The sequence below is a fragment of the Cornus florida genome, unplaced genomic scaffold (genome assembly GCF_030987335.1).
Source record: "Cornus florida cultivar Cherokee Brave unplaced genomic scaffold, ASM3098733v1 CherokeeBrave_3.0.0_Hap2_Chr10, whole genome shotgun sequence".
NCBI classification, from domain to species: Eukaryota; Viridiplantae; Streptophyta; class Magnoliopsida; order Cornales; family Cornaceae; genus Cornus; species Cornus florida.
In genome coordinates this window covers 43995168-44067256 of record NW_026775580.1, presented here as the reverse complement: position 1 = coordinate 44067256, position 72089 = coordinate 43995168, and the positions used below count along the sequence as shown (strand labels likewise).

Genomic DNA, 72089 nt, shown 5'->3' with positions numbered 1-72089 from the left:
GAACTTGGGAATTTGTTTTTGTGATAGTTGATCTGGTTAGACATGATAGATTTTGACTTCCTTTTGTACTCATGTCCGCCTGCTTTTGAATGAAAATTCCCTCTTTGCTTTTATTGTCTGCTCATTATTTTCTTTTATTGTTTCATTATTATTTTTGTCTTATGTTTTCCCATCTGTTTTTCTCAGTGTTCCCTTGCAGGTTGCACAATTCAAGTTTGGGGGCCTGTTTTTGTTGAACTTCACATGGGAGCTTTTTGTCACCTCGCCATGCACTTTCCTCCTATTCTAGGTAATTTTGTTCTTGTTACTCTCTCTATTTTTTTTTAATAGATGTTAGTTGTCCCATATTGAGAACAATGTGTCATTCAAGTTTGGGGGTGCAATATTGCATTTTTGGTTTTACATTTTGTAAAGCAATGATAGTATAATTTGAAATTTGTCAGAGATGAAACATATGTTTAATACCTTGTGTATAGAAGCAATTGTTAAAGTTTTAAAAATAAAGAAAAAATTTGAATTTGAAATAATCATGTGGATGCAATTTAGTCTATATAAATGTTTTAATTAGATTCTCGCTGGATCTTATACTCTTTTATACTTCACAATGCACAGATGCACACCGGAAACTTAACTGTGAGGCATGCAACTGGATTGACCTTGATTTTGACCTAGTTAATCTGAATTGATGAACCTAATGGATGGATACCTTTGGCATGATAAAAAAAAAAAAAAAAAAAAGAAGAGAAAGAAAAAGATAATGACCAGTTTGTGTTTGTAGCCTTTCCAACTTGAGTTATTAAGCCCAAGGAGTGTCTCTACACTTAGTACCCTAAAGTCATCTGGTTTGGGAGTTGTTGGCCTAATGCTTGCTACATGGGTTGGTTAGAAAGCTTAAAAGACTTAGGCACTGCACGGTCATTTAAAAAATATAATAAACATGGTCCGTTGGAGTTCGTAGCCTTGCCAATTCGAGCTGTTAAGCCTTAGGAGTGTTTCTACACTCAACACCCTAAAGCCATCTGGTTTGGGAGTTATTGGCCTAACGCTTACTAAATGGATTGGTTAGAAAGCTTAAAGGACTTCAGCATTGCACAACCATTTTATGTATCATTTTTTAGTTATAATAAATTGTCAGCAAACAACAAAAGTTGTTTTGTAAGTAAATTCATTCCTTAGTGACTTCATTTATAGGGGAATTCAATGATTTGAAGACTTGTGTCTTGAATCTGGAAAAAGAAAGTAAAAGCTACATGTTGAGAATCCAATCCACTTTCACTGAAGTTAGAGTTGATTTCCATTCAAGAGATGACAATTGGGTTATTTATATAGACTAGGATGCTGATGCATGTATGTTGAAACGTGTTTATCAAACTTTTGTATCAATGCTTCATATATGCAAGATAGTCTGCCTAATGTCCCCGTCTCCAGTTCTTTGTCTGTTTCAAGTTATATTTGAGTTATGTATGTATTTCATTTTGCCATGGTTGATATTATTTTCTTTAGGAAGCAGTCCAATAGTTGTCGTTAGTTGAGTTTTTCATTTTGGTTTTGCTATGGGACTAGCGAAATGTAAGTTTGGGGGTGTGATAAGCGCCGAATATTGCATATTCAAGCGCCCTTACTTGCATTAGTTAAGTCCATTTTTGGTTTATATGTATATATTTTCTCCAGTTCTTTGTTTCTGTGCATTTTTCAGGTTTGTCTGCAAAAAGGGAATAAAATGGAAGCTCAGAAGGCTTGTTGAAGAGCAAATCAATCCGGGCTTTTGCATCTGGAGATTTCCAAGAAGAATCCACTAAAATAGGTCCATGAAGCCCTTCTATAATGAAAAAGGAGCAAGTGATTCTCAATAGGCCAATGATAAATCCCTGAAGAAGAAGCTCAAAGCAGAAGCAAGAGAAAATGCATTTTCGAGCGCTCGAAGCACCACATTTGAGCGCTCATGCGGCATAAATGACAAACCCATATATGCTATGCCATGTCATTCGAGCACTCGAAGAAGCTTTGAGGGCTCGAAATCAGAGCAGAATGCCCTAAGGACTCTTCGAGCGCTCGAAACCCATTCTTCGATCCCTCGAAGGAACATGCAGACCCACTTGTGCCTTGATTCCCTCAACTTCGGATTTCCCTCTTTTATGAGTTGGTTGGAGATGTCTTTTGGTGGAAGTTGAGCCTCATTTTTAGGGGGTTTGGTAGACATCATGTCTACAAAAGAAAGGGGAAACCATGAATTAGATATCATATATCATTTTGCAAGATTTTTGGAGAGAGAAGAGAAAATGAGAAGATAGAGTTTTGTGTGGCTAAAAAGGGGAGCTCGAAAATAGGAGTTGGATCCAAGCTTCTTCCTTCTTCTAGGGCATCCATGGGTAACTAACTCTTCCTCTAGGGAGGTAATGAAGCCCTCCCTTGTAAGCATGTTCTAGCTTAGTTCTATTTTGAGGATTACAATGTATAATCTATGTTCTTTTCATGATCAAGAGCATTTCATTTGTTGTAATAGATGTTGATGTATATGAATGATTTTTCTAAGTTGATTATCTTGTTCTAGATAATGTCTTACATTGATCATATTGCTTATGTTTTCATAGTGACAATAGAAATAAGGTTATGAAATGGTTTAATGGCATGTTGGTAGATATCTTTGATAGGCCATTGCTTAGGTAATCCCTTTGATGGTTTATGCTTAATCTCTAACTTCATGTGCTTCATCATTCTATCAAGGGCTTGATAATCTTTCATTTAAGTAAGTGTGTTTAAGCTGCACTCTAGTTTAGGTAGTCTAAACATATTCACCTTTGATGGATTATTCTTGTTTGTGATTCAATGTACTTCTTGTTAATTATATGGCAACCATGTGTTGCTATATAATTCTTGACCATTATATATTATTTTTCCCCTAAATTAGTTCTAATCTAGCATGTGTATAGGGATGGAGGCAAATTCACTTCCCTAATTTTCTTTACTCGCAATTTATCTCTTTTAATTCTCGCAAGCTTTTATTTTATGAACTTCACATTCTTAGTTTTAGTGACAATCCAACAAATCCTCTATAAACCCTCCTATCATTCTAAAATGATTCTAGACACCTTGGTTGCCATAGACTAGCAGTCCCAGTGGTTCGACTTACCCGACCAATAGCCTTATTTTATAATGATTTGTGCTATTGCAAATGGGTTGATTTATAATTGATAATCGATCTGTCGATCAATGGTCTGTACTGACGCAAGATGCGAAGGATTGCCACATCCGAGCTTCTCTCAAACCACCGGCTTGGGATGCTTAATCAAGTCCGCGAGACTGAGGTAAAGGCAACAATGAAAGGGTTAAACAAGTTATATGTTTAGTGTAAGTTGTGTAACGGAATATATTATGGAAATTTTGAGTTTTATTGAAAGAAGATTTAATCACGTGTATATCTATTTAATTAACTCTACTAAAATTACCAATTAATTAAACAATCACATGCAAAATAAAAGCAAGTAAAGTTTAGAGTAACATCGAATTTTAGCGAGAAAACCAATTAGATCGAAAACCTCGAGGTTTTGTGTGCTATCCCAAGCGTAAAAAGATCCACAATGTATGAAGTAAAGTACACCGAATTTTGACTCAGACTCAAACCCCTTCGCTTTACCAAGACTTAATCTGTTGAATGTCTCTGACTTTGCGACTTCATGTCCAACAACTCTTAACTTCAGACTTATGCCTCGAACCATGTAGAAGGATTGCTGGTAGATCAACAACACTCACTATGACATGAAATTTTTCTTATTTGAATATGGATTTGTACTCATGGGTACCTCTCGTGTCCCTAATAATTAGCTAGCAATGCCGGCAAAGGGGTATCTCCCCATTTACCGGGTTTAATAAAACATTTTTTCCCAAAATTTATCAAATCCACATTTTTATCTTTTCATAATCCTACATATGCATCTCTACACACTCAGCACATGTACTCGTGAAACATCATCAATGCTATGTAGATGAATGGATGAAATCTCAAGCCATTCACTTATCAACATGCTTTCTCAACATCAAGGATAATTCATTATCATAATAAGGACTTAATTTATAATTGCACATCATTTAAAAGCAACTCAAGCAACTAACATGTTATCACATAGCATATCACTATATTTAGCATACTTACTTCATGTCATTCATCATATGGCATCATTTATAGCACATAATCCACATTTATCCACAAAATCAATAAGTGAACAAACATGGTTTGATAATTTAACAGGAATTTCAATTTAAACAAACCCTAACTATCATTTACATATATATCATCTCAAATTGACATGCAAGAGAGAGTGAAAAACATGCAACCATTTACAAAACCAAAGGAAATTGACAATTAGACAATTCTACCTCTTTGGAGGTCAAAAGCCCTAAATTTAGAGATGGTCAATGTCCACCAAATAAAGCTTTGCTCCGATCGAATCAAAGCCCTCGTCGAGCTCTCCAATTTTGCCTTCTATGGCAAAGATCAATTCTCAAATAAAATAGGTGAAATCCAAACTTTTGTGTGTAGTTTAAAGAAGAAAATGATATATATAGAGAAAGATGAAGATCTGGTTAGAAGAAGAAGAGTAATGGCCAAAAAATCTGATATGTGGCCTTTAGTACACTAGTTTGGTCAAAGTGGGTCCCGTTTGACCCTTAAAATGTCTATGAAGCCCCTTGTATGCAATTACACCACATAATATGCCACAAATGTACACTTAAATACATAAACACACAAATATGTACCATATAATAAATATGAAATGTACATGGACTCAAAAAGATTACCTGAGCACGAAAAATCCAGGCATGAGCCCACACGGGACCTTCGGGCTAAAAAATCCAAAAAATGGAAAAACAACTTGAAATGCATTTATAAGAGTTATAAACTTAAAGAAATGCCCTAAATACACTCCGGAGCCCACACGGAAAACCAATCGATAATCGGTACACAGAACGAAGCATAAAATATATATATATGGGACGTCACATGGAGTTTATGGAGACTACGACTTTGAGTTGCAGTATCACCTGGGGAAGGCCAATTTTGTCCCTAATGCCTTGAGTAGGAAGTCACGAGGGACCTTGGCTAACATCTTCATTCATATATGGAAGATGTTGGAGGAGCTTGCAGATTTTGGATTTTTGTTGTGTGATGATGGTTCACCGGCTATTTTGTTTAGCCTTGTGGTTTAGCTAGCCCTTGTTAGTTGGGTGATTGAGGCATAAAGGGAGGATGGCGAGATGGAGTCCATTCACACACGGAATTCAGGTGGTGGGATTATAAAGGATTTGACCTTACTTTCGGATAGGGGTCTTAGGTACAAGGGGAAGATGTTTGTCCCTTTACCTTGTCGTGATGGTGTCCTTCGGGATTTCCACCACTCTTAACTTGCAGTTCATCTATGTAGTACAAAGATGTATCACAACTTGAGATGACAGTTTTGGTGGAAGGGTATAAAGCGGGATGTTGCTCAGTTTGTGGCTAGATGCCTTACTTGTCAGTAAGTGATGACAAAGAACTAAAGGCCAACGGGTTTGTTGCAACCATTACAGGTAACAGAGTGGAAATGGGAGCACATTACCATAGATTTTGTGACCAGACTTCCGAAATCTCAGGGAAGGAACGATGTCATTTGGATCATAGTCGACAGATTGACTAAGACAACTCACTTTTTACTTATGAAGGTATTAGATGATGCATAGGCGTTTAGTGGACTTTATATGAAACATATTGCCAGGCTTCACAGGGTTTCAGTATCCATTGTTTCGAATAGGGATCTTCAGTTCACATCCCACTTTTGGCAGGGTTTTACAAAGGCTCTTGACACGGGGTTTCATATCAGCACGGCATTCCATCCTTAGATTGATGGTTAGTCAGAGCGTACCATTCATATATTGAAGGATATGCTACGGGCTTGCATCTTGGATTTGAGGGTAGTTGGGAAGATCATTTGCCTTTAGTTGAGTTTGCTTACAACAACAGCTATCAGACCAGTATTGGGATGGTACCTTTCGAAGCGTTGTATGACAAACCTTGCAGATCACCAATTTATTGGAATGAAGTAGGAGAGACAGCCACCTTAGGCCCCGACATTGTTATTGAGATTATAGAGAAAATCAAGTTGATTTGATAGTGGTTGGTCACGACTCAGAGTAGACAAAAGACTTATGCCGATAGGAGGAAAAGATCTTTATCCTTTGAGTTGGAGACCATGTCTTTCTCAAGATTGCTTCACGTAACAAAATAATGCGATTTAGGCGAAATGGCAAGTTATCTCCCAGGTTCATTATACCATTTGAGGTATTAGATTGCGTTGGTGAGGTTGCTTATCGCTTAACGTTACCGCTACAGCTGGATAGGGTTCACAATGTTTTGCACGTCTCTATATTGAGAAACTATGATCCAGATTCATCACATGTCTTGAGGTGGACCGACATTGAGATCGATGAGGATGCAACTTATGAGGAGGGGCTAGTGTATATTCTCGACCCTAGAGAGTAGGTGTTAAGGAACAAAACCATTCCGTTGGTCAAGGTTTTGTGGAGATATCACGGAGTTGAGGAGGCTACTTGGGAGCTGGAGCAGGAGGTTCGCTCTAAGTACCCGGATTTGTTCACGACTTCAGGCACAACTTGATTTTGGGGACGAAATCCCTCTAAGGTGGGGAGGTTATGATGACCGTGTCATCTTTTTCTTTTTCAACATTATTTTATTTTTATTTTATTTTATTTTTACCTTAGGGTTATGTGGACCAAAGGTAGGCCTAAGTGTTCGGAAATGGCTCCCGACACTTTATGCATTTCATTCTAGTGCATTTTAAATCTCATGTCATGATTATATTATGTAGCACTTGCATGCTTTTAAAATTGTTTTTTGTGGGGATATTTGTGCTATTTTATTTTGGGGATATTTTCATTTTTGGGGGTCTTTGTGCGATTATCTTTTGAATATATTTTATTTTGGGGCATTAATGTGATTATCTTTTTGAGGGACTTTTGTGCAATTAAGAAAGAATTGGGACATGTGTCATTTGTTGATTGAACAGTGTTGAGTTATGAGGGGAGACATGTGGGGGACTAGGATTATAACAAGTGGAGGGTGAGGATGTTAGTGTATGAGAGAGGTAGTGCTAGGGTTTGTGTTTTCATTATATATCATGTTGCATTTACACATTTTCCTTTAATCTTCTTCTTCCTCCTTACTTTCTCTCTCTACATCCATTGTTGCTCCATCTTAGACCTTAGATTATTCCATTTTCCTCTCATTTTTTTATCAAACCATAGTACGGAAAAAGCTTGGGGACTCATTTGGCAACAAGACCTTTTTCTTGGATTTGGCTTTGGATAACTTTTCTTAGATTCTCTAGGTTGCTCTCTTAGAGTGAGGTAGGGGGTGCATTATAATTGTAACTTAGGTGTTTCCTTGTGTTTTGGAGAATTTCATATGCTATGCTTGTGTTGTGTGAGTAGCGGAGAGCTTTATTTATTTTCTTTACAACCTAAGTTTATTTGATGATTTAGAAGCATGCGAATATAACTTATTGTTTCATTGTTTAAGTAGTGGAGTAATGTGTTTTAATTTAGCTTTCTTGACAATTATAAATTATTACCCTTATATTATTCACATGCTTATAAATTGCTATACCTTTTTAGCCTAGTGATAGTTGTGAGGTATTGTATCTTGATTTAAGATTGGTAGTCTATATGTAATAGGTTACTTGAGTATTTGCAAGACATGTTGCTAGCATGATAGTGTAATTGTTGTTTAAGCATTTAAAATTCTTAAGTATGTCATCATAGCTAAATTTATGCCATGACTTAATGGTGGGCCCGTCGTCGACACTTCAAATTTGTGCAAAATAGTGTGGCCAAATTTTAAATTTATAAAATGCCACTACTAACTCTAACTACTAACATAGCTAGGGTGAGTAGGGATCGTCTCATGGGATTGTGGGCGTATTTGCAATGGAAACAATATATAGGGTTACTAGGTCGAGTGATAAAAAGGTTGTTTGTTTGGTTGATTAAATTACAATGTAAATGAATGCAATACTAAACAACTAAAGTAAATAAAAGGGTAGAGAACAAGAAAGAGAGGTCTTGGGATTTAGAGGTTACCACTAAACATCACCATTCTAGATATTCAATGTGTAATAAATGAAGGGGAAACATGTGTTGCAATACAAAGAGGTGTGATTGATTGAATCAACAAGCGTGGATTGACTCATTAAGCATACATTGTCTAGATAACCTAGTGAATAGAACAATATATCAAACTAAGCCATTAATCATTCCTTTAAGTTCACAATCAATACACTAACAAGTTAGAGAATAATACTACTTGCATTTATAAGTATGGAACATCAAACAACAAGCATGGATTGTCCTCCCATTTAAGAAACTAAGGCAACTACACTACAACTAAGCTAGGAATATGAAAATTAAACTAATTAAGCTAAGGGAGAGGCATAATCCATCAAGAAATGAACATGAACTATCAAATAAACCACAAGAGTATTCTAAGCACTACGCATTGACAATCTTTAGATTCATAGCATCAATACAAATAGACATGCATCAACATCACAAAACCAACATGAACATCTATTCTAGCATACATAGACATATGGATAGAATGAAATGATCAATAAGAAGTATTAAACCACACAAATCATTGTATAAACAAGATTCATATATAAATCAAGTGTCAAGACAACATTACAACACAAATTGTGATACCCCTCGATTCTAGAGCCACGGGTGATCAAGTCCGAGCACAGATCTGAGGGATACCAAACAATTAATACATAAACGAACACAGATTATAAAATAGATTTACGAAATAAATATTAAAGCTGGAAAGAATACTAAATTTAAAATCCTCCAAATGATAAAGATTAATAAAAATCCAAATCTCCAAAATAGATACAACTCGGGAATCCATCTAGTGGACCCCTAAAATCTAAACTGAAATAATCAGCTGAAGACAAAATCCTAATCTAGAATATAAAATGAAATCCTACATTATCGTAGGAGTGAGTGGCTGTATCTGCTCTACACGTTCAAGCTCTAGCCCTAGAACTGACAACACCTGAAAAATAAAGGAGTGGGTCAGGCCCACATGCAAGTCCTATTCTACTACGATCCAATCAGAAACCCGATACGCAGATACATCCTAGATAGCTCAACAATATCTAGAGTAGTCCATATATATATAAGTACACACTATAGGACGCTCACTAGTCCAAGCGGTACGTTTCAGCCTGAGTAGAGATACCATACAAATCGCACATACTGTGGTCATGTGTATCTGGACCTATCAGGGAACAGAAACCACCGTCCAGTTATCCATCCTAGGCGATATACGCACCCTAACCATGGTCCTGAGACTCAAGCTCATACCATGGCACCATAACATAAATATATAAAGTCCGTTCAAGGTGTGTCATTCAAAAGGTTTATTGACCTGACACAAAGTTATAAGTAGGACTTAACATTTTGTAGTTAATCCATCTTATTTCAAAATAGGTAGGACTTAGTGTTTGAACTAATCCATCCCCAATATGTCATCGTCCTATACCGGTGCATATACCTACATATAAGTAGGACTTAACTTTTATAGTTAATCCAACTTATTTCAGAATAGGTAGGACTTAGTGTTTTATACTAATCCGTCCCTAGCATAGGTAGGTCTTAGTGTTTTGAACTAAGCCGTCCTTAGTATGCCACCATCCCATACCGGTGCATACAAACCTCCACATAATAAAATTGATTAAACAGTAGTAAGCAATTCATCAATCATACTCCACACTATGTGTCAATATAAATTAATACATATATATTAGTATTAGGCATTAAATATAGGGCCTAAAAATAACATTCCAATAATGTAAACTGCTAAAATAATCTAAGCATTTACATTTTCCAACTTGTCTATAAATTGATGCAATTAAATAGCAAACATATATCAATTTTTAATCCAAACAAAGCATAGATAATTTCAGGTAAATCACTATACTTATAACTCCATCTAAATATGATTCACAGCTTTAAATCATAAATAAAAACAATATCCAATTTACAGTAATAAATTTCTTAACTATAACAGTGCACAACCTACAGGTTTTTCCTCAAGTTCACCCTACTCCATTCCTTAATCAAATTATGAATTGATGTTTCCCTATTGTTTTTACAGGTTTACAACATTCCTACACATGATTTAAAATAGTTTAAACCAAGTATAAATACCCTGCACCGACCAAACAGACCCTAAAAATACATAACTGTGCGTTTCAGAGGAAGAGAAGGCTCAGAAAAATTTAGAGCCTTCTCCAAAATATGGGAGCCGGCTCCCCACCCTTGGGAGCTGGCTCTAAGGCCTTGGGAGCCGGCTCCCTACATGTGGGAGCCGGCTCTTCCATTGTGGGAGACGGCTCCCTCCTTTGGGAGCCGTCTCTCTCACCCCTAAGAGCCGTCTCCCGTTTTCCTCGACTCCGGCGTGTTCCACGACCTCTGTATTTGTTTTAATACTTGCTCTAAGGTTTAATTAGTGTCCTATAACAGTTATAAAGCATTGACATGCATCAAAGACATCAATTAAACAAAGCTTAAACTTAAACGAAGCATGCATCAATTAACCGAACTGAAAGAACTTGTAATACAGTTTAATTCCAACAAAGCTATTTCAGTTTACCCAGGCCTCTGTAAATCTTTTACTACGTGTTCTATTATTCAATCAATGTCCCAGACTAATTTTTAAGACATCAATATGCATCAAGGTTCTCAATTAAACATAGTTTAAGCACAACAACAGTAGGAACCAGTTAACAGAGATTACAGAAATTAGCATATCAATTTAATTCAATGGAACTAAAAATATTTCAAACATGCAATAAAGACTTGTTTTAGCATCCATTAAAGCCCTGGAGTCTACCTAGGCATGCACAGAACACGAGTTAAAGGGAAAGAGCTAGAACAAGACTTGCCTCCGATTTCAGTTCAGAAACCTTTAAACCTCCGTCTCTAGCAACTCCGGCGACCTTAGTTGTTTTTACTGACCTTCGTTGCTCCTAATTCAATCCACGAGCATGCATCAACACCTCCTCCTTGGTTCAACCCTTGACTCTAAGCCAACCCTAACCTTTCTTTCTCTGTTCTCTCTCTCTATTCTCATAACTCTCTGTAGGACTCTGTTACGTGAATAGGGTTAACCAAAACCCTTGGCAGACCTATACTTATATATTTATAGGTTTTAATTGAAACCCTAATTTAAATCCTACACCAACCCTAAGTCGGCTACGTTCAAACATAAAACCCTAGAATCCATCCACTACCTAAGTCGGTTAGCGTTTTTAAATTTATACGTGCATGTACAAGAGAAATACAATTTAACAGTTAATGCAAGAAAATAAATTTAAACAATCAATTAAAGAAAACAAATACACAATTAATTGAATTAAAATAAAATAAATCAAATAAGCAAATAAATGAAATTTAAACACCCAACTAACACATTTAAATCAAATAATTTAACAATTAATGCAAATACACACTTAATCAATTTAAAAATGTAAAATAAACAATTAATTAAATACCAAACCTATCCTTTTGAATTTAGGGGTATTACACAAATCCCCTCAAAATACATAGCATTAAGGCCTAGAAGGCATGCTTGGGGCTAACTCTAGCCCCAAGAAGATGTTTAGCCACTCATTGATGTAGTCATCCAACCTTCAAGGGCTATCTCCATGGTAGAAATGCTCTTCTCCTTGGTTAGAACCCTAGAAGAATGGAAGAACTCCCAAGAATAGTGTATGTCTTTCTAAGCTCTAGCCTCCTTTCCAAGATAAATGATATATGATATGAAGATCAATGAATTTTTATGAATTATGCTTTTAAAATGGCTCCAAATCCTTATATAGGAGGCTCAAGTGTCACACCTAATGGTTTAGACTCGTGCACTAAGGTCCCTTCAATGATTGCACCATGAGCCATCTTTTAATAAGCTGGACTCTGTTTTAATTCAGACTTGAGGAGGTTCGATCGATCGAGTTCAAATGAGATTGATCGAACTTTGGTGAGATCGATCCAATATTGGCGAGATCGATCCATCCTTAGCGGCGCCTTTTAGAATAAAGACAAATCTGAGATTTTTTGGGATATTTTGGGATAAAGACAAAAGTGGTAGATGGGGATAAGATCAAGGAAGTTTGATCGATCTGAGAAAAGTTGGATCGATCGAAGATGGTGAATTCTTTTGGATAAGGACAAATGATTGGATCCATCTTGAAATGGCTAGATCGATCAATGTGAGATCGATCGAAAATATTCCTGATCGATCGAAGTTTGCAGATTTCCACCACTTTGCTTCCACTTTGCTCTATTATTCCATTAAGCTTGAGATTGCTTCTTTTATGCTCTAATTTGGCTGAATTAGCTTATTTTGGGGATAAGTGCCTGAAAAGGGCAATAACATAAAATTAGTCTAAAACGAAAAAGTAAGATAGATAAAAGTCCTACAATACTCAAGCTTAAGGGGTTTAAATGCGCACTTTTCAGCACTCATCACTTAATGTTGAGGACCTAGGCCATGATTGTGTGAATTGATACCTTGTTGCATTCGTGGAATGTATCATTTGAATTGAAATGTATATGATACTTTGTGGAAATGATTGTTGATTCTTAGGACACTATTCTTGAGAATGTTAGGGCTCGGAGCTAATGAGAGAGATAAGAGTTTCCCCAAATGTATAATGGCTATTAGGTTTTGTCCTATGCGGTTTAGTAAACCGAGAATGACTGTTTTGCTAGTTCATGCAGTAGGTATGGCTAGTATGGTATGTGCGTCCAAGTTATCCATACTATGTTATTTCGTATTTAGTTTCCAAGTTGACATTCTTGTGTGGTTGTAGCTTGGATCATTTGCCATTATTGTTTATATATGGCATTATCCTTGTGCTTGAGTATGATTCTCTTATCTTATTTCACATGCTAGTTTTAGGATGATTATTTAGTTTCACCCTTGGAATAGATGAGTAGGAGGCATGTACCACACTTGTTTATCCTATGTTATTCTTATAAGGCCAATGAAACCCTAAGTTATCCTTATTTTTCATTTTCCTATGGAGTAATTTAAATTACTCACTCCCGCTGATTAAATGTTTTTCAGGTAAAGAAGTGCTCTACTTGGATGTATCATCTTCTTAGTGGATGTTTTATGTTTACTTTTGAACTTTTTTTAAGATAACTTATATGTAATGTATTTGATAGATATGATGTAACCTCTTAAACATATTGTTTTTGGGGCGTTGTATAATCTTTTTTGAAGGGAGAAAATGGACCGGGAACTCATTGACTTCCTTTTGGGAGTTCCCGAGTCATTTCCACTCTAGCACTCTCTTTTGAATGCCTTGTATGTATTTTTATGAGGCCAAGGGCCACTTTATTTCAATATGTATGTTTAAAAGTACCATTTTCTATCCTAATGTATGCTTGGATTCATTCATACACTTTTGTGCATTTTTAATTCATTTCATACTTTAAATTTTGCTTAGGATAGACCTTAGGGATCATTTTTGGGTAGAAAGGGGGAAATTAGAAATTTTTGGAAAATTTCACTTTTGGCTCGATTACTGTTCACAAGTGGCGAACTAGTAATATCGAGCGCTTGTCCACAGCCTTCAAGTGCTCAGGCCTCGTCCAGCCACGGGTGCTCGATGCACCCTTGCGCGCTTGCTTGAGCATCCAGGGCATTGCGTGAGCGCTTGCACAGTGTCCACCAAGTGCTCACAGCCCCTATGTTGGGTACCATTTGGTCTTCTTCCTCTTCATCCATCCTCAACCTATATGGACCATGCATGCTTAGTAATGACTAATGAGACCCTAACGAGCACCTTATACTAACATCATCACCTTAGTACACCTGTAAGACCATTTTAACCCTAGACTTCATCTTAACCATTTTTGTCTTTGCTTCCGCACTCAGGACTCGTTGTCGAGTCGACTTTCGGATTATTTCATTTGATAAACCAAATCACGGGATTTGGGGTGTCACACAGAGAAACTTTATTTTTAGGCTTATTTTCGGAACTAATTTCGGTACACTAAAACTCGATAAAATTCCCGGAACGTTAAGATTTGAGATAACGATTATTAGGTGTTTTCTGATTTTTAGGGCGCTGCCCCTGGACCTTTAGGCTCGACTATAGAATAATTCACGTAAGGTGTTATGTTACCTGAAAATTTATAAAGATGGATGGATAAATAAAACGCATGGTGTTGGTGCGAAGAATGATATTAATCTTATTTAAGTTGTGTAAGGTTTTGTGATTGATGATATTAATTATAATTATTCTTGCCCAATGTTAAATGATAGTAATCATATAGGAATTGTATTGTGTATTGATATTAATCATATTGAAGTTAAATTGTATAATTTGATAAATGATAATAATCGTATTGGAACTGTATTGTGTTTTGTGATATATGATGTTTATCATAATTATTCATTCATATTGATAAATGATACTAATCATAGGTATTCCTCTAGATTAATGATAAATGGTATTAATCATATTGGAATTTTATTGTGGAGTGCGATAAATGATACTAATCATAATGTGATTTATGTTAAGTGATATTAATCACATTGGAAGTATCTTGTGTAATGGAATTTATATTGTAGAGGAATTAATTCAATTTATAAGTTGTTAAATGATAATTATCATTTATGCATTGAGGAAACCACGTGAGCTGACTAATAAATGCAGTTTCACTTTTACCCATTGGACATGTTGAGTTGTCAAGGTATGTGGTCTAAACTTTCAGGCGTGCGCTGACTAATAAATGCAGTCTCACTGGAAATGGTTGAATTGTCTGGGTATGTGAGTTGTTTAGCTCTGTTTGAGTTGTCTAGTTATTTTATGTATAGGAGATCGACTCTCTGTGCATGGTAGAGGACCTATACACCATGTGTATCTTGATGTTCTCCCAGATATGGTGAGGGCCTATACATCGTGTGTATCTCTTTGTTCTCACGGTTATGATTGAGTTCCCTATACATATCATGTATTTATTATTTTGTGTGTAGTATTTGTTATTAGGCTGGTTTCGGTTAGAGATAACTAGTTTATCCGTTATCTAATTGGGTCGTAATAGAGAGGACTTGCTCGTGGGTTTAACCTACATTTGTTGATATATTTCAGGTCCTTCTTAGTTCCAGTCATAGGGTTGAACACTCAGCAGATTAAAGATTTCATTCATCATCCACTATTCTGATTTACTTGATTTAGTTATTATCTAAACTTTATATTTATTTATGTCATTGATGAGATTTGGGATTTTGATTTAGGGATTCTTGATTTACAAAATTCCCGAGCTGTAATAAATGAAGTTTATGGATTAATAAATGATTGGGTTTAATTTAGATTTAACATTTCTTTTCGCTTTTAATTCTTTTGTTATTATCTTTTTGTATTCCGTGCTTATGTATTATCAGTTGTTTTGAGATTCTTTAATTTTTAGAATGAACTGGAGTGATTTCATAAGGGAGAAGCTTACTCAAGCTTCCAAGTAAGTTTACTAAATATAATAAATGTATCATCATCTTCTTCTTACATTAAAATATTTCTTAAAAATAGGTGAAGATCATTTGATAAAATATTCTCTTCTAATTTTCTATAATATGAATTTCACTAGCAATGCCCGCCCAACTCACCCGATATAAGATCCCAAGCATCTTAGCATAGTATAATTAGGTTTAAAAAAAGCATTTTATAATTAAGTGTGACAGGTATCAACCAACCAAACCATCATTGCCAACCTATATGTCCCAACTTAACCATACCTAATATTCCAATAATATTTTATAGTTTTATTAATCATCAAATTGCAAACAAGTGAGTACAATCAGCTCATAGTAATGACATGATAGATTAGCACCTAATATCCTAGATATCTAATATTAGCACCTAATTTGAAAACAAAAAATTTTATTGGCACCTAATAATAATATGTACCTAATATTATATTACCTACATATCCCACATAAGTATAATAATGATTAAACTACAGTAGTAGTATTTTGTTTGCTTTACTGTTCTTTTAGCGCAGATAAATCCCTTTTATTTTGAAGCAAAAGCACAATTTGGCGACCCCCGAAACAGAAGAATCATTTGATTGCTTCAATCGATCGACTGATCCGTTGGAGGGAAGAAGAATCTCGAGTAACATTTTCCCTTTGTGGGTTTTTGTTGAAACATGATTAGAGTGATAGAGATGAGATAATGGGTTGGAGACGAAGTTGAAGAAGAAAACAGAGGAAGATCGATATCATCCAATAATCTCAAGGAACATTCTCCAATTTCTTCTGGGTTTTTGAAGAGGAAGAGAGAGATATATAAATATAGAGAGAGAAAGTTAGAGAGAGAGAGAGGGAGAGGAGATGATGGGATGGAGACGAAATTGAGAAAGAGAGCAGAGGAAGATGGCGAGGGCAGAGTGGGGATGTGGGAGAGGCAAATGGTATTCCTACAAGCGAACCGCTCTCATCATTTGTATACTCAACATCGGTGTTGCTCTCTATGTTCTCCGCTCTCTCTATACTTCTCTTTACATCTACCCATATAACGATCCACAAAAAGAAAAAGGTACCAGTTCAGTGGTTTTGCTGATTTGGGTTTTTGTAGATGACTAAGTACAATGTGTTGTTCCTTTATTGTTCATTCATTGCTTGCTTGATGATGGGCTTTCCCTATACAGATTTTAGGTACACCCCAGATCAGATTAGAAAAATGGAAGAATCAATTCGGATACGAAAGGAATTGGAACCCATAGAACTTGTTGAATTGGTAAGATTTATTTTAGATTTTGGGGTCTTTGTAGCAATTATAGTGCAGTAATTTTTGGAAAGTTGAAAATTTTGATTTGTTGAATTCGAGTTGTGGGTATTTATTTGGGTTTTCTATGCTATTCATAGTTAGTCAATTGGTTAAATGTAGTGTAATGGAGAGAGTACAATGTTGTGGTATAGGTGAAAAAAATAAAGGAGGAATTCTCTAGTGAAGAAAGTATACTTGAATTGCCCCAGCACTTGAAACAAAAGATCACGGATGAGATTCTGGAAAGGTTGAAGGGCTTGAATGCAAGTGATCAGCAAGGTGGGTGCATTTCAAGATCACTGAGTAACTTAGCAATGTCGTGCATTATTGTTTCTTTATCTGCATTGTAAAATTGTCGTTGTGCAAGTAGTCTATTTCTTTCTTGTTAATCTGGAAAAGTTTTAGGTAACTCTTTCCTATTCATATGCAGCATATGCTACATCATATTTTAATATTTAATTTCTGCGTTGTTAGTTGCATTGCAGAACAAGATTTAAAATATTGACTTTAGTTGCGCTTTAATATTCTAGGTTATTTACTGATTTTGAACATGATGCCAATATAGTTATGTACTACAGTCTTGAAGTGCTTCTAGAAGGTTCAAGTGTAATGTAATTGCAAGTTGTTATTAACTATTACTTAAGATTTTTAAGTGGTCAAATAGTTGATTACTTTTGAATTTGTTGAAATGTAGATTACAAGCATCTGCATATTGTGACCACTGTTGAGCATATAGGGGACAAAATAATTCCTCCATTCTACCTTTTCCTTCATCCTGAAAAAGGATCATTTTGTTAGATATGAATGTACTTATGTAGTAGTAGCATTTTGTGATATATTAATTACTTGTACATATGCTTGAACGGTGCCATGCTATGAATTTGTAAACTATTGACTATAATCAAGACAAACAAACTCATTTTATCGAATTCCATTAAATGAATAAAAATAAATCAACTGCAAACAAAATGTTTTCTAAACTCGAGAGCCATTTATTTGCCATGATTCTTATGTACTTAGCCAATGACAGTGCAACCACACCATGAATGAAAAATTATATATTGATTCTGATTCCAGTTAGCTCTCATAAAGAATAACATTATCCGGGTAAATCTTCTTTTTATTTATTTTTTTTATTTTGTCAAAATCTTGTTCTTGGTACAAAACCTGCTTCCATGGATTTCTTAGATTTGATGGTCAGCCCCTGAAATTTTATGAAAACTCATTCCTGATGAACATTTCACAGCATCAAAGAGTCACAAATTGTAGTGTAATGTTTCTTTGACAAAATTTTGCAAAACTTTCAGGGAAGAGATTTCCTGATGCTTCAATAGCATGTAGCTGTAAAATACCTTTACAGTTCAATATGTTAAGACATTTTCCTGAAGTAAAGTTCCATTTGTCTTTGCATCTTTCATTTGGTTTTCCTTCGTCTCCAAAATATTTGTAGTTATCAGACACGTTCATGCTTCTATGTATTTTCCTAGCTCCATCTTTTGTTATGAATTTTTATAATTTTAAGACATAAGTTCACCATAATATTATTTGTAGGAAATTAAAGAGCCATTAAACCAAGCCATTTTCACATATCTCTAGAAACTTGCAAGAACTATCGGATTAGTTACTACTTCAGGAAAACTGAAGTTGAGAAAGACAAACAGATAATTGGAAATTGAGGAGCTTCTATCCTTGAAAATATAGGATATAAGAAATGATCAGCGACACTACTTTATTACTATCATTTGTCAATATCATTTTTTTTAGAGCAAAATTTGAAATATTGCACATAAGGCCCCATGAATTATTCTCGTCTAATAACCTGTTAAATTTATCCAAAATTTTGCAATTAGCCCACTACCACCAGTTTGCCATTGAAATATGAATGGAAATGTATGACGCGCATTGCGCCTGACATATATTTTGAATATTGTGAATATTATACCCTTATACCGTTGAGATAATCAACTAAGACAAAACATTAGTAATCAGATATAAAGTGTGCAAGAATCGTCTGGATCACCTAGATCTAGAAGGGGGATGAATAGGTCTTGTGGAACTTTTAAGCAATTTAAAATTTACCATTAATCTGGTTATATTGCCTTCCAAAACAAACAAAGATATTATTGCAGATATCGATAAACAAAATCACTAAAAGCAATAATAATGCAGTAATAAAGCAGTAAAGTCACACCAGATTTTAACGTGGAAAATCTCTCAAAAAGGGTTAAAAAACCACGGGACCTAGTCCGGCAAATCAATCCACTATGAAGAAAGAGATGTACAATCAGGTCACAGTTCGGTACTCTCGGACTCCTAATTGATCTCTCGACACAGCTAATACCAAATCTTCAGTACCCTCAGATCTCTAGGTCATCAATTTCTCAGTCTATAACAGTTAGTATTCTCGAACCTGCTTCTTCATTGATTGATCTCAACCACTAGTTAGTTGAAACAAGAATCTGGTTGTTTGGTCTGATGAGTGTTAAATTGATCTTGTTGCTTAGCAATGAATGTTTTAACACCAAAAACACATCTACTCACCAATGAATCTGGTTGTTTGGTCTGATGAGTGTTAAATTGATCTTGTTGCTTAGCAATGAATGTTTTAACACCAAAAACACATCTACTCACCAATACAAGAATGTATGATGAATGGGGAAAAACAAAAATATGCACTCTAATTCTTGCCAAAAAAACATTTACTAAAAGAAAAAAATCTCTCACAAGAAAAACTCTCAGCAATATGAAGTATATAATGAACATGAGGTTTTGATCCTTGTGAAAAACAAACAAAAATGTTCAAGCTTTAGAAATATATGAATTTATGAAAAAAGCTCTCTGAATGCATTGTCTAGGTTTCAGAGATCAGTACTGTTTATAAACAATCCTAGGAAGTATTTGGATTAGTTCATGATTCAGCAATTTAAATCCTAGCATAACTCTGTTTTCTGCATGCCACGATCGATCCAAAGGAGTCCACGATAGATAGCCATCTGCTGTCCTATAGATCGAGACTTAACAGTTCACGATTGTTGCATTACAAGACCTCGATCGATTGTCATGAGCTATCCTATCGAATGAACCTTACTGGACACTTGCTATTGATATAACATAGTTCTACAATTGATCGACACTAAATTTCTATAGATTGTAAATGGTCCAGTGTACTCTGTATTGTGCATCAGGGAACCACGATCGATCCCCAATACTCACGATCGATTGGTGAGTGGTATTTATTGATACTTAATAGATAAAAAGAATTTCAAAATCACATGCATATATATTAAAACTCATGTTTAATTCTAAATAAGTTTGAAAACTTTGAAATTTAAATTCATGACCATAATACTAACTGATGAGAGAGCATTATGGTGTAAATTTACCTTTTTACCCATTTGTTGACGAAGTTGACAGACTATATCTTTGTTGAAGCTCATCTTCATCTTGGAGTAAACTTTCACTTCACTCTCAACTAAGACGTACTAGTCTAACTAAAAATACATTATTCATGTATACGAAATTTGCTAACCTTAGTCATTGGAACCTAACATATACCATTTGTGATTGCCCAACACTGTAGAAACCGATCCATCATTCATTAATGATTCTAAAGTAAAAAGTCAAAATTTCTTTATTAATAAAATTAAAAAGTCTATTTGACCTCCTTTTATCATCTCTGTCCTCTCCTTCTCTCTACTTTCTCTTTTCTTTTTTCCTGAATGGGTATTTGTATTAAATAAAGAAAGAAACAATGAGTACAAAGGAACAAGTAAGGGCATACCCTCACAATACATCAAACATACTGGACACTGGACATAAACCACTTCCAGTACAAGAAAGAAATAAAAATAAAACAAAAGTCAAGACAGAAAAATTCAGCATAAGGCATAAAATGTCCTCCATAGACAGCCCCATAAGGGTTGCAGCTTCCAAAGTAGCATCCATAGCAATCTGAGTGTCAGACCTAGCAGACTTTACATAAAATCTACCATTTCTTTCTGTCCAAAGACTCCATAGAATTGTAGGAAAAGAAAGCTCTAGCAAACTTTGATCTCGTAGAGGAACCAGCAGCAAATCGTTGCCACCAACCTAAACACTCCGCAAGTGAAGCAAAATCCTGGTTGCATCCCAATTAAGAGTACCACCAAGTCCAGATATTACTAGCAAGAGAGCAACGCACAAAAGGATGATAAATAGAATCATCACTCTTAAAACAGCTGTGACATACCGATGGCAAAAACCCATCTTCTTGAGATTTGTAAAAGAAGGAATAGCATCAAGAATGATTAGGCAAGCAGTCACAGCCACCCTAGGTCTGCAAGAGTTCCGACATAAGTGCTTCCAAGGAGTTGTTTGACCACTTAATCTGCAGGAATTCCATACACATTTAAAACTGAATTTTCCAAAAACCCAATCTATTCTGTGATGCCCAGAAACAGTCCTTTTAGCTCTCGGCTGCTCTCCAATCTCAACAGGAAAGGAAGAAGGAAAATACCATTGCTTCTGATTGATAAATCTTGAAACAGTGTCATCTCTGTTCGCTCGACAAAATCTCCAAACCCTATAAGGCCACTGCTGAATTAAAATCTTCCTATTAAATCAAGGATCCCTTAGAAAATTAAAAGAGCTCCCATCTACTGAAAACTCCAATTTTTGCATCATAAATCTCTGACCTGCAGCATTGATCTCCATATGGCAGAATCTTAAGAACTTGGTACATAGGTCCAAAAGTTTGATTTCCTGGTATATTTTGCCTTAAACCATTCAATCCACAAGGGATCTGTACTTTGAAAAAAATCCCAGACTAAACAACAAATAGCTAATATATTCCACCCTTTTCAAACCATACCCATCCTCACTCCTAGGCAAAGAAACTTTATTCCAATTGAGTAGATGGAGTTTAGCCTTGTTTTCCTTTGTGCCCCAGAGAAAAGATTTCAGTTTCCTTGTAAGGTCCCTTTTAATTGATTGAGGCAAACTGAAAGCAGCAGTCCAATAATAGGAAAAAGATGTAGGGACAGACCTAAACAGTTCAATTCTACCTGCCATGGATAAATGCATCCCATTCCAAACAGAGAGCTTAGCAGTAACCTTATCCAACAAAGGAGAGCAGGTTTCTCTTCAAACCATTACTCATCTAGGGAAGACCAAGATAAGGCATCGGGAAATGACCCTATTTGAAGTGCAACAGTCTCATTAACCTCCTCTTTCTTCTAACAGCACTAGAATGAACACATAACTCTTCTCCTTGCTAACCATGAGACCTGCAGTCGAATGAAACTCCTCCTCAAAAATGTCCATTATAACTCTTGCTGTACCTAGATGAGCCTTAACCACCAGGAGAACTCCCTCCTCTTGCAGAGATCCCAATAATCTCAGTTAACAGATTCGGTTGATGACTTTTGTTCATTATATGATGACTAACTGATGGCGCACAGTTAAATGGGGAGTGCAATGAATGGTTGTTATCATTGGTCGATCTGTGTTCGCTTATGCTCCTCCAATGGTGTTAATTGCACTCCTCTCTCTCTCTCTCTCTCACACACACACACACACACACACACACACACACACACACACACATCTTTCTTTATCTAACATTCTCTCTCCATACCTAGTTCATTGAAGACATCTTTCTCTGGAACCCAATTTACTATAACAAGAGTAATTATTAAAAGAAGTGCAAATTCTTACTTATCAAAAAAAAAAAAGAAGTGCAAATTCTTGTCAAAATCTAATATTTTTCTTCAAGGATTCTTATTCTACGAGAAGTATTAAAAGCAATCTTCTGTGACTACTCTTCTCTGATCTTCACTGATTTGCTTGCAACAATAACCTTTGGTATGTTGAATTTTGAAATGCCACCTGAGAGCCATCATCTTCTGGTCTGATGTGTTCAATTATGCCTTGTGCTGAACTAAATCCACATTAAAAAGGAACGCTCTGGAACTCCTCTCTCTCTCTCTACTTTCCCTCTGTTTTACTAATTGTTCCATTGTAGTTAGTCCTCATTTCAACCATTTTCTCTCTCTAATTGCTTGCTCTCTCCCTAATCTCTAATCTCTCTATTTATGTCATTCACACTTTCTTGATTTTGAACTCTATGGTGGGAAGTGAAGAAGAAGTATGCAAATTATGTTCTGGCATTATGGTTCGTTGGAAATAACTGTTGGACCATTTGGTTGACTTGATTTTCTGTCCCTTAGCCAGTCTGGACTTTTCAGTTTGGAAGCTTTGTGGTGGTCTTTTGTTTTTGCAAGTGTTACAAGCAAATAGATGTGGAGGATATTTCCATGCCAGTTTAGGAAGCGATTTGTATAGAAGTTTGATTCCACAGAGTGTGTTGAGACTAATGCACCTGTCTTGCAGCATCCAATGCAGCTGAGGGGAGGTTGGAATGATGGAAATTAGAATGACATGATATCTCCCTCTCTTCATTGACTTAAATTATGCATTGTGGGATCTGGAATGGTGTGTGGGGAGTTGGGTTAGCGAGGAGAAAAGAAAACGATTGTGGTGTTGCTGCTAACGTCTATATGCGTGCGTGTGTTGTGTGTGTGTGTGTATATATATATATATATATTGAGTGACTTACCAATATATATATATATATTGAGTGAGGAGCAAACAATGTTTCCACAGAGAGAGAGAGAGAAAGAGAGATGTTGGTTAAAACATAAATGTATATTTGTATGCATTAAGTTTTTTTTTTTAGAAAAATGAAGAAGAGATAAATTGTAGATCACGCATACAAATGTATTTACACACATATGTGTCTTCAAGGAGAAGAACAAATGAACAATAAATTCACAGACGGGTCATTCTTCAAATGGATGGGTCATGGGCGAGATTAAATGTTAGAGTGAGGTTAGCCATTCCATGAAATTTAAAGGACTCCTGCATGTTTATATATCATGTTATCAATTCAATAAAGGGCAAACCCAGTATGTGTTTATGTATCATTTTATCAATGTCCAGACAGCTCAATAAGTTTTTCTGTTTCTTCTGAGATTTCAGAAGTCAGTCATGATTTGTTAATATATTGTTCCTCTCGCCTTTGTAGGTTTCTAGTATGTGTTGTATTTATGTATATTCAAAGTTATTTTTGTTCCTGTAATAGCATTGAGTCAAAGTTTGGAGTTCGCGTTGGTTGGATATGACTGGATTTTTTTTTTTTTTTTTTGACAAGTAAAATTTATAAATGACAATCAACTTCAATTGTTAGCAAGTTTTGATGAACCTATTATACATGACTTAGAGCTCGTGTAGCCACTTCAACCCAACGCGTTTCCCACTTTTTTTTCCTAATGATTTTTTAGTATTTAAGAAATCTCTAGAGTGCAATATATATATTTTTGATAAATAAATTCTCTAGAGTGCAATATGATAGAAAAAAACCAAATCAGTTTTGAATTTTGTTTCTTCACCAATAATTACTACTTATAAGAAATTTTATATAAAAAGAATGGTGGGTTGGATTTCAGATGAATTTTTTAAACCTGCCAAATTATATTGTAACTTGAACCTTGAATTTTTTTTTTTTTTTTTGATAAGTATTCATTGAAAAACGCCCAAAAGGCGGCCTAGACAAACTGCACAAAAACCTATAGCCTCAAGATATTTACAAATCCAAGAGAATCTCCATCGATTTACAATTAGAGCCCTGAACCCAAAAGAATAGAGAACTAAGAATAGAAAATCTAAATGCACCACAAGGAGATTCTGCCCCATCAAATGATCTCCTATTCCTCTCTCTCTTTAGGGCCCACCAAAGACAAAGGGGGCAGTCCTTCATGCATCTCTAACCTTGACTTATTGCAATATGTAATTGAATTAGACTAAAGGTTGCTAGATAATCTCAAATCCCTTTTAATATACAAGGAGTATTGGAAAATCCTAGGTTTTATTGGGGAATTGACATGTTTTTAGTCATGTGACATCTAAATTGACCCTCCTTGTAGCTTGTTGGCTTCCTTTGGGTGTTGGAGCCTATGGATCAAGGAAGGGGTTGGTAAGAAAAAGGAACTTTGACAAAAATGCAATTTGCATCTAAAGGATAACATGAATTTTGTGAAATCCTGAATATGTTCGTACATACAAGAAATTTAGTTTACACCTTACATCACGGCCAAAGAATTCTTGAAGTCCTTTCTGAGTCATTTGGATGATGAGAAAGTCCTATATTGTCTTCACATTATCAAAAGAATGGGATCTCTGTAGACAAATTGAAGGAGGTGAGACTCAGTTTTCTATGTAAGCAAGCCTATTGTATCTGTTTCCCATGGAATATTGTTGTTTTAAAACAATGTGGCTGCATGATGGGGCGACATGATTGACATTGTTCTATATTGGAATTTGTTGTGTGCCCTAGCCATTGAAACTACAATTGATTTGATCTAAGAAGCACGGAAACGGATACGGGACATAGATACGACACTACACGGATACGGCGACACGGCAAATCCTAAAAAATTAGGACACGGACACAGCAAATAAGAAATATATTTTCTATATATATGATGTTGTACTTTAAGAAATTAAGAGTTATATTATTTTTTATAGTCTCATAATGAAGAATTTTTTTTTTGTTTTTTGCTGGAAAAAGAAAGAATGGTAGAAATAGGGTTAAGAAAGAGGGAAAAAAAACAAAAAACAAAGGAAAAAAAAATTAGGCCTTGGTTAAAAATAAAGGTAAAAATCCATAGAAGAGAAAAATGTTCATGGGGAATAAAGGAAAAAGGAAAAAGAGACAAAAAGAAATTTATTGTGAAAGGAAAAAAAAGAAGTATTTAGGTTTTGTGAAGAACAAGAAGAAGAAAGAAAAGAGGACGAAGAATAAGAGAGAAAAGCGTAGAAAGAGGAGAAAGAGATAGAGAGACCATTAACCGGTAGCGAAGCTTGGTTGGTGGGACAACAAGAGAGTCAGAGATGATCGTGCAAGAGTTCGAACCTTTGAACTAAAATATAAGAATAAATATCTATTTGTTTGAATATAAAAATGTTTTATGAAACAAGTTTTTAAGTAATTATGTAATTACAATCCTAATACTGAAATTTATTAAACAGCTCCTAATATTTACACTTCAACTCAACATTGTTTAAAAAACTTTCTTAACAATCCCCAAGAATGGGACATGTGTGTTGGACATGTATCCATGGCATGTCGGAAGTGTGTCCACGACGTGTCCGGATATTCGAAAAAATATAAAATATCCGGACACATTTTTTGGCATGTCCGACACGTGTCGGGGCGTGGGTTGGTGTCCGACACGGATTATTTGCCCTTTTAGACGTGTCCGTGCTTCCTAGGATTTGATTAATTGACGGTCTTCAATCAATCACTTCATCCTCATCGGTCAATGATGCATTAGCTATCTTAATTGTTACATTATGGTTCTTCACTGATGGACAAACATTCTTTTTTACGAGAATCAAATGGTAGCTTTAATTTTTTTCAGTTTTGGTTCAATGATTCTTCAAAGATTCATTGGCATCCTTTGTTCTCATTGATGTCCTTGGGGTTACAGGAGTCTAGATCTTTCCACTTTTTGCATCTCTGACTCTGCAATATTGATTCTCATTCTCTGGATGTTTTGGAATCTTGTTCATGAATATGGTTCCATCCCCAAAAAAAAAAAGTATCATTGCTTTTGCCAGAGGCTTTTTGATACACTTTATATTTATAATGTGATGAAGTCTGTGTGTGTGTGTTGTAAATCAGTAAATTGGAAATGTTTTTTAAAGTGCATTACGAATATGTGTTATGTGCACATATGTGGAGTAGTAGGAAACAGATTCATTTTAAAATACTTATTGGATTTGGGTTTGGCTCCTGGAACTAGTCAATCTGCAATTAACCAAGTAGTGCAAATGTATATTGTTGATTTCTAAAGTATTTCTTAATTTCTGAATCAACTTGTAAATTTAGCGCACAATCTGTAGATACTAATAAGCACTTGATACGTTGGAGCAAAATCTTAATTTTGTTGCTAATTACTTGTACTGGCTTTTTATGTCAGCTTGGTGATTTTCTCTTGGTGGTTGATCCTGGGGTTCCTCTTGAATTTTGATTTCTTCCTTTTGGCTTTGCTTTTTGTATATTTGTAGAGTTTAGTTCACCCCTTTACACCCTCGTTCATGAGTTCTAATAGTTTGTACTTCAACTCCCCACCTTCAACCCCTGCCCAAAAAAAAAAAAAAGGCTGCCAGTCTAGAATTTATGATCTGAAACTAAAACGTTGTGTAGACATATACTCTCATGTTGGCCAGAGAATCTTCCTAAGTAATGTCTAAATAGCTGGCATTCTAGAGCCCATTTAACATAGATGATAACCACGAAGTTCTTTAAAAGTTTGAGCTTTTAGAGAAGGGTGTAATAATATATTCAATACCCGCCTTCACGTGTGCAAGTCCTCTCACAAATTATGTGTTAGGAAGGCACCTAGATTGGACCATGGGCTTTCCTGCTCTATTGCCATGATAATTACTAACTACTCAGGCTTAAGCTGTTAGAGAGGGGTGTAATTAATATGTTTCAACAAAGCAGATATCAGTTGCATGATAATGTGAATAAGCAGTTATAATGATATATCTAATGTAAGTATCTATCTCACATTTTTGTAGTGTCTATAACATAAATTCTTCTATTTTTGTGGCCCTTACGTTACCAGTTTTGCTGGTGATACTGTTTTTGATGAGCAGAAGCAGTCGAAAGCTGGCGCAAAGAAAAACTTGAAGAAGCTATTCAATTTACGCGTGGAAAAATTTTGAATTCAACAATTCTGACAGAGGAAGCCGGTAAAATTTTCTCCTAAAGATTATTTTATTCATGGGAGATAAATCAACAGTTTGTCTGTGAGTGGCTTTTTGTGACATTTTTGTTTGAATGAATTATTGTTTCTTAGAATTGCAAAGGAATGTGTTTTTGTAGGGATGCTAGCAAAAGCTTTGAAGTCTAATTGGGCTCAGCTGTCAGAAGAAATTGGTCTTTGGTTACCAGTTGATATCATTCACAAGGAACACGATGACAAACCGGAGGGTGTGGAAGAGTTTGGTAACGAGCCAGTATTTCATTTCACTCTAAACCTCTTTCCTTCTCTCTCTCTCTCTCTCTCTATATATATATATATATGTATTTTTTTTAAGTAAAATCTGATCCCAGTTTTGATGATTTTTGTCTACATAATTAAAATTTTCAAGTGTTCCTTGTTTAGTTATTCTTTCCCTCATTTTTTCCCCACATTTTAAAGGACAAATTTTAGGAGTATTTGTTTCTTGGACTCTCTTATATATTACTAAGATATGTATGTTCTCTCCAGATGAAGAGATTTTACCTGGCAGGAAACTTCCTCCAGAATGTCATACCGAACTTCATACAGATTATGGTGGTGCTGCTGTCAGATGGGGCCTGACCCACCATAAAGAAAGTGCATATGAATGTTGCCAGGCTTGCTTGGATCAGGCTAGACATGGCAAACCAGATGAAAAGAAATGCAATATATGGGTTTATTGCCCATCTGAGACAGGATGTCATTCCCCGGATATTTATGAACACAAAAATGGGGAGTGCTGGCTGAAATATGTAAGCTTTGGCGTACATTCTCATTAAGTTGTGCTGTGGGGTTCATTATGTCTATTTGTTAAATTTTATGCCAAACTAACCTTACCTGAATCTCAGACCAGTCTGATATTCTTGTTTTTCATCTTTTGCTAAATGCAGGCGGAAAATCCCAAAGTGAATTACAAGGGGACATATTCGGACTCTTACAGAAATTCCCACCCGAAAGCACCATTGGTTGTTCCTTGGGTCTCTGGTGTTGTAAGTGCTTGATCGGGTTTTTCCCAACAAATGGACAGTCAGTCCGGAGACTCTGCAGGGAGTTACAGAACACTTACTGTGCCATGGAAACTTCTGAAAATACCCACACGAAACTGGCTGCATTGAAATTTATATGCACGCTGTTATCACATCATTTCTAGCTTGTACCATTTTCTTTTCTTCTTTTAGTGGTGGTTTTTTGAGGAGGGTTCATTTTTAATTTTTTTTTTTTTTTCCTAGTTGATTTTTAATTTTTTGTAATTGTAATACATGGTGGTGAGCTTGGTCATGATGTTTTGAAGTTGGAAAGTCGGGTGCTAATGGCTGGGGCTTTTAAAATAGTTAGACATGCAAAGGGTAATTGATGTACTAATTTGTAGCATTGTTTCATTGTATTGGCAAAATTTTTATACACAACATTTCATGTATTGTTAGTTGACTGCCTTTATTATTTCTTCTTGTTATCATCAGAGAATTTGAGGGATGCATGGCCTTTTGATATCCGTTCTTCTGGTTTGAGAACCCTCTCTCTCCCTCTTTTTTTTTTTTTTTTTTTTTTTTTGAATATCATTTTTCATTTTATTTTTAGGAGAATTACAAAGAAGTCTTATTTTTCACTTTATTGGATCATAAGTCCTATGCTCCTATGAATAAAACTATGGTAGACTTATAGATTGGTTCCGTGTGCATCGAATTAAACTTGTGGGCATCTTCGGACCCAACTGCGAGAGCCACTGCTGTTAGCCCTTGAGATCAGTTTCTGTATTTTTCATGCTCCAATTTGGTCCGAGTTCTGTTTTAGTAATATAAATAATACTACGTAATATAGATCAGGTTTGTTCTTTCCACTCTCTGTAGGGGTTCCTCTCTCTATTAAGGTTCTCTGTTGATCAGAGTCCGAAGTATTCTGGCGGTGGTTAGTTGTTCTTTAGGATAGCTTCCCTTTACTCATGATCTTCGTGATTACGGTGTGTATTCGCCCCGCGCTATGAACTATAGCTGGCTGGCAACGTTCGTGGTCATGGTGCTCCTTAATGGCTTTTGGAGTGTTGGTAATCTTTTGGGGGAGGGCCACACCAACTATCCTTTTGATCCTGGTGCTGGTTTGCTTTTTTCCTTTTGTAGCAGCTCCAGTCCATCTGTTTCAGCCATGGACATGTCTTATCACCGTAACTGTTCATCACTTGCATCCATGGTAGTGCTAGACGGCGCCAATTTTGGTATGTGGATGTGTGTCCAGGAATATAATGGTCCGGTGGAGCATCGAACTATCAGCGGTGTTTTGGTTGCTAGGGTTGAAGTTGTTTATCTTTTGTGAAGGTTTTAAAGTTTAGGAATTTGTCGGCGAACTTGATTCTTCCTCCTCCTCGGTGGTTGGCGACTTTGGGTCCTTCCCGAAACCCACGTCATCTAATGATATGTCAGAATGAGTCTTAAAAATCAACAGTCATGATGGTTCTGTTCCATCAGCGTGGTTGGTACGTTATTTTGGGTATCTATATTGATGCAGTGGACCTTATGGGGTGTCTTATATCGCCTTCACCAAATTACTTAGGAGGTACATAGGCAATGGTTTATCTGGTGACTATGGACTTTGTGGATATGGGTTTTGATTTTTGTCAAACCCTCTTTCTTGTCATTGTTGTGGGTAGTCCCTATGTACTATCTTCTGACCTCATGGTTTTATAGGCTTTCTATGCGTGTTGATCTAGGAATGTCCTATGCTTTCGTGTGTTGTGTTGTTTGGTTGTGTTGAGCTTTGTAAATATCGTATACTTTTTTATTGCCAGGTTAAAAAAAAAGAAAAGATTTATTCATTGATTCTATAAAAGTGAAAAGTATGACTTATTTGTCATTCTCTGGAATTTGTTTATATATTTAAAATTATTAAGTATGAGGAGAGTGTACGGGATGAGAAGTCTAACACGTTTACCTTCAGTATACGAATGAGAATATACAGGATGAGAAGTCTAGACTATTGTTAATTAATATTATTATTATTATTTTTATGGTGAAAGTTATAATTTATTGACATGGAAATAATTGTTGAAGAAAGCTAGGGAGATGTTGGTAAATGGCAATGGGGAGGGTCTACTAATTGGAGACACCCTTGAGCTAAATAATTGGTTCATAAGGATTCTGTACAAGGATTTGTATCTCTGCAGGTGAATAAATTGAAAATATAAACGAGTTATGTCTTCAATTGAGGATAAAAAAAAATTAAATAAAAAAAATAAAAATTCAATTAGCAAACATAAAATTTTATAAAATACTGTATTTATTGTGATTAGTTGAAACAGTACTTGCTGTGATTGATTTTTAAATAATTCACACTAGAGTGGCTGCAAGTGCCACAGTTATCAGCACTTCTCAAAATTCAAAATTTATTAGTCATATTCTATGAACAGATTTTATTGAAAAGATCCACACTTTACTTTTTTATATTCGCAATCAACATTATTTTTTCTAAAAAATAAAAAAGATATTATTTTTAGAAGTGAAATGTAAATGAATTATTAGCACGCAAGTGCTGGTTGTTTGAGTCGTTAGGTTGCTCTTCGTATTAAGAAATCAGTGTTCGAGCCTTGCACCGTCTCTCCGCCCTCTAACAATTAACCACCAGAGGGACACTTGAAACCAAGAATCAAGACAAGACTACAAATATCATTTGTTGCAACTTAAATATACAATTCTCCAACTCAACTCCAATGGTCTTTTCTCTTATATCTACAAGATACTTGGTTGATTTTTTTTTGTGTTCATTTTCATATATACGTTGTATCAAGAAATTATTATATAGTACTGAAATTATTTAGTATTGGCACCTCCCTTGCCCAAGCTCTTTTCACTCTTGCCTCTTCCGGACATTTTTAGAGAGAGAGAGAGAGAGAGTCAGATCTAGGGTTTTTGAATTGAAGGATTGAGTTCCAATTCTGTGTGTTGTGGGATTAAAACTTTTAGATCTCTCTTTGAAACGCAAACAAATTAAAGATTAAGATGGAGAGAGAGATGGGAAGATTAGAATGGGTCAGTTGCAGCGAATTGAAGAACTGAATTTTAATTAAGTTGTATTATTGAGAGAAGAGAGTGATTACGAGAAACGGGTTTAACCCGGTTAAATGGGCATTGCCCATGTTTTATTATTATTATTATTTTGGACAGGTGTCAGCATGAGAGTAGGCCGTCAGCAGGGAGGATAAAAGGATTTAAGGATTGTTCTTAAGCACGTGTCAAAAATTCACAAGTTTTGTGTGTTAAAGAATTATAGAAAGGAGGGAAAAAAAAAACACAAAAACAAAAAATTGGGACTGTTTGGAACTTTGGATAGTGGGAACCACAGAACCGGACTTTTGTAGTACCTGTATGTCTTCCTTCTAAATAAATCGGGTCCGTCGTACCACCCCTTTTCACTCATGAAAATTGGTTCTTCTTCTGTATTTAATTTGAGTTGAAAATCAGGTCCAATGCGATCCGTGTAGGAGGCTCTAACCCAAGCAACTAGGTTGGCAACAAAGAAAGAGGGCATTGACAGAGGAAGGTACATATAATCTTCTGATTCGATAGTGTTAAATTTTTTGTTATTGCTGTTGTTGATGATCATGATGCATATGCATATCTATATAAATGTTTTATATATATATATATATATATAAATATATATATATAGTAGGTTTTTTTTGGTTCTTCTTATGCTCTGTTCCTCACTTTCCATTCTCGCGTTCATTCAAATGCACGGTGATATTTGTTAATAACAATTTTCCAGAATTTTCTTTAGAAAGAATATTGGCAACCCAATCGACTAATATCTTCCAAGTTTAAGTCACTTTCTGCTACACCTTAATTTCTCGATTGCTTGTATTATGTAATGTTGGGATGGTAGATGCACAGCCTTCAGATTTATGATTGTTGTAGTTCGTGAATAATAATTTTTCTGGCACGTGAGAGAGTGGTGCAATTCAAATTCATATTTCATGCAAACAGCTTACGAACTGTTTGGTTTATGAGAAAAAAAAATTTGAGGAAAAGGAACTGAGGGACGAACTGATCCATACCACTGTTGATTTTGTTCCCGTGGAATATGTAATTAGATTCATTGGATTTTGTACAGTTAGATTGATGGGTAACTGTGTTTTGAGATATTTGTGATAGAAATAATTCTCGTTAATTAGTAAATGGAAACTTCCAGCTATCTTTCTTAGCAGCCAAATGGGGCACTCGATGATCCTCCTTAGTATGCACATTTTCTTTACTGGTTTAATAGGTATGGGGCGTAATGTCTTCACTGAATTCTTTGAGAGCCCTTACTTACACAGAACATGGGGAAATCTTTACTTGAAAGCATCGAATAATGAGTTACAAAAGGCCTTTTCAATTTGCTTTTTTATGTCATACATAATTTTGATGCTTATCTAATTGTATGTAATTAATCTGATTGTAGAAAGGTTATATAGAATTGGAACTTCAAATTAGTAGGACTAATGTGTAATATTTGGAAAACTCAGCCCATCCCTTCTGGATAAGTTTCCAAGCCCTACCCCTGAAGGATACCTCACCTCCATCGAAAACCACCCCCAACTCCCTCCCCACTCTAACAAGCCATAACTCTCCTCCAAAATCGTGACCTCTCACACCCAAATCTCCAAATCCATTTCTCTAGCAAACCCTTATTGAAAAACTCCAATCTTCTGATCCCCAACATCCCTGTTTGGATAGGGGTGCACACCTCCTCCCAGTTCACCAAGTGGTATTTAAACTCATTTCCCATACCACCCCATAAAAAGTCCCTCTGAGTCTTCTCAAGTCTCATGACGATTGAGATAGGCATCCGAAAAAGGGACATGGAATGTGTTGGAAGATTCGAAAGGGTACTCTTTATAAGAGTTAAACACCCCCCTTCGACAGGTATTGTATCTCCCAACTAGCGAGCCTCCAGTCAAAGCGCAAAACCACTGGGTCCCAAAATGGAATTCCTCCTTGATGATGCTTCCAAAGGCAGTCCCAAATAAGAAATCGGTAAAGAGGCAACCCCACACCCCTGGATATCAGCATATCTATGGATCTCCTCAACCACCCCAATTGGGACTAACTCACTCTTTCCAATGTTAAATCTTCATACCAGAGACCGCTTGAAAACAAATCAAAAGACATCTTAAGTGTCTCAATTGGTCTTCCCCCGAATCACCCTCCAAGCATCCATCAATCTTCTCGCAGATCTAGGCATAACCCACAAAACCCCAAAGATACCCAACAAAAGGTTCCAACAATCAAAAGCCAATGGATAGTGCAAAAGAAGATGAACAACCGACTCTCCATTACACTTGCACATGCAGCACCAGTTAACTGTGATTTGTTTTCGCCACCTCAAATTATCAAGCGTCAAAATCTTGCCCCACACCACTGTCCAAGCAAAGAATGTCACTTTGAGCGGCACCTTGGAACGCCACACTGCCTTCCACGGAAAAGTAACCCTAACAGAATCCGAAAGACATCGAAAAAAGAATCTCACTTCGAAATTACCCTGAGCAGAAGGCACCCAAACAAGAGAATCCCTACCTATGCGACAAATCTCAAGACAATATAAACGTTCCAAAAATCCATAAACGTCGTCCAACTCCCAATCCTGAAAAGATCTCAATAGATCATTTGAAGGAGAGGAATCTTCGGTTTTTGTCCTTAAATCTTTCCTTATTACTTCTTTATGTTGTTGGGGTTCGGGTAGACATTGTTCCTCCCCTGAGGAGATGATTGATTTTCTGAGTTCCTTGTATCTTAGGGTTCCGTGTGCCTCTTGTGTTGTATTCGGGACGCATTCCCCTTTTGAACGCTTTTTATGAATTATCTTAATTATAAAAAAAAAAAAAAAAAAAAAAAAAAAAAATTGTATAAGGTCCAAATGTGAATGTGTTTTGGCGTTTGCAACAGAAGTGATTTGATGAAGGAACTGTGATCATGTTTTGTGGCAACAACTTGAACCACAAAACCCATTATGATGTTTTGGGTGTTAAGGAAGATGCAAGCTATGAAGAAATCCGTACAAGCTACCGGTCTGCTATCCTTGACTCTCATCCAGATAAATTGCAAAAGAGATCTAAGACTTCCAATTCTCACCATGAGTCGGGAGAAGATTTCTTGAGATACATAGAGCTTGGGAAATCCTCGGCAATCGAAGGTCACGTGCAGTTTATGATACTGAACTGCGAGTTTTGCTACAGGATGCAGTAGCTGCAGATGATGTCAGCTTAGAGGATTTGATGGTTGAAGATGCTGATGAAGTTTTGGAGCTTTTTTACCAGTGCAGATGTGGTGATTACTTCTCTATTGATACTTCCGAGTTGGAGAAGATGGGGTATTCATTGTTGAGGGATGGGAGTAAGATTTCTCTACAGAAGTCGGATGCTTTGCCGGCATCAATTGTGCTTCCTTGTGGATCTTGTTCTCTTAAAGTTCGTCTATTGCTCAATTCAGATGTTAGACTTTGAACTGTTGATCACCTATAATAATGAGATGATTTTCTTTTATTTGCTTTGATGGATGATTGTCTGTTATTGATGAGATTAATAACAGTTCATATTATGACTCTAATTCTTTCATTTCTGTTTCAAGTCTTCTGAGCAGTTAACAGAGTGCATGGTTAAGGCTTTGTTGAGTTCAGTTTTAGCAACCATATGCTAAAGAACATTGATTCTGGTTTAGGCATGTTCTATCAGTTGTTTGTGTAGAAGTACTATTTGATGATGGTTACTCGTATACACACTTGGTTGAATCTGGTAAAAAAATTTGTGTACATAAAGTAAGTTGGATTTGAGACTGTTGTTGTTGTTATGTATACCTGTATGTTGTCTATGCAGAACGGCAGATATACACATTTGACCTGGTAAGTCGTCTTCATTAGAGTGGGCATTGACATGGGGTCTATGCAATATGAAGGAATGGTATTAGAGTTTGATTTGTGGTTAAGAATAGTAACCAATCAAATTTAAGCAATGATCAAAATCCTGGTAAAGTTGAAATGCAGTAGTTCGGCTGTTAACATAAGATTTAGGAACAAATTCAAACAAATGTTGGCCACTCTTTGAATCTTTGCTCAATAATTTTGCTGAATTTGATAAATATGGTGAACTCTAGCCAGAGAATAAAAAATGAGGGTAAAAGTTGCTGTCCAAAAAAATAAGTAATAAGGCTGAGGTTTAACAAAGATAAACTTTGTTGACAGAAGTCTAAGATCAAAATTATTTAGGGCATGGAATTTATAGGGGTTTGGTAACTGACATCTTTACTGTTGGGTGGTTGTAGCACCAATCTTTCCAGTATTTCTCGTTTATAGGATATGATTTCACTTATATGTAATAAAACATAAATAAACGATAAACTCCCTACTGCTTCCTTACTCCACTCCCATAATTTCTTTACTCTTCCATATCATATTTCTCTTTGTGTGGGTCTCTATTATTCTTATTGTGCATCCACCACTTGTTGTACCTGAGTATTTTTGAATGAGGAGATAGAAGGTAAGGGAAGTGAAGAAAAAGGAAGGAAAACTTACCATATGTCTGACATAAAAAAGAGGAAGGATGGGAAAGGAAAGAAATAGGCAGGGGGAGAGGTTGGTTAACCTTCTAAAAACTATTTTCATTATTGTCACACAATTGAAGAAAAGGGAGAAAGAACAAGGGAGTTAGTGATTACTGTTTTGTTCCTATTTTATTATAAGTAAAATTTTGTATTGTCATTTTTACTCACAAAATAAATGTCAATTTCCTTTTTCTTCTTGTTAATATTTTTTTCCAGACAAGATTAGGTTCCCTAATAAATTGTATTTGGGCCCAAAAATAGTTGATTGTTGATTACTGAATACAATTATTGCCTTTGGGCTGGATTTGGGATGGATAATCGAATCACCGGTAAACTGAAGAACAAAAATGAAAAAAAAAAAAGAAAAGAAAAAAGAGAGGGAAAAAAAGAAAAAAAAAGAGAGAGGCAAAAACAGGCTATATGTTCAATTGTCGCAAACGAACGCATTGCACTTAGGGTTTTGAAGAGGTTCCTCTTTCGTTCCAATTTTAGAGGCTAGTCTTTATACCATTCTTATTTGTATTTCATCTTGACACATTTATATGCATGTGTATATGTTGTGAATATTTTTTGTTTTGACTCACTTGTGTTGCAGATACGAACATGCTATTCTCTTTCTCCCTCCCTCCGTGTGTGTGTTTGTGTGTGTGGATTTTCTTTATTTATTTTATGGTTTATGTTTTGATGCATAGTTGAGAATACAAATATCATATGCACATCTGCAAGATACAAAATTTCCGTGTTGTATAGTGTATCCATTAGCCAATCTTAAACTCTTTTTATTTTTTATTTTTTTGTAACTAATAATTTTTTAAAAAACTGTATACCTATAGAAGCGAAGCTTGGTGAACGTTAGGTAACATATGAATTAAGTGGCTAACAAAGTTGTTTAACAGCATACTAAAACAAGGCATGATGCCAAACGAGTGGACAAAAAATACAATAGTACCAATCTACATAAATACAGGGGATATTACAAAATTGTGGCAACTATAGACGAATATAATTAATGAGACATACAATGAAAATATGGGAAAGGGTAATAGAACAAAGACTAGGAAGGAATCCATGGTATTGGATAACCAATTCGGATTTATGCCAGAGAGATCAACAATGGAGGCTATATACCTGCTTAGGCAATTAGTTAAAGAATGTAGGAGTAAGCAACAAGACTTGCAAATGATTTTTATATACGTAGAAAAGGCATATAATAGGGTGCCAAGATATATAATTTGGTGGGCCCTACAAAGAAAAAAAATTCCTTTGTAAATCCAAGATGTGTATATGAATACAAAAACTAAAAGATGTGTATATGAATACAAAAACTAAAGTTCGTACTATGTGTGGTGATACTAGTGAGTTGTTCATGAACGTAGGATTGCACCAAGGATCGGTTTTAAGCCTGTATCTATTTTCAATAATCTTAGATGAAATAACAAAAGAATTCCATAACGAGATTCCATGGTGCATGAAGTTTGCCAATGATATTGTGCTCTAGGATACCTCCAAAGAGAACTTGGCAATAAAACTAGAAATGTGGAGAAATGCTTTAGAATCAAAAGGTTTGAGAATTAGTCGAACTAAAGCCGAGTATATGGAGTATAAATTTGATAAAGATTCGGATATTGAAAATATAATGGTAGAACTCCAAAACCAAAAGCTTACTCAAAATAACCATTTTCGTTATCTAGGATTGATAATACAAAAGGATGGAGAGAGAGATAGTGATGTAACCACTAGAATTGGATCAGGCTGGACAAGCTGGCGGGATTTTATGTGATTAGTGAATCACACATAGGTTAAAAGGAAAATTTTCTAGGTGGTTATTAGACCAATTATGCTGTATGGAATGGAGTGTTGGGTCCTAAAAAAGAAACAAGAACAATGCCTTCATGTAGTGGAAATGAGAATGTTAAGATGGATGAGTGGTGTGACTAGAAGAGATAGTGTCACTAACAAAAGTGAGAAAAATTGGGTGTACCACCCATTGGTAAGAAAATCCGTGAGAGTAGACTTAGATGGTATGGACACATATATTAGAGACCTAGAGATGTGCAGGTCAAACGAGGAAGACTAGTTGTAATAGAAGGTAAGAGATCGAGAGGGCGACCAAAAATAACATGGGAGGAGGTTATTAAAAATGATTTTAAAAAGTTAAATATAAAGTAGGTGAAATGGCATGTAATAGAAAAGCTTGGAGAGAGAATTCATGTGGCCGACCCCATTCATATGGGATTAAGGCAAGGATGATGAATTTTTGAACAACCTGACCATTGAAATGATATTAGCAAATAATCAATGGGAATGTTTTCAAATGATTGAAAACATGATAGTCTAAATAATCAAGGAAAATGTTCTCTTGTAGGAACAGGAAGGTCCTTTGGACTCAAATTTCATGTGGTATGTATATCAATGGTTGATTAGGTATGGCGACAGTTATGTCAAGATGGTACTTAAAAATGGCATTGCTCAAAGCAAGCTACATAGCCCATTGTTTTTAAAATGCCTTATAATTTATATAACTCTCCCATTGACATAAATACTTGTAACTTGCTTCCTTTTGAACTATTTAAATTTTCAGTCTTCTTTAATTGCTTGCTATGTGCTCTGAATTTGTGAGTTGGTTCTCTGAAAATTTATATATCATGAAATTGATTGTTTTCAATATTGATAAATGGATTGATGGGAAATTGATTGTTTTTAGTATTGGACATTGCAGAACTGAACCAGAATTATGGTGGTTGTTTCTTTCTAAAGCTCATTATTGGGAATTTTTTTTTCCTAGTTTCATTATTGGGATTTCTGCTGCAGTAAAGATGTGTCTCTAGATTGTACTTGAATAATCAGTATATACATATAGGGAATTAGCTTTGGGATCTGTGTTGTTCAAGTTTTCCCCCCCTGTTTTGCCTATCAGTTCTCTACTTTACTTGCAAAATGGATCAACTTGGCATATTATATGTTGTGTGCCGCAAAACCTTTCTTGTCTGACAATACAAGCAATTCCTGGCTAGAAAGAGAGATGGGTTCTGGAGAGGGAAGCTCTTGTTGGAGTGTTGTTGATGGTGTGAAGATTATCCCAACAACTCCTGAAGCTCTCATGGCAGAGATCAATTCGGCCATATCTGCTTTTGAGTATGCCCATGCTACAGCTCTCCTAAAATCTTCACCATCGTCACTCTTGAAGAGTAAGAGATCTGATGTGAACTCAACGTCTCCATATGATGCCCGAATGGCAGATGAAGCTTATAAGGAGGGATTAGCAGCCTTGGCTGCAGGAAAGCTCGATGAGGCTCTTCACTCTTTGAATATCTCTCTCTCTAAGTGCCCGCCTGATAAGACTTCTGCTGTTGCTAAGCTTCAATCTCTTATTTCTCTCACGTCTCAGCAGCTTCAGAAATCTATGAAGTGACTTAATTGGTACCTTTCTCTGTTCTTCACCTTTTATTAATTCTTATACCCTTTAATTTAGTCCCATCAGTAGTTAAAAAAATAAAACTAAACTAAACTATTGCCACCTAGTTAACACATTGTGTTACTTGTTGTTGGCGTGAATTGTTCTGATCAAGCCTAAAAGAGAGTGCTAGATCATTGTCTGGATTTGTTAGCTTTCTTAGACTGAGACTATAATGCCAAAAAAAAAGTAATTCTTTATAAAGAGGACACTCTGAAGCTGTAATTATCCTTTGAGAATAAAACAAAGGCTGTATGAGCCAAAACTAAAGGGACATTAATTTGAGATATTTTCTGATGAAATTGTCATGGGATGAGGTTTCTTTGCATTAATCTTGAAAGAAATATGCTGTTCTTTTCTTTTCTTCTTTTTAAATTTTTTTTCCTCAATAGTTTATGCCTCTATTTGACAATTGATTTTCACTTATTTTATTCCAATGTCAAGATCTTGATTACATTACAGGTGTTTAGGTTTTTATTTCTGCATCATTTGCACAATGAAGGTCCTGTCAGAACATAGTTTTGTGGGATTTACATTGAAATAATTCTGTTTGGAGGCAAAATCTGAAATTGTTTGGTTAGGATGATGAAGACTTGGATTTTGTGAAGAAATTATGTACAAAGGAGGGTTTTTTTTTGGTAACTGTTGCCAAAGTAGGACATAATTTCAGTACATATTTTTGCTGGTAAAGGTTTCAGGTTTTTGATGAATTGAGAATCTATGTTGCATGGACTCTAGTACGTGTGTCGGGTGTCCATATGTATTAAAGCTTTGGACATGTCAAATTTCCAAAATGAAGGACACAGGACAGTGCCAAATATTTATATTATTTAACATTTTTATTTTATTTTATAGAGTGAAATAATGTCCAAGGAATTATGGACAGAAACTCTAGGCTCTGATGTAGATCAAGTGCAATGTGTGAACTAGACCTTGTGTTGGGTGGGGGGTGAGGGTAAATGGGTCTTGAAAAGCTTATAGAAAACTTTAACTAGGTTTTAGATTAAAATAAACTATAACGATAATATTAAAACTCACTCACTTGTATGCACTACCACTGATTTGTCCACCATGCATGAATAATAATGAAAAGCATTAAAGTAAAAACCATCCAATTCACACATGAATGTGCAGAATTTTACATGCAACCCTGAAGAGAAAAAGGACCTATTCCAGCAAATCAAAATCCACTATGAGAAAGAAGTCACAACTAGATTGACCAGATTTCCACAACCCTAGAAATCTCCGGCTACCTCTTGATACAAACTTATGCAATCTCCACTCTGATCTCTTTACGATGTTGCTTTGTCAACATCTCTGCTTCTCAGGTAATCTGCTTCTCCACGGATTACCAATAACCAAAATTAGCTGTCTAATTCTCACGTTCATCATGTAATTAAGTTGTTACTGTTGATGTTACTTGAAGCACAACTGATATTGCTGATCAACGGACACAGAAGCACAACTGATATTGTTGATCAACGCACATCACATGTTCACTACACTAGATGCTAGAATGCACTCAATGACGAGGAACCTTATGCCTAGATGTTTAGGAATGCTTTCTTATTTTCAAAAATACGAGGCAAATATATATATTTAGGCATAAAGAGATTAGCGTTAATAATGTAAAGAAAACTGAAATCCACAGCTTTTGATAAATCGAAACGTGGCCGGTGGCCTTTGATAGATCTATCAATTTGTTGGTGTGCCCTGTCCAATAGGTTTAGGATTTTGAACAAGGAAAGTTCCAAAAACATCCCCATGCATTCCAAAAGGGATTTTAATGCATCAAATCATGGATTTTGAAAACCCTAATTGTATGAATTGAATATAAACATAAACCCGAATTGTGAGTGAATGAGTGACAGCTAAAATTACCTTTCTGTCCTTGTATTAAACTTGAATTCCTTTTCTGTCCTGGACAAGAGGTAACCAACTATTCTAACTAACTTTTAAAAATACAATCTAAAAGTTAACATGAAAACTCTATCTTTTGTGACAAAATATGTCAACCTATGTCAACCCAAGTACTATTGAGTATTGACCTAACAATGTCTTTATTAACATAGTGTTGGATATACACATTTCACTTGTTTTGAAGTAATAATTTAATACAATTCAATAATTATATGTGCTTTATAGGTTAATGTCCAGCCAAAAATGTCGGAAACATATTAATGCAATCAACTATGAAATAAAAGTAAAATCTGTAAGAAGTGAAAACAGAGAGTTGTTCAAGCTAAAAAAATAGCTTAAGCACCCACAGCTCAATTCCAAAAGAAAGGGAGTGGTAGAAAGCTGCTGTGCAGGCTGAAAATATTAATAATACCAAAACACTGCTGAATACAACTTGGAATGACCCTTTTATAAGCCACAAGGGATGCCCTAGCAAAGATTTAATCATAACCCATCTTATAAATATAATTTAACGGCTACTATTCTGTCCAGAAGAATAAAAGACGCTAAAATTGATAAAACAGCCCTTAAATGGTCACATGACTCACTTAATAGGCACATGACCCACTTAATAGGCACATGACTCAATAATATATATATATATATATATATATATATATATATATTATTATTATTATTATTATTATTTTTTATAAGTAGCAAAATGACAAAAATATCACAACTAAAGCTTAAGGCAAACATTGAACAGAAAATTAAGACAAATTTACGACTTAACTAAATGACTTAAACCCAATAAACAATGCTGCCCCTATTAATTCGATCTCAGTCTAGTCTTCTTAGGATCTTCAACTGTTTTAAGGCAGTCCTCTTCCATTTGTACTGCATCACATATCCCATATGATTGAGTATTATGTCTGACACAGATACTTCACCTACTTTTGAAAGGTCCATGTAACATAAGGGTCAAAATGATGAATTCAAAATTCGATTTAAGCATTTTTATATGAAAGCAACTAATAGAAAATCATATTTGAAAGCAACAAAAAGAAAATCATAGTTGGATGACAGGAAAAAATGCAAGCTTCGACCTATCCATTGGTATTGGTGCACATATTTTTGTAGTGTGATTTTATGTTTTTTTTCTTGGTATTAGTGATTGCATATTACTTAGTGGTAAAGCAAGTAGTGAATAGGTATCATACAGCAGGATGGAATGGACTTCGATGATTTTCTTATGAAGGTTTAATCTGCTCTGTGAATTTGTGTCCATCACACCATCTCTTTAGGCCAAGTTGTCACTATGGATCTCAAAAGATAATTGTAAATCCAGCTGTTGATGCGTATGAGGGTGTTGTTTCAGGAGATGATGCATGATTGGTATATCATTGACCAAGAAATCTGTTGGAAATTTGGAGTCCAATTTTACATTTTTGAAAAATAATATAATCTTTCAACTTGGAAGATAATATTCTGCTTTTGATGTTTTGGAATGAGTACAAATGAGTTAGAAATGTTTTGACTGTTCTTAAAGTATTTGTTCTGAAGGTTTAAAATTGCTAATGGTTAAGGCAGCAGAGAAGAATATGATTCCAAGCAGTATAGTTCTCTAATATTTGTTTGGAATCTTTGAGAGATAGGCTCTCTATGAACAGTATAAATTAATTCTACAGCTTGCTATTTCAGTTCAATCACGTTGATCTGGTTACAGCAGTCTTTAATTTGGTCAAGCTTCATTATGACACAGATGAATAGAGTATATCAAAGATGCTCTGGATATTAGTACCAAATGCATTCCCGCATAACTTTGAAGTTCTCAATGTTGTACTGTTAATCAAGCCCTAGCATGGAAAATGGATCATTTTGTACCATGAGTAGTTTCTAAGTCACATAAAATATTATTAAAGTAATTTTTTGTTCATAATTGATATGATTTTGTTGGAACCAATATATTTGTAGGTTTATATATGTTTCAAAATTTTAGGGGATTTGCTTGGCACAATGATAAAAGCTCGACCGTGAAGCATGAGAATGCAAATTCAAGTTTGAGACAGTCATTTTGTGTACATAATGCATAAGATTAGGCATTTTACATTGTTGGTAAACACTTTTAATGGCTGTTTTCTCCTCAAATTTTAGTTTTCTTTGAAGCACATCAGTCTCCCCATTTTCCACCCACAAATTTTGACATTGCATAAAACTAGAGAGATATTTTTAGAAGTTGGTTGCACAAAGTATCTGATGGAGCTTCAATATACGTTAGGGAGATCGCAAGGTGACCAGTCTTTCTAATGGACAACTGTGGATGAAAGAGACGAGAAAGAGTAGATGATTTCTAGAGAGGATGTTGAACTGATTTACTTTACTCAGCACCTAACAGTAATTAAAAGTACCAAAAAAATGTCTTCAAAAATGAAATGCAGCTTCTTTTCCTTTACAGGAAGAAATTTAATGGGGACTTTAATTCCCAGATTCTCTTTAAGACCTAAATATAATTTATGAAAGGGTACTAAATATAATCTGCAAAAGTATTGTAGGGTGAATGGGCATTATTCAGAGAACTTAATGAGTGTTCTGCTTTGATGTATATAGGTTTAAGAATGGTCTATTGTTAGACTGAGGACTTACTCAAATGGTTGTTTGGATTGAGAAATAAATAATCAAGGGTGAAGTTGCCCTAAACAACCAAGTTAATGGCTTGATGGGCTCCTTTGCAAGTAGATCCTTTCAAATTTAGGATTATTTTTGTTTGGTTTCTTGTTAGGCTCTTTCTTATTTATGCATTGGTCAAGCTTTGATCTTTTGTGTTTTTTGATCTGTTTTGCATGAGATCTCCTGAATAGTTGTTGGTTGGTGGATGGTGCTGTGGTGAGAGCTTTTGATACTTATATTTTTCATGCACAGGACAAGCTTTTATATTTGTGCTTTTTATTTGTTTTGCATGAAATTCCCAAAAAGTTGCTTGGCTCTAGATGGTAAGAACTTAATACTTCCAAATTTTCTACAGGGTGCCGGAGATTTCTCGTGAGTGATGGTCTCATCTTGCGTACAAATGGTTGGGGGTCTTGAGTTCAGCATCCACCAAGAACATTTCGTACCAGAAATGTAAAAACTTCATATTGATGAAAACTGCTTTCAGTTTGAGGTTGAAATTCTTATTTGCCCTGGCTTGAGTTGAGACTAATTGAAAGGATGAATTTTCCTACACAATGTGATCGCAGTTGCTTTTACAAATTGTTACAATTGAAAAAGGATGGTGCAAGTAAAGTAATCGTCTCTTTCTTCTTCTTTTGGCAATGATTTGTGCCTTGCCATTGTTTCAATACATGTCCTTTCTTGCTTTATGCTGCTAAATTGAACAACTTTCCACAACTATTGTTCTTGTTTGCAATTTTTTCGTTGTTATATTATCTATTGCCATGAATGCATGAGGTTGAAATGACCTCCTTTAAATTTTTTTTTTCTATTTTTTTAATTATTATTATTTTTCTTTTTCATAATCCTGGCAAACTAGAGCGAGGGGGACTTGAACATGGGTACATCCGTTATGCGCTACCAACTAGATCACTGGATAATACCCGACCCAAATATTTGATGATTGTTGATTTTAGCATTGTGCATTTCATTTCTTCTTTTATACAATTAGTATAATGGAGGGGGCATCTGGCCCTCCCAGATTCTGCAATGGACGAAATTTTTCTTGAATGAAGTCTAGCATTGTAAATCCCTGACTATTACCATCATTGAGGGGGCATCTGGCCCTCCCAGATTCTGCAATGGACGAAATTTTTCTTTGAATGAAGTCTAGCATTGTAAATCCCTGACTATTACCATCATTTTTTCCTTTTTTCAGTATGTGATATTTTTAATATGTTTGCATCTAAATCTTTTTATTTTTATTTCCAATGATATCAACCGTCTTGCTATTGGAGTTTTTGTGAAAGAAGCCGGTGCCTTGCCTTTGATTTAGCACTAAATTTAGGTTCCAAAATTAAGATTGACAGCTGCAAGAAATAGATATCCAGTTATGAAATTTTTGAACTTGCTTCCATTCACATTTTTCGTTCCTCCCTGTTGAGTTTCTAATATCTTGGTGAAGTTATACTTCTGGCATAATGTTTTGAGAAGGGCATTCACGTGTGGGTCATGACGTTGTAATTGCTAGAAAATTCATTTTGTTGCCATGGATACAATGCTTTGTTTGGTTATAGAGAAAACAATTTGAAGTTTCCTGCTTAGTTAAACATTTCAGACAACTGTAAAATACAATTATCTAAAAATCAGTCTTTTTATGACTGAGTTTTCAGGAAATAGTTTTTAAATAATTAATCCAAGCATTACATTTATCTGATTCTGAATTCTCTGGAAGTAGAATACTGTTTTTTTTGAGTAACAAACCATGTCGGTACTTAATTTTATTTTATTTTATTTTATTTTTATTTTTTTTTCTCTCAATATTTTAGGAGTTAAAACAGCAAGAAAACTTTCGTACCACTTAAAAATGAAAAAAGGAAAAAAAAAATATTGTGCCATGATTAAGTTTCAGCCATTACTCACACAAGAAAGATTGAATTTGAGTGAGAGCAACTAAAAAAGCAGGAAATAGATATTTTTTTCAATATTTTATTTTTAGGAGTTAGTAACAAGTAAAACTAGTCACTGGGATAAAAAATAAAAAATAAAATTTATGTAGCGCCTATGATTGAGTTTCGGTCATTGCGAGCACACAAGATTGTTTAAAAAATAAAAAGTCACATCTCGGGATCAAATCATATAACCATAAATCTCCGAAGATCTCAACTGTTGGACAAAAGATATGCATGCATAAAGTAAGGCTTTAAAATCATTACTCTTGAATAATACCAAAACCATTTAAACCATCATAGATAGTCATCGTCATCGTACCAAATTGATTAATTCGAATAGAAACCATACCAGGACATTAACCAAAACACATGCCACTGACTAGTGCCACCAACAGTCGAAAGAAAAACAATTAGTATCATACACTTTGTAACAAGGAAAACAACCATGCCATCTTCAAGTGTATCATTTTCGTTCCCAGCTCAGTGTCACGGCCTAGAGTTTTCTACCACTCTAATCACATTCGTGCGGTATTAAGACGTTGCTTATACTCGCGCAAAGACTTGATCAGTCTAACTCCCATACTTGCTTGTGCCAACACACTCCCACACTTGCTCATGTCAACACACTCCACTTGTGTTTCCTACATGTGTTGTGGTGCCTCATGCCCTCCCCTCGGCTTGCACACTCACACACACTTAGGTAGTTGTTGGCAAGAGAAATGATATTTCTATTATTACTCAAGTGGTGTACAATGCTGTCTCACTCCATAGCTTGTTGGTTACAAATGACTCCGCTACTTATTTATAGGCATCTTCACTACTTACTAGAACTTTCTACACAAATACCTACAACACTACAAAACTCCCTACACTTCTAGAACATTTTATACTTCTCTACATATTTACAACTTTTCCACTATTCTTGAATGTTCTATTCTCTACAAATATCTACATTCTCTCCAATATTCTAAAACCTTCCCGATCTTTCCACAATACTCCACAACTCTTTACATAATTCCAGAAGATTCTAGAATTGTACTCTTGTCATGCCATGCAGACGCATCCTCAACACTTGCGTGTTGCTTGTGTGGCGTAACCTCCTATAATTAGGCGGGGTGTGACATTCTGCCCCACCCAATTCCTGCGACACCTTCATCGTAGTCTCGACGCTCATCCTGCAAACTCGTCTGGGAAACATTTCCACTTGACGAGGTACTTCTGCCGCATGTCTCCTCCACATGCACACCGCCTCTGCGTTTCATTTCTTTCATGGGCGCTTTCTGCTCATAGCGCTCCTTGGAATGCCATCCTCCTTTCCTTCGACGTGTAGCTTGACCCTCCACGTTTGTCAATACTCATTGTGACACTGGCCTTGCTGTCTCTTTGTACATATTTCATTGGCAAGACGTGCCATTCTTCCACGTGCCCTTTCAAGGCCGAGGTCATCCGCATGCCTAGTAATGCTCCCATGGACTTCACCACCTGATCACAAGCACACTCCATGCACACCTACGCTCGTGGTCTTCTCCTCTTCAATGTTTTTCACAAGCTTCTCAATGGGTGGCAAAGAATTCTTCTCGCGTGGCATAGACTCTCCTCCCATGCTGTCCTCCTCTAACAGCACACCCGTGCACTCCTGCATGTACGTCTCCTTTGTATGAGGCTCGTCCTCCTCAAGCCCGCAAGTGGTTGGCAAGGGAAAACTCTCCTCCTTGCTTGGCATGGTCTCCTTCAATATGCCTTCCCATACTTGGCCTTCTCCTCACGGCTCTCCCATACACTCCTGCACAACGGGCATAGATTCTGGAACCTCCTTGTTTGGAGCTAGCAGCGAGGCCAACTGTGAGCATACTAGCGCACTATGTGCCCTTCCGTATAATAGGCATAGCTCTTGCTAACTCTCCTGCTCTTGCCACCTTTGTGTTGTGGGGCTGTTTTTCATGTGGTGCTCGCTATCATACCAAAATCACTCCCCAGCGTTCCTCCGTCACCGGCTCGACACGGGGATCCCTTTCGAGTGCGATAACTCTGTGATTGTGCCCTTATGCCTTGAATAATTCCCCTCAAGTCCCAACTTATCTAGCCTCTTGCTAGTATGGCCTTCTATCGCTTCCTTGTGTAGCTCCCCAACATACTCGCCCAAAAATAAGGTTCCTCCTTGGCAGTATCTCTAGTATCCTCCTTGCGTCATCTCCCCAAGACTCACCCTTGGGACATCCTAATTCAAATTTGCTATCTTTGTTGAAGGAAAAGAAGGTTATTGATGTCACCCATTGGATAACTAAGCCCTCTATATATATTAGTTGTCAAATGGGAAAAATTTATAAGCTACCTACTTTAATTCCACAAATAAAATTTCAAACTTTCCTCTCGAAAAGATACATTACGATCTTTGGGGACCAGCCTCTATTGCCTCTAATAAGAGATTTCATTTTTATGTAATTTTTGTAGATGATTACTCAAGATTTATGTGACTTTATCCTTTAAAAAAGAAATTCAAATTCTTTGATTGCTTCCTAAAATTCCAAAAATTTGTGAAAAATCAATTTAAAAGTCACATTAAAATTTTCCAATGTGACGATGGTGGCGAGTTTAACTCAAATTCTTTCCTAGATCATATTAAAGAAAGTGGGATTCAGTTGCATGTGTCATGTCCTAGAACTCCGGAGTAATTCAAATGGGGTAGCCAAAAGAAAACATCGACATATTTTAAAAATTGGATTAACCATGTTTTTTCATGTTAATTTATCATTATCTCTTTGGGTTGATGTTGTTGACCTTAAGGATTTCATCCAAGGACAATCTAGAGGTTTTGATGATAAAAAACCATTAATGGTGTTTGAGAACTAATGTTTACATTGAGTGTTATAGATGATTTATATTCAAAGAAGAACCTCAATGAAGATCATAAAGACCATACTAAGTATTCCATTATTCAAGATCAAATGAAGGAAAGCAATGGATATAAAGAAGACTTGAAGTTACAAGAACAAAATGCAAAGTCCATCCAAAGATAGTTTGGACATCAATATCAAGAAAACAACTCAAAGAAAGTAAGGAAGTAAGAATACCTTGAAGCATATATGATCATGGACAAAGCATGAAGAAAAGGGTAGATAGCTTGGTAAGTGCTAACTTAAATTGTAAAGTTATTTTTAAAGTAACTTCATTTAAAAGCTCATCTCCATAGGACTATGCATATCATATTATCATTTATATGTTCCTATATCCATTAGTAATAGACTATGCATTTCATTCATATATAATTAACACATGAAGTCATTCCTAAAGAATGAGTTAGTTCAAGCTTGCTTAAGCTTTGAAAGAACTCATCACTTGTGCTAGAAATGTTAAGACCATGCACATTAATTATATGATTTATATTGGTTAACTATTAAGGCATGGGAAGCCTTCATTACCATGAGTGGGCAAAGGACATTAGGACCCCTGAATACGCGTCATGAAAAATTGTGTTTTTGGTCAAGTATGAAAAATGGCTAAGTGTGAAAAATGAATTTTTGAAATAATGATTATTTCAAAATAATTTTTCCCGATAATAACTTATTATACTTCAAATAGCCTAAACTGATTTTATGGGATTTTTTCATCCATTCTACATTGGTTTACATGAGGATTCATTTTTACCAAAACTATCGGAAATCCAAATTTGTACTAAAACTGAATTTCTATATTTTGATTTAGTTGGATTTCAATTTTCTTATATTTTTTATTGAATCCAAATGGGGGGTACTTCTTTATTTATATTGTAAATTTAAAATAAATGGACATATAAAGTAAAGACATTTATTTAAATGTTTTCAATGAAAATAAGGTGTATGCAGAAGTCCTGTAGAAAAACTGTCCAGTTGAACTATTTGAAAAATTGTCAACAAATTCTGATGACCATGTAATCGGTTAGGAAAATCCTTTTAACCGAGTAGCTGAATGAGCATAATGAACCATTCTTGAAATGTTACTTGTAACCGGTAAGGAAACTTCTTGTAACCGAGTAGATGCATTAATGCAGAAAAAGACTCCTTCCAACAATGACTGATATAACCGGTTAAGAAGAACCTTTTAACCGAATAGATGCATTAAAGACTCCTTCTAACATTGAATGATGTAAACGGTTAGGAAGAAGCTTGTAACTGATCAGTTGAACTAAGCCAGAATAATGATTTCAATCATTTGCATTCAAGTAACCGGTTAGACATCTACTTGTAACCGATTAGATAAGATCTGAATCTCATCTACTCGAGTACTTTAAGTCTTGTAACCAGTTAGATGTATGGGTAGAAGCTTCCTAACGGCTATTTTGACCATTTGACCTCATAGGAACTTACCATAATGCCCCTAAACGGCTATATTCTTCCAAGGGCCTATAAATACAAATTGTATAGACATTATGGGTATGCGAGAGAGCCATAGAGAGACCTCCCTTTGGGGATGGAAATTGTCTATCATTATTAATAGAAATATCTTCTAGGAATCACCATTGAAGCATCCATTTCATATCATTCATATAATTCATCTTGCAAACTTAGAGTTGAGCTTTCATTTGATTATTTCATTTGTAACAACTTTAATTTGTATATTTGTCTATTTGAGAGACATTCATTGTAAGCTTCATCAAATATCCATTCTTGAGAGAAGAAGACCAAGAGGTGTTTTTGGCAAGGGAAAGCTTGTTTAAGCTATTGTAAGGGTTCACTTTCTCAACCCATAAAAGAAAGAAGGTGTATTTCTAATGACAGGATTAGGTAGAGCTCTCCACCCGTAAGAGTGAGCAATGGTTTCTTCTTATTCGTCAAAAAAATGAGAAGTGAGATGACTTCAATGTAATGACCCGGTCATTTGCCTCCCTTTCTTTTTTCTTGAAATTTTACGAATGAATTTTTTTCGTTTAATTTTCTTTTCTGAGCTCTGTTTCGTGTCGCTTAGTGTCATCTCGAGTGCTCAAAATTGGTTTCTGAGACTCTTTCATGTGAATTGACAACTTCTTTTGAGGACCGAGTCATTTTTGCATTTTTCGTTTTTCGGACACTATGCGCTATTTCATCTTTTCCCTATTCTGTCATTTTCCCTATTTCGTCTTATCTCTGTTTGTCAGTTTTTGGCACAACCTCACTTCTCATGCTCGGATTTGGTTTTTCACTTCGCGTGCCTTCATCTTGAGTGGTTTCCTCAAAATGCGTATCTTTACTTTTGCAAGAAAGTACTCTGGTTGCTCCCAGTGTCCATAGGGGCATGGATGCAAAGCTGTTTGAAATTATTTTCTTTTCTTGGGGTGTTTTTCATAAATATCTTTTGAAGATATTTTATTTCAGGGGTTTTTAAGAAAATATTTTTGGAAGATATTTTCATTCTGGGCCATAAGTGCAGTTTTCACTTTTTGGAGGGGCCATTGTGCAATTAATGAAAGTTATTGCAAAATGTCTTGTTTTTAGCCTGGATCCTCGTACAGGATTCATTTTCACATTTCGTCGAGTTGTGTACTATTGGAATTTCCTCCTGGTCGATGTTTTCCAGTTTCAGGGTTTCTGGCCCTAGTTTTCGCCAAACTTGTTTTCGGCATAACATTTTGCTCGGGACTCAGTTTTTGACGCCATTTCTTCCGTTGTTCATATTTTATCATTTTAAATCTTTTTCGTTCACAAATTTTTGCCATTTGAGCGCGTCTGCTCAAATTTTACTTTTTTGGACCCGGCGGGGCCCGTTCGGGGCACTTTTTGAGATTTCTATAAAAGGGGGGTGAGATATTTCATTTTTCATCTTCTCCCCTCTTCATGCACGACCTGGAGCTCCCATGGCAGCCCAAGGGGTGCTGCCATCTTCTCTCTCCTCTTTTGGTTCACTTTTCCTTGATGGAAAGTCTTCGGCTTTAACGTTTGTTGTTCCTCTCGCCGTGCTCTACCTTTCCCTCTTATTAGAATTTAGTTTTGACCATTTCTTGAGTTTGGTTTTTAGGTCAAGTTATGATTTTGATGGGGCTTTGATGGGGGTTATGTTCACGGTGTTGTCCCCGACAAAACCTCTCGGTATCGTCGAATTCGGAGCACTTTTATTTTGGTGGGCCTTTGGGATTTTCATCTCAAATTGAGGTAGAAGATGTTCTAGGTTTAAATTCTTGTTATATAGCATGCTTGTGATGCTTATACTACTTGTTTACATGATTAAATATAAAATCTAGAGATTTTATTATTTATTTTTCTTGTACGGGATCTAATTTTCCCAGTTGCTTATGACTTGGTTTAAACATGTAGCATGATTTTATATTACCCCTTGATATGCTCATTGTCGTGTATTAAAATTGGAACATTTGAATAAGTATTAAAGATTTTATTTAATATTTATCTTAGGTGAAAGATTAATTCACGTGGCCTTAATTAGCTTGAAATTAATATGTGTTAGCATATTACATTAGGCCTTAGCATGCTCTTCAACATAGTTGAATTTGAAAGTAATTGGAGGTGTTTTGAAAATTTGTAATTATTAATTAATTTGCCCCGAGTGCATTATTCACTCCATTCGAATTCCGACTTGATATTCTTGATTTACATGCCATATAGTTTCACATATATTTGATTTAGAATATTCGGTTAGGTTTTGAAACCTTTTATTTAATTAAATTCCATGTTTAAGATTTAATCCTCATGGTGATATACAACTTGGAATTGTATTGTGGCATGCTAGAAAATTAAGCTTTAGTGTGATTGTTCACATATATTAAATTGGGATTGATTGCATGAGAATTGCAACATTTATTTTATATTTAACTTTAGTGAAAGTTTAATTTACATAGGTGTAACTTGCATGAAATAAACTTGTAATGTGATATTACATTAGTCCTTGGCATATTCTCTAAGATATGTTAAATTAAGAGCATTTGGTTAAGTTTAAAAATCAAGAGATTTTAATTAAAAGAATTAATTAAAATCTATTTTGTGTTCCCATTAGCTTAATTAAGGTTTTAACTTGATGTTTGTATTGGCCATGACTTGTTTACTAGTATATATTAATTTGGGACTATTAGAAGTTGTTTTAGAACCTTGGTAATTAAATTAGCATAATTTAATTAAAGTTCTACTTTGTTGTTCCAACAACCTAATTGAGTTTTAGAATGGATATAGGTGATGACCATGCCATGTCCTTTAACATGTACTAAATTGAGGTTATTTGGAATTGAATCGGAATCTAGAGAATTTAATTGTGTTTATCTATTTAAATTCTTTCAATTTGCTCCATGATCTAGTTGTGTTTTAGAAGTGGTTTCTATATTCAAATCATGGACTTAGACTTGTTGTATATTCATTTGGTTATGTTTTATATTCGTGATAATATGTTTTCCTTATTGAATATATTGTTACCTTGTGTAATGATTTGCACACTTCGTGTTTAACATCTTTCATGCATAGCGTGTAACGAATCGCACACTGAAGATTCGACATTCATCATATCATATTAGTTGTGGATTTAGAGCATGTGTTGTATAGGTTTCCAAATTTGATTGTGCTTAGTAGATAGTTGATTATCTTGCATATTCCTGTTGATATATGCGTTGTTGCACAACTTTTTGATTTTGGAAACTTGGGGATGTCGTTGTTTGACTATGGCTAGGACGTGGTTCTAGTACGGGGGATAGTTTCTCTATATGGTCTAGTGCGCACATAGGGAGGTTACCCATGGGCTAGTAACCCTAAAGTAACTATGTTGTCGGTCTGATCCGGCGTGACGTCCGAGTATCCACTTTGTTTGACTTCGCATTTCATTTTCAAGTTGATAACTAGATGATGTTGTAACTTATTGTTCCTTATTTGTCGTTCCATTTTAAGTTACATGATGTTAACTTTGCGAAATTGTGCTTTATGCGTTGTATTGGAAGTTCCAATGTTGGTTAAATTGCATCGATATTGAAAATTGTGTTTTGACGTTCTAACAAAGCTTATGATTGATCCTATTGATTCATTTATAACTTAGACGTTAGGTGGCATGACCCACTTCTGTTGTTTTCGTGCTTTAGATTTCAAGCTGATAGCTTTAAGAAATTGTATTTTGTTGCCTTGTATAATATGCTTTTATGTGGTTAGATTGCATTGAAGTTGTAAATTGCGGTTTGATTGTTCAGCATGGCCTAAGATGATTCCTTGGACTTATTTAGAACATAGACGTTAGGTGACATGATCACTTTAGTTGTTTCTGTATTCGAGATTGCAAGTTAATACCTTTAAGAACCTATATCTTGTTGCTTTGTATAACGTGCTTCCATATTATTTAAATGGCATAGATGATGTGATTTATGCTAGAAACACTCTAAGGTAGCTTAGGATGCTCACTGAGTCTCATTTCGATATAGACGTTAGGTGGCATGAACCCCTTTAACATGTTTCACCTTAAGGTGATAAATTTGTAAAATGCTAGGTCGATGCATGCTCATCTCCTACGAGTAGCTTTATGTTACTCACCCCTACGATACTGGGGCATATATCAGGTACGAAGACTTGGTTCGTGACGCCTGGCATTCCTTGGATGTCGTGTAGCTTTCAAGTTTCCATTTCATGCGAATGTTAGCATGAAATGTCATTTTGTAGACTTATATGTCAAAATATGTATATTTGATTCCATGTATGTAATGTGTACTTAAGTACACTTCTTTCAATGTATTTGATATGTATGAGATGAGGCCGGAGGCCAATGAACATTATATTATATTCTATGTACTTTTTAACTTCATGAAATATTGTGAAAATCTTGAAAAATCGCAAGTCATTGCTTCACCATGGTTGCATCGGGTGTGGGAATTCCATTTTCATTCTTTCATAGGGTCTTATTAATCTTGTATGAAGTGTGGCCAAGGGCCAAATAGTCATTTGACTCCATTTTACATTTTTTGATTCCATGTTTTCCATTCCAAGTCCAGTTTCGCCTTTTGCCCGTTGGGGGGTCGGATTTTGCATCGGCTATATTTTTAAGCCATGGACCATTGTAGCGAGTCTAAATAGGTAAGTTACGTTTGCGTGCATGGTCGTTTCCGGGCAACATCTTATCGTTTGTGTTTTGAGCCTTTTGTGAATTCATTTCGCATTTTTTTTGCATATTCTGATCTAGGGGCATTATGGACCTTTCACCTCAGTTTTATTTTCTTTTTTCGACATGGTCGCTTAGAAAACGTGATTTTATTAGGGGTTTCTTTTAAATGTTTTTCTAGAAAATGTCGTCTTGGTACCGGAAATCCCTCATGAAGTTTCAGTTTCCAGTTTTCATTTAGCAGCTTTATGACCCTCTTGTTCAGTTCTGATCTAAGGGCATTTTGGGGATTTCACAGTGAGTTTTTTTGGATTCCATTTGTGTGGTCGGGTAGAAAACTCGATTTTAGGGGGGGTTTCTTCTTCGTATTTTTCCAGAAAAACTCGTCTTGACCTCCGTTTCAAGCCTTAGTTCTGGGCAGATAAAAAAAAAATGTAGCAGCAGCCAAGGGCTGCCACCAGCCATGTTTTGGGCGCCGGCATGTGCGCCAGTGGGCTTGCGTATGGGCGCCGTGTGCGCCATGGCCCCTCGTTGGGCCGCCACGACGTCAATTATTCTTTTGGGCTTTTCTCCTTCGTCCGGACTCTGATTCAAGTGAATTTTTTTTTGAACTTGACTAATTTTTCGCTGTCTTTCCAACAGTGTACTCGGTTGCACCCGGTTTTTCCTGGATAATTACCAGTTTACCCTTTTTGCTTTAAGTGCTCGTTTTTCTTCGTCATGCCGTTTCTCCTTCGTCCGGACTCCGAATCATGCGATTCTTGAGTCCATTTTCATTAGTTTTTTGTTGTCCTTCCAGCGGGGTGCTCGGTGGCACCCGAATCTACAGTTTTTAGAAATGACTATTTTACCCCTGGGGGCTTATTTGTCATATTTTCGATCTTTTGCTTCCGCATCAGTTCTTGTTGAGTTCCACGACCTCACAGAAGGTCACTTTGACTTCTTAGAGTCTTGTTTTCTGTTTTCGCTTCCGCATTCGGATCCGTTATCGGATCATCCTTACGGTTCATCACAGGACACGCTGGCCTAAAAACCTGGGTCGTCACAGGTGGTATCAGAACATCTGAGTTCGAATACCTCGGATGACGGGTTTTGGGTGCATATCATGCTCACATTGTTTTGCTTTGATGTGTCATTTATATCTTGATAAAATGCTTTGTTTGATAACATGTCTTGTATGATAACATGTTCACATGCTTAGGTGTTTTGAGACATCTATTATTTGTTAAGCATACTTTATATGTATATATGCCCTTGATAACATGTTTTGATTTGATAACATGTCTGTTTGCTTATGTGGCACCTTGAGTAGATAGTACATTGCTATGATGCATGCTAACAAATAATAGATGTCTGGTTTTGGTATCGTCTTGTAGGATCTGTCATATCCCTTGGATGCATTCTTGTTTCCCGAGTTTCTTCCTCGGATAGGAGAAATTCATTCTGTAAGAACCCATGTAGGGAATCTTCTTGTCTGTTCTGTCGGTTGATACGAGTGAGGCTCATGTGAGCGTAGAATCGCAGTCATTTTCTGGTGGGGTGAGACGTGGGCCAGAGAGGTACTGTTTCATTCCCTTTCATCGTGGCTTCTAGATCTAAGGCCTTAAGCGTATGGTGCCAGTGTCATTGTTGTTAGAGTTTTGGGATTTGCTACCCCAACTCTCGCAGATGCCTGGTTCCCGTGGTGTTTTTGGTAATGATCATTTTCGACATTGATGTCATTGGTATCGAAAAGTTCTCTTCTGGGGCATGTTACGAACTAGTGCCTTATACTGTCATGCTACCTTGCTGACGAGTTAGTGTGGGCGGGTTCTGGTCACTGTTCGTACTGCCTTGTCACTCTCTTTTTCTATCATATTTCAACGTTTCGTTGTCTTGGGATTCTCTCGGTAGTTGAAGTTGAGTTAATGTTCCGATTCGTATGAGGTGTTGCCTCAGTTCTTGGTTTCGCGTTCCTTCAATTGATCTGTAGACTTCGGGATTTGTCCTTCAGTCCGTTGTAAGCTGTCCTCTGATTTGACCTTTTGTTCGGTCATTATTTTGTTCTCTCTGGTATGTTCCTAATTTCGGGGATGAAATTCCTTTACGGAGGGTAGGTTGTAATGACCCGGTCATTTGCCTCCCTTTCCTTTTTCTTGAAATTTTACGAATGAATTTTTTTCGTTTAATTTTCTTTTCTGAGCTCTGTTTCGTATCGCTTAGTGTCATCTCGAGTGCTCAGAATTGGTTTCTGAGACTCTTTCATGTGAATTGACAACTTTTTTTGAGGACCGAGTCATTTTCACATTTTTCGTTTTTCGGACACTATGCGCTATTTCATCTTTTCCCTATTCTGTCATTTTCCCTATTTCGTCTTATCTCTGTTTGTCAGTTTTTGGCACAACCTCACTTCTCATGCTCGGAGTTGGTTTTTCACTTCACGTGCCTTCATCTTGAGTGGTTTCCTCGAAATGCGTATCTTTACTTTTGCAAGAAAGTACTCTGGTTGCTCCCGGTGTCCATAGGGGCATGGATGCAAAGCTGTTTGAAATTATTTTCTTTTCTTGGGGTGTTTTTCGTAAATATCTTTTGAAGATATTTTATTTCAGGGGTTTTTAAGAAAATATTTTTGGAAGATATTTTCATTCTGGGCCATAAGTGCAGTTTTCACTTTTTGGAGGGGCCATTGTGCAATTAATGAAAGTTATTGCAAAATGTCTTGTTTTGAGCCTGGATCCTCGTACGGGATTCATTTTCACATTTCGTCGAGTTGTGTACTATTGGAATTTCCTCCTGATCGATGTTTTCCAGTTTCAGGGTTTCTGGCCCCGGTTTTCGCCAAACTTGTTTTCGGCATAACATTTTGCTCGGGACTCAGTTTTTGACGCCATTTCTTCCGTTGTTCATATTTTATCATTTTGAATCTTTTTCGTTCACAAAGTTTTGCCATTTGAGTGCGTCTGCTCAAATTTTACTTTTTCGGACCCGGCGGGGCCAGTTCGGGGCACTTTTTGAGATTTCTATAAAAGGGGGGTGAGATATTTCATTTTTCATCTTCTCCCCTCTTCATGCACGACCTAGAGCTCCCATGGCAGCCCAAGGGGTGCTGCCATCTTCTCTCTCCTCTTTTGGTTCACTTTTCCTTGATGGAAAGTCTTCGGCCTTAACGTTTGTTGTTTCCCTCGCCGTGCTCTACCTTTCCCCATTATTAGAATTCAGTTTTGACCATTTCTTGAGTTTGGTTTTGAGGTCAAGTTATGATTTTGATGGGGCTTTGATGGGGGTTATGTTCACGGTGTTGTCCCCGACAAAACCTCTCGGTATCGTCGAATTCGGAGCACTTTTATTTTGGTGGGCCTTTGGGATTTTCATCTCAAATTGAGGTAGGAGATGTTCTAGGTTTAAATTCTTGTTATATAGCATGCTTGTGATGCTTATACTACTTGTTTACATGATTAAATATAAAATCTAGAGATTTTATTATTTATTTTTCTTGTACGGGATCTAATTTTCCCGATTGCTCATGACTTGGTTTAAACATGTAGCATGATTTTATATTACCCCTTGATATGCTCATTGTCGTGTATTAAAATTGGAACATTTGAATAAGTATTAAAGATTTTATTTAATATTTATTTTAGGTGAAGGATTAATTCACATGGCCTTAACTAGCTTGAAATTAATATGTGTTAGCATATTACATTAGGTCTTAGCATGCTCTTCAACATAGTTGAATTTGAAAGTAATTGGAGGTGTTTTGAAAATTAGTAATTATTAATTAATTTACCCCGAGTGCACTATTCACTCCATTCGAATTCTGACTTGATATTCTTGATTTACATACCATATAGCTTCACATATATTTGATTTAGAATATTCGGTTAGGTTTTGAAACCTTTTATTTAATTAAATTCCATGTTTAAGATTTAATCCTCATGGTGATATACAACTTGGAATTGTATTGTGGCATGCTAGAAAATTAAGCTTTGGTGTGGTTGTTCACATATATTAAATTTGGATTGATTGCATGAGAATTGTAACATTTATTTTATATTTAACTTTAGTGAAAGTTTAATTTACATAGGTGTAACTTGCATGAAATAAACTTGTAATGTGATATTACATTAGTCCTTGGCATATTCTCTAAGATATGTTAAATTGAGAGCATTTGGTTAAATTTAAAAATCAATCGATTTTAATTAAAAGAATTAATTAAAATCTATCTTGAGTCCATCTTCATTAGTTTTTCGTTGTCCTTCCAGCGGGGTTCTCGGTGGCACCCGAATCTACAGTTTTCAGAAATGACTATTTTGCCCCTGGGGGCTTATTTGTCATATTTTCGATCTTTTGCTTCCGCATCAGTTCTTGTTGAGTTCCACGACCTCACGGAAGGTCACTTTGACTTCTTAGAGTCTTATTTTCTGTTTTCGCTTCCGCATTCGGATCCGTTATCGAATCATCCTTCCGGTTCATCACAGGACACGCTGGCCTAAAACCAGGGTCGTCACATTCAATATAAGGTCGGTTCTTCACCCGCAAGCAAGAATATGTAAAGGTTTGCTCTCCACTCGTAAGGAGGAGCCGTAGTGGAATCCTTGAGAGGTTTTCTCAAGGCATAGATGTAGGCCGAGTTTGTATCGAACTATGCACATCGCGTGTCTTTTGGTTTGCAATTTCTCTAACTCTTACTCTCTTTATTTTTTGTGCATTTTCCATTTCATTATCTTAATGCCTTATTTATGAATGCTATGAGATGGACATATTAATTTATATATAAGGAGGATAGGATGAATGATTGGATTAAGTTGAATGAGTGATTGATTTTAGCTTAGACCATATGTCCTATATTTGATTCATATATAGCTAAAATGATGTTGCATACCACGTGCTTGACAAAATACATATTCAACACATCCTTCACCTTTAGAGTTTATATGCATACCAAGTGTATGATGAATTTGTTATAAACTCTATGATAATGTGTTTCATGACATTTACACCTTGAATATTAATCACATCAATGCGAGAATGGGATGTATACTTGGATTAAGTGGAATATATTGAGATAGTTGCTTGAAGAAATTATATATGAATATATTTCTTCACTAGCTAAATGTTGTTGTACACCAAGTGTTTGATAGAATGTATATTCAACTCAACCTTCATAATTAGAGTTTATATGCTTGACAAAATATTTGGTATATTTCTTATAAACTCTATAATAAGCCTCTTATGACATTTGTACCTTGAGCATAATTTACATCAATATTGTTCAAATGTTTATCCTTAGTGGTTAATTGAATTACATGGATTCATGCTTGAAGTAATCTCATTTATAATTTGAATTCAATAATGCTCATGCTTAATTTTACATCTTACATATGCATGATTCAAAGAATGAATGGGATGATCATTTACTAAGGCAACATACTCATCAAATGTAGTAAACTAATTGTTTTACATTCCTAAGGTTAAAGAAAGCTTTATACTACAATCGAGTAGAGAAATGTATTCGTCACAATGAATTGTATTTGGCTCCAAAGTATAGAGACAAATAAAAAGGAGCTTAGAGAAGCTAAATCGAAAAAGTTCCATAGTTTGTAAATGACCCTATTCACCCCCCTCTAGGGTCATTCCTTGGGTAACAGATGTGTTTCTCTTTGTTGTTTATCTTATCAATTGGTTGCCCACTTCGGTCATTCAGAATGATAATCCATATCACAAGCTTTACAAAAGACATCTAGATTATAGTGGCTTGCGGGTGTTTGAATGTCAATACTTTCTTTCCTTACGGTATCAAAATAACTCGAAATTCTCCAAGAAAACCTACCCATGTGTTTTCATTGGCTATAGCCCCTTGCACAAGGGTACCGCTACTTGGAGCCTCAAACAAAACGTGTGTTTATTTCCAGACACATTTTGTTTGATGAAGGGACATTCCCTTCCAAAGAGTCACGATAACCTGTAGATTCTTCTTAATTTGTCCAAACCGAATTTCCATCCAAGGATGAGTGGTTGGATCCCACAGAAAAGGAAAATTCACAAGGGTTGGGACACTCGATTCTTTCAAAATTACCAATTGCGATTTCCACAAAATCATAAGATTCTATTTCCTTAAAATTAGATGATATTCACTATTGTGATTCTAATTTGACCAAAATACAGCGACACGTGTGGAGCAAAATTTCCCAAAAATTCAAATTAATTCCCCTCGCCTGCCGCTTTGACTTCCCTAAATTTTGAAAATTATGCAATTAATTCTCCAACATCCATGGCCTCATCTCCCACCGAGGAAGCAATTATCGTACCTACCTAAAACTTAACCTAAGTTATCACCAACACACCGCCCACTTTGGAGCGTCTATGTGGTGCCCTCCTCAAAAGATGCTGAAAATACTTATGCATGTCATGATCACTAAAAGAAAGTTTCAAACAGACCCTTCATTAGAGTCTGATGTCGTTTCATGCCACAAACGAGCCATTGCCCATAGAGCTTAAGACCTTAAAAATAGCTTTCAAGGACAATCGCTGGGTTGAAGTTATGAAAGAAGAATCGAAAGCTCTTCATGCCAATCATACATGGTAGCTCGTTCCTATACCAACTGATAGCAATGTCGTTGGGTCCAAATGCGTGTATTACATTAAGTATAGAGAGGATGGTTCAATTGATCGTTTTAAAGCCCATCTCGTAGCAAAAAGCTTCACTCAGGTTTCTGGGGTTGATTATGATGGAACTTTCAACCTCGTTGTAAAACCAATAACCATCCGCCTTATAATAGCCTTATCTCCTCACTCAAATGGAATTTGTGCCAACAACCATCTGCCTTGTAATAGCCTCATCTCCTCACTCAAATGGAATTTGCGCCAACTAGACGTCAAAAATGCCTTCCTGCATGACAAACTCAAAGAAACCGTGAATATGGAGTATGTAAGACCCCTAATTTTAAAAAGGCTATTTCTGGTATTTAATTTATAATTTTTATTACATTTTTTTTTATTTAATGGATTACTTGAATTAATTGACTTATTTGCTTTAATTAATTATTTGCATTAATTGTGATTAATTGAGTTAATTGTTTTAATTATTTATTTGCCTTTAATTTTCATTAAATTGTATTATTTGATTTAATTACCTGGTAAAATTGTTATTAATTAATTTTTTTTTTTTTTTTTGAATTTACTTACTTATCGTAAGTTAGGTTTACAAGTTTAGGTTTAAATTTACATGGGTAACCGACGTTGATTATAACCTAGGTTTATCTATGGGCCGAGTTATATCTTTATGGACTTAGGGTTTCTGTAGTGTTTATATATATGTGTGTATACGTTGGTTTAGGGTTACAAATAAAATCCTATTCACCATAGTCACGTATACAGTGAGATAGGGGGAAAATAGAGCGAAAGATTGAAGGGAAACACAGAGTGAACTTGGGTGGTTAGCAAAGCATCTTTCAAATCTGAAATTCAAAGGCAAGTTCTGTTCTTCTCTCTCTCGTTAATTCGTGTTCTGTGCATGACTAGTTGGACTCCAGGGGTTAAATATAGGTTAAAACATATTTAAACCAACATAGTAACATGTTTTATGCATACATGAATTTAGTTTAATCTTTGAATTAACATCGTGAATTATCTGCTTTGAATAATTTTTGATGTTCTGCTATTTGTATCATGTATAGTGGATGTTTCAGTTTTGTTGCGGTTGGGATTAGTGATGTGATTAGATGTCTTGTAATCACTCTAAGATTGAGTTTGAACTCTAGAACAAGTGCTTAGAACAATATTTAATTGCACTAAATTAAACTGAAGTAAATTCTGTTGGAACTTGCTTAAAATTGGACAACAGAGGTTCTGTAATCATAGCTTTTAAGCTTGTGTTCCATGTATGTTTTAGTTGAATATCAGTGGTTTAATATATGCCTAGGACTGAGTTTGAACTTGAACAAAGATTTAAAAACATCTCAGAGACTCTGTAATCACCGGAGTTGGAGCAGACGAAGTTGGATCAGGCAACAGTTGCAAAGGGGAAAGGAGCAGGCTCTAAATTACCAATAGAGCCGGCTCAAAGTGGATGGAGCTGGCTCTATAAAGGACTTGGAGCTGGCTCAATGTTGAAGGAGCCGGCTCTAAGTGAATTTTAGAGCAGGCTCAATGTTTTTGTTGAGCCTGCTCTATTCTTGCCTCGTACAGTAGTGTTTTAAGGGGCTATTTGGGTTTTCTGGGTTCTGCACTTCATTTAAATTGTTTTAAGTGATGTATGGGACTGTATAAGACTGGTATTATGATGAAAAAATATAAATTCATAATTGGATTGAAGGATAGAGCAAGGAGAACCTAAGAGGAAACGGGTAGCTTGCACACTGTCTAGTTGGTTTTAATTACTGTAACTTGGCAAAGATATTTTATATAATTTAATTATATATAATCATATATTTTTATAATGTTATGAGTACGGTAAATTAATTACATTTAACTATACTTAGCTTGGATTTAAATTGATAATTAATTTGTATCAATTTATTGGCTGTTTTGGAGGATTTAAATGCTATGTCTTATTCTAGCTATTTAAATGATTGGAGCATGATATTTAGGTTCTGTAGTGAATACCTAATGTTGGTATATGTATGAATTTATACAAATGCATATACTGGAGGATGGTTGTTGATTATATAGTGTTATTTTAATAACTATGTTATAATGGAGGATTGTGTGTACCGGTATGGGACGGTGACATACTAGGTATGGATTAGTCAAACACTAAATCCTACCTAATTTGGATTAAGGTATGGATTAACCCTATGAGTTAAGTCCATCACCTACTTGTGTCATATCAATCAAATAATTGAATGACTTAATATGGTTTCAGGATGGATTTGCTTTACATTTATCAAACCACTTTTTAGATGGTTGATATTTTGTAATAGGAGGACACGGACTTTATATATTTATTTTATGTGCCATGGTATAAGCTTGAGTCTCAGGACCATGGTTAGGGTGTGTATACTGCCTAGGATGGATAGTTGGACAGAGGTGTTGTTCCCTGGTAGGTCTAGATACACATGACCACAGTATGTGCGATTTGCATGGTATCTCTATTCAGGCTGAGACAGACCTTTTTGGACTAGTGAGCGTCCTATAGTGTGTACTTATACATATATGGACTACTCTAGATATTGTTGAGTCTTTCTAGTATGTATCTGCGTATCGGATTCCTGTTTGGATTGTAGTAGATCAGGACTTGCATGTGGGCCTGACCCACCCTTATATTTTTCAGGTACTCGTCAGTTCCAGGGTTAGAGTTTGATCGTGCAGAGCAGATACAGACTTCTATTCTACCGACAACGTAGGACTTCTTTCCAGATATTAGATTTGGATTTTATCTTCAGTTTTCTTCCATGCAGTTTGGGATTTCATTAGGGGTCCACTAGAGATGGATTCCCGAGTTGTTAAACTTATGGAGTTTGGATTGTTAAGATTTAAATATTTATATTTGAGGATTTATTTTAGTTTCTTTCCGCTCATTATATTATTTCTTTAATCACTTTGTATTCCGTGTTCGTTTTTAAAATATTAATTGTCTGATATCCCTCGGATTTGGACTTGGGCCTGATCAACCCGTGTCTCGGATCCGAGGGGTATCACAGTTGGTATCAGAGCACTCCAGGTTCAAGTGTCTCTAGGATTCTATCGTATAAGACTTCCGTGTAGCGTTATCTCTTGATTAGAGCTTAAGTTTAGGATTCGTTGTATTCTTTATGGTCCTAGTATATCGTACTGATGTCTGATTTTATATGTTAATAGCATGGTTAACACAAGAACCGGACTTAACAATCATCGACGAAGGGAGGAGGCACGTAGGCAGCAAGATTTCCTACGACGTCAGCAAATGGAGGAAGAACAGCGAATGCCTGGGTTTCAGGATGTTGAAGGTCAGTTTCGTAATGAGCAGGAGGAAGTTCAGCAGACTCCGGGTCAGGTTAGAGATCCAGAGATTCCTCCTCACCTCAATGACCTTGTTGCTTGGGCTATAGAGGCTGGGGTAACAGCTGCACTTCGGAATCAACCACCGGTTCAGCAAGCACCTATACCAGCACCGGTTGTTCAGACTAATACTTGGGAGACGGCTAAGAGTTCTTTCACAAAGGGGAGTCCACCTGTGTTCTCAGGCTCCACCGATGCGAAAGCAGCTCACTAGTGGAAATGGGACATTGAGCGTCATCTTCGCTTGGTTCAGTGCACAGAGGTTTAGAAGCAGATGCTTGCTACCTTCAAGCTGGTTGGGGATGCACTATAGTGGTGGGAGTCCGTTACCACTGTAGAGGAGAGGATGACATTGAGTTATGATCAGTTCAGTACTCGCTTTGATGAGAAATATTTTCCCTATGCAGTCAGGGCAGCTATGAAGACTGAGTTTCTAAATCTGCAGCAGGGGAGCATGACGGTGGCAGAGTATGAGCAGCAGTTCACACGCTTATCTCTGTTTGCTCCGGAGAAGGTGGATACGGAAGAAAAAAAGCGCAATAGTTTTGTGAAGGGACTGATGTGGTCGATTAAGCGAGCTATTATAGGCAGTCCAGCTTACACTACCTATGCTCAGGTGGTAGACGCCGCTTTGCAGCAGTATCAGCTGACAGTGGACATCAGACAGGCCAAGGGTGAGAAGCGGGGTGATAAAGACTCTGCTAATCAGTCAGTTGAGAAGGGAAATGGAAATGATCATCGACAGAATGACAAGGGCAAGTTCCAGGGACAGCAGCCTTGGAAGAAACACAAGAGTGGTTCAGATGATAACAGGGATGTGTCACCTATTCATGGGCAGCAGAATGGGGGACCACAGACTGGACAAGGTCAGTCATAGGCTAACAGACAGATGAGGCCATTTGGTACTTTCCAGGGTAGTTGCTATACTTGTGGAGAGTATGGTCATACCTCCAGGCAGTGTCCTAAAGCAGGACAGCGACAGGGGCAGCATGTGCAGCAGGGGCAGAGGGCGCCAGTACCTTTACCCGCTCCACAAGTACCCCGGATTCAGGAACAGACTTATCCGGCTTTACCGGCACCGCCGCAGCCTCAGGGACAGGCACCGCAGCAGTTGCACTATGGCAGGGTGTACAACCCCATGCCACAGGATAGGCAGGCACCTCAGGCTAGTGAGGGTAAGTTTCCTATTCATGATTACTAGGACGTGTTTTGTGGAGTGCCACACACTCGTTATATTTCAGTCTTTATATTTTTTTTTATCTGGGATGAGGACGAGGGTATTAGTATATCGAAGTTGGGGAATTTAAGTTGCAGTCGGATGCGACTTATTTTGAAGTTACCGAATAGTAATTAAATCCTTCGTAATAAGGTTTTTCTTTGATGCATGTTCAGTAAAGTCATTACAATGAGGCTGAGTCCACTGGAGAATAGGAGGTTGGAGTCGCTCGTAGTTTCCTAAATTATAGAAGAAGGTAAGAGCGAATTCCGAGGACAAAATTCCTTTTGTTAGGGGGGGGGGGGGGGGAGAATGTAATACCCCTAATTTTAAAAAGGCTATTTCTGCTATTTAATTTATGATTTTTATTACAATTTTTTTTATTTAATGGATTACTTGAATTAATTGACTTATTTGCTTTAATTAATTATTTGCATTAATTGTGATTAATTGAGTTAATTGTTTTAATTATTTATTTGGCTTTAATTTTCATTAAATTGTATTATTTGATTTAATTACCTGATAAAATTGTTATTAATTAATTGTTTTTTTTTTTTTTTTGAATTTACTTACTTATCGTAAGTTAGGTTTACAAGTTTAGGTTTAAATTTACATAGGTAGCCGACGTTGATTATAACCTAGGTTTATCTATGGGCCGAGTTATATCTTTATGGACTTAGGGTTTCTATAGTGTTTATATATATGTGTGTATACGTTGGTTTAGGGTTACAAATAAAACCCTATTCACCATAGTCACGTATACAGTGAGATAGGGGGAAAACAGAGTGAAAGATTGAAGGGAAACACAGAGTGAACTTGGGTGGTTAGCAAAACATCTCAAGGAGGAAGGAGTAGGGTAAGGTGGAACTACAGGGTAGGACACGAACATATCACACAGAGACGGTGAATTAGAATTTCAAATCTGAAATTCAAAGGCAAATTCTGTTCTTCTCTCTCCCGTTAATTCGTGTTCTGTGCATGACTAGTTGGACTCCAGGGGTTAAATATAGGTTAAAACAGATTTAAACCAACATAGTAACATGTTTTATGCATACATGAATTTAGTTTAATCTTTGAATTAACATCGTGAATTATCTGCTTTGAATAATTTTTGATGTTCTGCTATTTGTATCATGTATGGTGGATGTTTCAGTTTTGTTGTGGTTGGGATTAGTGATGTGATTAGATGTCTTGTAATCACTCTAAGACTGAGTTTGAACTCTAGAACAAGTGCTTAGAACAATATTTAATTGCACTAAATTAAACTGAAGTAAATTCTGTTAGAACTTGCTTAAAATTGGCCAACAGAGGTTCTGTAATCATAGCTTTTAAGCTTGTGTTCCATGCATGTTTTAGTTGAATATCAGTGGTTTAATATATGCCTAGGACTAAGTTTGAACTTGAACAAAGATTTAAAAACATCTCAAAGACTCTGTAATCACCGGAGTTAGAGCAGACGAAGCTGGATCAGGCAACGGTTGCAAAGGGGAAAGAAGCAGGCTCTAAATTACCAATAGAGCCGGCTCAAAGTGGATGGAGCCGGCTCTATAAAGGACTTGGAGCCGGCTCAATGTTGAAGGAGCCGGCCCTAAGTGAATTTTAGAGCAGGCTCAATGTTTTTGTTGAGCCTGCTCTATTCTTGCCTCGCACAGTAGTGTTTTAAGGGGCTGTTTGGGTTTTCTGGGTTCTGCACTTCATTTAAATTGTTTTAAGTGATGTATGGGACTGTATAAGACTGGTATTATGATGGAAAAATATAAATTCATAATTGGATTGAAGGATAGAGCAAGGAGAACCTAAGAGGAAACGGGTAGCTTGCACACTGTCTAGTTGGTTTTAATTACTGTAACTTGGCAAAGATATTTTATATAATTTAATTATATATAATCATATATTTTTACAGTGTTATGAGTACGGTAAATTAATTACATTTAACTATACCTAGTTTGGATTTAAATTGATATATAATTTGTATCAATTTATTGGCTGTTTTGGAGGATTTAAATGCTATGTCTTATTCTAGCTATTTAAATGATTGGAGCATGATATTTAGGTTCTGTAGTGAATACCTAATGTTGGTATATGTATGAATTTATACAAATGCATATACTGGAGGATGGTTGTTGATTATATAGTGTTATTTTAATAACTATGTTATAATGGAGGATTGTGTGTACCGGTATGGGACGGTGACATACTAGGTATGGATTAGTTAAACACTAAATCCTACCTAATTTGGATTAAGGTATGGATTAACCCTATGAGTTAAGTCCATCACCTACTTGTGTCATATCAATCAAATAATTGAATGACTTAATATGGTTTCAGGATGGATTTGCTTTACATTTATCAAACCACTTTTCAGATGGTTGATATTTTGTAATAGGAGGACACGGACTTTATATATTTATTATATGTGCCATGGTATGAGCTTAAGTCTCAGGACCATGGTTAGGGTGTGTATACTGCCTAGGATGGATAGCTGGACAGAGGTGTTGTTCCTTGGTAGGTCTAGATACACATGACCACAGTATGTGCGATTTGCATGGTATCTCTATTCAGGCTGAGACAGACCTTTTTGGACTAGTGAGCGTCCTATAGTGTGTACTTATACATATATGGACTACTCTAGATATTGTTGAGTCTTTCTAGTATGTATCTGCGTATCGGATTCCTGTTTGGATTGTAGTAGATCAGGACTTGCAAGTGGGCCTGACCCACCCTTATATTTTTCAGGTACTCGTCAGTTCCAGGGTTAGAGTTTGATCGTGCAGAGCAGATACAGACTTCTATTCTACCGACAACGTAGGACTTCTTTCCAGATATTAGATTTGGATTTTATCTTCAGTTTTCTTCCATGCAGTTTGGGATTTCATTAGGGGTCCACTAGAGATGGATTCCCGAGTTGTTAAACTTATGGAGTTTGGATTGTCAAGATTTAAATATTTATATTTGAGGATTTATTTTAGTTTCTTTCCGCTCATTATATTATTTCTTTAATCACTTTGTATTCCGTGTTCATTTTTAAAATATTAATTGTCTGATATCCCTCGGATTTGGGCTTGGGCCTGATCAACCCGTGTCTCGAATCCGAGGGGTATCACAGAGTAGCCCCCTGGGTTCATCGATCTAACACTCTCCAATTATGTTTGCTTACTTAAGAAACCATTATGTGGACTGAAACAAGCACCACGTGCTTAGTTTGATAGGTTCTCCTAATTTTTGCTTCAACTTGGTTTTTATTGTAGCAAAGTGGACTCATCCCTATTCATTTACCGTGACAACACCATTATCTATATTCTTCTCATATATGTCGATGATGTTCATGCTGTTGAAAATAGTGATGGATTTATCATAACACTTATCAAGAAGCTGAGTCATGAGTTTGCCATCGAAGACTTTGGCTCTTTGCGTTATTTCCTTGGAGTGGAAGTGAATCCTTTTGTGGTGGTATTTTCTTTTCTCAAACAAAGTATAGTCAAGACCTTTATCGAGTAAGAATGATTGAAATCTCTCCTCTCAACACTCCCATGGCCATCAAGGAAAAAGCAACAACCTCGGACTATGACCCAGTTGATGTTTCAAGCTATCGAAGCATTGTTCGCGTGCTACAATATCTCATATTTACTCGGCCGAATATTATCCATGCAGTCAACCGAGTTTATCAAAATTTCAACAATCCTACATTGGTACACTTAAAGGCAGTTAAATGAATTTTGAGGTATCTCAAGGGTACTTAACATTATGGTGTTCGTTACTTAGCCAAAAGTCCAATTTCTCGACCTCTATGGTTTTTATGATGCGAACTGGGCAGGATGTCCAACCACAAGGAGAAGCACTACTGAATTTTGTACTTTCCTTGGAGCAAATTGTATTTCATGGTGTTCAAAGAAACAACCTACAATTGCTCGTTCAAGTTTTGAGGTGGAATATTAGTCTATGGCTTCTACAATAGCCGAGATAACTTGGTTGACATTTTTTGCTTCGAGACATTTGCATTTCATTGTCTAAACCTCCACAATTGTTTTGTGATAATGTTAGTGCATGCTCTTCATATGTCTGTTAATCCTATACTTATCAAATATATATATATATATATATATATATATATATATTTATATATATATGTCTGTTAATCCTATGTTTCATGCTCGGTCTAAATATATCGAGCTTGATTATCATTTTGTTTGTGAGAAGGTAGCTATGGGAAATCTCATTACTCTGTACATTTCATCCGCCTCACAGCCAGCTGACATTTTCACAAAATCACTGCCGAATGACTTGTTTTCTTCTCTACGTGCCAAGTTGGGAGTTCATGATCATTCCCTCTCCAGCTTGAGGGGGCATGTTAAGAGAAATAAATCAACAATCACTGAAGATCATGGAGAATCTCACGAAGGCTATCATTGTGAAACTATTCAAGGAAACAAATTAAATAAATCAACAATCACTGAAGATCTTGGAGATTCTCATGAAGGCTATCATCGTGGAACTATTTAAGGAAACAAATCAATTCTTAGTCAACTATAGTTGTCACATATTTTTTTATTTCTTAAATAATTCATACAATCATGTAATTACAATTGTGATTGATTTTTGTATGTGTCTATAATTGTATAAACACACAATGAAAAAGAGTGCTTGCATAATATTCCTTTTCCTCAAAAACTTTAGTACCTAATTATGTCCTGATGTTTCTAATTATCTTTCTATTTCGCCATTTTGGTTCAATTAAGTAGAGAGAAGAGAAGAAATACAGTGATTATATCAATTTCCCAAAAAATAGGGGTCATTTGGAAGAAGTATAATATTTCTTTTCTTTTTTGAGTAATTAATGCTTAGTACATGATAATTGAAACATGGATAGCTAGCTTATCTTTGTGCAAAGATCTTCCAAAATGAAGAGAGAGAGAGAGAAAAAAACACGATAGTTAGTGCTAGCAGATGAAGCCATGTTCAAACTTTAAGCACAATCATGAAATATTATGTTATGCAACCCCAATTAATAAATGATGAATTGATGATGTGTTAGATGATATGCAGTCATGAAAGTAGGTGTTTATAATTATACTAAATTATGAGGAGAGTATGTATCACCAAATAAATAAAAATTTCTAAGATTGTCTATAGTGGTAGCTCTAAGTCTGATTAGTAAGGAAAATGAATATTCCTTTCAACAAAATTAAATTCCTTAGTAGAGAACTATGACCAATTGATTAACATTCTACCAGCAAGACCAGCCTGGAAGGTTTGTCCTCGAGAGTTGGTTACATGCAGAATGAGTGTTTGGTTGATGAGATTGTAGAAATCATCGATCTTCAATGGCCCCTTGACATGGTTTGTTGCTAATGTATTCTCCATACTTTTTGGGTGCCTAAGAACAGCTACTCTTTCCCTTGTATATGAAATGCTAGAATGGCATGGCAAGTTTTACACACATATATTTATTCAATTTTTTTTTTTGTTCTCTTCCAGTTTACATATCATGGTGACTGAACACTCTTAAGTTGTAGAATGACTTGGTTTAATTCTATCTTATTGTTAGTTTAGTATTATAAGTAGGATCCACCATGGGAGTTTGGTGGCAAGTTTCATGCATCTTCATGCAACATCCAAGTAAAGACTAAACCAGTCACTTAATTTGAAGAGTATATAT

General features: G+C 35.9%; 1 protein-coding gene and 1 pseudogene across 1 annotated transcript; both read left to right on the top strand.

Moving 5' to 3' along the window:
• Positions 1-16091: 16091 nt before the first annotated feature.
• LOC132278679 (uncharacterized) lies at positions 16092-28942 on the top strand. The gene is made up of 7 exons (XM_059780523.1): positions 16092-16658; positions 16771-16859; positions 17042-17168; positions 27591-27686; positions 27820-27942; positions 28208-28470; positions 28609-28942. Exons 1-7 carry the CDS (start codon positions 16496-16498, stop codon positions 28717-28719), a joined length of 972 nt encoding a protein of 323 aa, XP_059636506.1. The 5' UTR covers positions 16092-16495; the 3' UTR covers positions 28720-28942.
• A 2859-nt stretch (positions 28943-31801) lies between these two features.
• LOC132277524 (uncharacterized) lies at positions 31802-35235 on the top strand (annotated as a pseudogene).
• The last annotated feature ends 36854 nt before the right edge of the window (positions 35236-72089 follow it).

What these genes read in the sequence shown, in the direction of transcription:
- LOC132278679 (XM_059780523.1), top strand. Translation starts at nt 16,496, where the DNA reads ATGGCGAGGGCAGAGTGGGGATGTGGGAGAGGCAAATGGTATTCCTAC. An exon ending in CGATCCACAAAAAGAAAAAG is followed by an intron (nt 16,659 to 16,770) that starts GTACCAGTTCAG and finishes TTCCCTATACAG; the next exon opens with ATTTTAGGTACACCCCAGAT. An exon ending in GGGAGTGCTGGCTGAAATAT is followed by an intron (nt 28,471 to 28,608) that starts GTAAGCTTTGGC and finishes TGCTAAATGCAG; the next exon opens with GCGGAAAATCCCAAAGTGAA.